The 71,471-nt window shown below is 41.9% G+C and overlaps 4 protein-coding genes across 4 annotated transcripts; 1 reads left to right on the top strand and 3 right to left on the bottom strand.

Annotated features, from left to right (window-relative positions):
- Positions 1–30,027: 30,027 nt before the first annotated feature.
- apbb1 (amyloid beta (A4) precursor protein-binding, family B, member 1 (Fe65)) lies at positions 30,028–39,860 on the bottom strand. Its single transcript, XM_061073079.1, has 14 exons — positions 39,747–39,860; positions 38,447–39,111; positions 36,575–36,780; positions 36,432–36,491; positions 36,078–36,157; positions 35,909–35,975; positions 35,215–35,361; positions 34,707–34,834; positions 34,102–34,216; positions 33,896–33,980; positions 33,734–33,814; positions 33,468–33,583; positions 32,848–33,024; positions 30,028–32,668 (listed from the first exon to the last, which is right to left on the bottom strand). The coding sequence occupies exons 2-14, from the start codon at positions 39,087–39,089 to the stop codon at positions 32,513–32,515; spliced, it is 2,061 nt and encodes a 686-aa protein (XP_060929062.1). The 5' UTR covers positions 39,090–39,111; positions 39,747–39,860; the 3' UTR covers positions 30,028–32,512.
- Positions 39,861–41,097: 1,237 nt separating this feature from the next.
- LOC133003154 (integrin-linked protein kinase) lies at positions 41,098–54,134 on the bottom strand. Its single transcript, XM_061072778.1, has 13 exons — positions 54,046–54,134; positions 52,378–52,615; positions 46,883–47,048; positions 45,617–45,712; positions 45,407–45,503; positions 45,215–45,298; positions 45,019–45,104; positions 44,795–44,904; positions 44,454–44,581; positions 44,142–44,263; positions 43,899–43,998; positions 42,735–42,865; positions 41,098–42,641 (listed from the first exon to the last, which is right to left on the bottom strand). Exons 2-13 carry the CDS (start codon positions 52,464–52,466, stop codon positions 42,492–42,494), a joined length of 1,359 nt encoding a protein of 452 aa, XP_060928761.1. The 5' UTR covers positions 52,467–52,615; positions 54,046–54,134; the 3' UTR covers positions 41,098–42,491.
- A 1,404-nt stretch (positions 54,135–55,538) lies between these two features.
- On the top strand, positions 55,539–60,650 carry rrp8 (ribosomal RNA processing 8). The gene is made up of 8 exons (XM_061073250.1): positions 55,539–55,705; positions 56,080–56,194; positions 56,581–56,848; positions 56,948–57,785; positions 58,889–59,018; positions 59,114–59,220; positions 59,308–59,404; positions 60,145–60,650. Exons 2-8 carry the CDS (start codon positions 56,093–56,095, stop codon positions 60,256–60,258), a joined length of 1,656 nt encoding a protein of 551 aa, XP_060929233.1. The 5' UTR covers positions 55,539–55,705; positions 56,080–56,092; the 3' UTR covers positions 60,259–60,650.
- Positions 60,651–61,437: 787 nt separating this feature from the next.
- Positions 61,438–71,135, bottom strand: si:ch211-149e23.4 (uncharacterized). The gene is made up of 14 exons (XM_061072571.1): positions 71,069–71,135; positions 68,822–69,148; positions 68,366–68,674; positions 66,413–66,694; positions 66,174–66,330; positions 65,495–65,664; positions 65,122–65,403; positions 64,692–64,994; positions 64,309–64,593; positions 64,054–64,219; positions 63,282–63,442; positions 63,082–63,157; positions 61,865–61,892; positions 61,438–61,718 (listed from the first exon to the last, which is right to left on the bottom strand). The coding sequence occupies exons 1-14, from the start codon at positions 71,133–71,135 to the stop codon at positions 61,602–61,604; spliced, it is 2,730 nt and encodes a 909-aa protein (XP_060928554.1). The 3' UTR covers positions 61,438–61,601.
- Between the last annotated feature and the right edge of the window lie 336 nt (positions 71,136–71,471).

Raw genomic sequence — 71,471 nt, 5'->3', positions numbered from 1 at the left:
TCAATGAGCCGAAACAAGGCCACTCGCAGATGTAGCGATTACGTTGATTATCTTGTAACAACGAAGCGAGCTCTGGAATATATTAGATGGAGAATAAGTGTTTGTTCTCATAGCAAATCATTAGGACGACCAGGTATAAAGACCAGGCTGACTTTGACAAGGGACAAACCTTTATGGAAATCCACTGGATCAGAGCATATTCGATCGTAGGGTTTTTGCACAGAGAACCCAATGCCACCTGGGTTCTCATCTGCGTGAGACGGTAAGAGAAACTTACCCCCGTCCGTCGGAATGGCCCGAAAAGCTACAGCGCCACACGTTACAGAACATTTTAATGATGATTACGGAACCAATGTGCCATAAACACACACAGCACATCACACGTTCATTAGTGCGAGTCTCATAACGCACTATACCGAAGAAAGCTGGGATGTAAATGTTTGTGCTTTCAAATTAAGTGGTTGGATATCAACTCATGAACAAAATTAGAATTACCAAACTGTGGCGGATGCCTCTGTCGACCAGTGCAGTTTCCCTGTTTCTACATATTTTGTCTTTCTGTCCAAGTGACAACTGATCAAAAGTTGAAGAAACTCCCTTGAGTCAGTGATATATCATATTCAAAACATTGTTTCTGAGGCCACTGTGACCTTGACCTTAGATCTCAGGAATCGAATCAGTTAATAAGTGAGTCCAAGTGAACATTGAAATTTAATGTTTGTGAAATTCCCTCATGGAAAACAACTGCACAGTCTGATTGCAGCTGACCCACTTAACGTTTTAAGGTCATGTGACATGGTGAAGTTTTGCAGCATTGGTAAAAGTCAGAAAACATTTCTAACCAGCATGCATTGTGTTAAGTCCAGCAAATGAAGTTTAATCTGCGCTGCGCACCCATGGCTTCCCAATGTAGCTACCGTTGCCTAGCAGCAGCAACAGTCAATATTTGGTGTTTGTTGCAAAGTCCAGTGCTATGATGTCAGAGGTCACTCCTCTGACATCATAGCAAGTTCTCTTTGATGTGTGTGTTCTCTATGATGCGTGTCATGTCTTTCTCTCTACATAGTTTATAACCTACATAAAAAGTATGTAGGAAGAATAAGAACAGAGGAAGTGCTTCCCACTAAAAACTAAGTCAATGACTATTGAAAGTAGTATTGAACTATTAAAAATCATATTAGGAGATTAAGATAGAAGATGGACAAGGACAGCATTCTACCCGTTGTGAAGGCTTTTTTCGATGGCATGACATCAGAGCAATGGAATCTTTTGAAATCAGGCAAACCTGATGAGGCCACAATAACTGTCCTGGGAGAGCAACTGCTGGAGATTGTTTTTGGCCTGACACAAAGCATCTTGAAGGGTCTTGAGGGCACAGCTGAACGTGTGTCTAAGGAGAGTGTGCTTTGCACTTTGGGCAACAGACTTCCTCGGGCTTTTTCTCAGGCTCTTGACGTTCCAAATGAGGTCAATGATGTCTCTTCAGAGCGCTTGACAGAGTTGACCGCTCAAGAGATTGCAGAGTGTGTCAACTCTGTCCTCTCCACGGGCGTGGACAGTGTGAAGTCAACAGTTCCTCGTGTCACATGCCCACAAAGACTTCAAAATATGATTAGTCAGGCCGGCCAAATGATCGCAGGACTCATGAAAAATCGGAAACGTGATGTACCAACAACTGATCAATGAAGATGACCGTCATGACCCCTGTCAGTCATCATCCTCCTCCCAGAAGACAATCTCAGGGGACAGGAAAAACCAAAACTGTCCAGGGGATCATAAAGAAGGTGGTCTCTGAATACACAGATTGTTTCTCAGATGAGATGCCAGAGTGTGAATTTGTGCCGTTGGAATCTTGCTCCTCTCTGGAGATTAAGAATTTTGCAGATGATGTTGCTAAGTTTATTTTTGATGAAATCATAGTGGAAGACAAAGATGATCCAGAAACAGCCCAGAGCACTCCCGCTCTGAAAATAAGTGTCTTGAGGGATTAAAACATGCACTGCAAAGCAGTTTGCTCAAGTGTCCATTTGTCGTTTTGTGGGGGAACTGAATAACGTGTACTTTGACAGCCCCCAAGTTTAAAATAGGCTGTTAGTTAGATTAACAACTCACAGATATTAATCAAAATGAATTAAACTTAGGGTTCAGTTTTATCCATTGGAAGCATCTATTTATAACCAAAATAATTTGACAAAAATCCCGAAGAGTTGTTTTCCATTTTTCACTGCAGATATTGATTTACGTGAACACTGAGCAGATAACGAAGGTGCCTGACGTTTATCTGTCGTGTAGTGTTGAATTTATTCAGCTGGTTCTGTTTAATTGATCTAGTTATTTTGAATTATGTTTCCCAGCAGTGTGGTGTAATTAGCTGTGGGAGCTCAGGACGCTGGTTCACTAGGTGAGCGGCAAGTATACTGTCAGTGCTGGGGGAGTAGTTTCACTCAATGTAATTAAACAGAGGAATCTGCTTTGGATTTTACAGGCCACTGGTGGATGTTCGACTGAATTTAAATTGTATTAATTCTTTGTCATCTTTGTTGACACTGGAGGCGTTGTTAATTAGTATGGCAGTTTTTCCAGGCGCAGTTTCTACCAATGAATTATCTGTGATTCTGATTGATAATTGCCAATTGATTAGCTAGACTCACAATGTAATTATTCAGTTTGATTAGAGCAACTTGACACTTGAGTGAATCTTTGCACGCATGGTGGGGGACGCAGATAAAGACATGGAGATCTCTGAACCAGTAGGGAATTATTTAGATGATGGGAATAAGCAGAATCAATACAATGCGGTCTATGATAAATACAAATGATTTATAACCTTGTCTGTCAAAATGTGGGAATGTGAAACCTCCGAAAGAAAACAGCTGCAGAAAGGTGTTGAGACGGAGGAGGGCACTCTCCGGTTGAAGCCAAAACCGCAACATCAAAAATCTCAAGTTTTGTGAAAGATAGGATCTGATGCTACTCATGTGTAATGAAAACAAGGATGGAAGTGAAAAACTTGTTTCAGGAAATTGTAGGGACAACATCAAAAGGGTGAAGATGTTTTATATGCAATGTAATCTTGGACAAGATTGGAGGACAAATGGATTCAAAATGTCGACGGATATTGGAAAACTGGCTTTGAAAAAAAATAAACTTCTAAAAAAAGTTTGTTTTGTTTGTTGCAAATGTTTGAGTGAATCCATCCAAGTTGGTAAAGATAGCTAAGATGATAAGCAATTATCATTCACTTATAAAGTAGAGCATTGTTGATTATAGATTATGATATAGAGAGTTGACGTCCAATCTAGGCCGGCACCTGTTTCTTTCTGTAATTTAAAACAAGCACCGATTATACATTTCTGTCATCGAACTTTTTGAACCATGTCACATGATGTTGAGAAAAGCTCCAAGGTTGTAGTGTTAGTCATCACCAATGAGACTAATGGTTTTATGGGATTTGAATGAGATTTTATAGCATCAAGAGCAAAGCCCAAAGGAGCCTGGTTTAATTTGGCACTCTAAACGAGTTGTAATCAAAGTGTTAATATAAGTAAAACAGCTATAAATATCATTATTTCCCACTTAATGTTTCAGCCTCAGGCTTTTCCCCTCAACGATTTATACTCAAAAACTCGTAATGACAGAGCCACATTTCCAAAAATGTATTAAAAAAGGAAAAACTGAAATATCCCATTGAAAATCTTCAGACCCTATGACGTTGAAATGTAGCTCAGGTGCCTTCGGTTTCCCATGATCGTCTTTGAGATGCTTCCACATCTTGAGTGGAGTCGCCCTGCGGTGAATTCAATTGATTGGAAATGATTCAGAAAAGCACAAACCCGTCTATAAAAGGTCTCACAGCTCACGATGCTGTGAGGTCAAAGGAACAGAGATCTGGAGAAGGCGACAAGAAAAGCTGCTGTGAAGGTTCTAAAGAGCAAACAGCGCAGAATTTCAATGGAGGTTAGGAAGAACTAGGATTGGGAGAGGAATCAGTGAGGAGAAGAAAGATTAAAAAGGACTGCAGCAAAACAAGATGTGAAAAAAGGTCATGGAGACTGAATGCTATAATACACTGTATTTTCCATACAAAATGCACCTATGCTTCTGAGAGTTTAACCCTCCTGAACCTTGACGCTAATGAATATTTTCCCTTCACTTATAAGTAATTGACAGATTAGTAATATATCCAATTATGGTAAATGAGCGACATGCTCAGCCAGTGGTAAACAGAGGACTGTCAGCTTATTGTTGCTCCTGAGGACGTCCCACTGATGGGCTGCTCATTGAGCTGCGGAGCAAAGTCGGCTGATGACGCCAGTATAATTGGGCGAATGAATCAATTACATCAATGGCAAATTACAACATTCATAATTGATCCCAAGACAAATGCAGTATAGATTATCCCACAGTTCGATAGTTTTATATTCATGTTACACAGAGCATATTCAGGAACTAATTAAATCTCTGAGGAGAGGATCGATGTTTGAAGTAGCACGAGAGAACTATTGATCGTGCAGAGATCTCTTGTAGCGCTGATTTAAACTTCTATGACATGACACAAGCTTTTCTTCTGATTAAGTCGTTAAATCCTCGGGAAAAAAATAAATAGAATATAGACATCAGAGCAGCAGGAATAAATATAGTAAATCCAATAAATTCATGGTAAAACAATGTGTTCAATAAGATGATAGCAAACTCCTGTGTCAGCGAACAAGCTGCGTAAACAGATGTCTGCTGTTAGCTTCCTAACTGAGCATTCGTGTAACTTGTATTGCAATTAAATTTAGGCATTAGACTGACATTAGGCTCCGTGCTAATGCTCGTCGACACAGCGCTTACAAAAGCAACGCACTCTAACCATCATCGGGAGAGTTCATTTAACAAATCAATACCTCACACAGCAGGATATAATGCTCATGTCCCAACGCAAGGACGGAACAAATATTAATGAGACCATAGTTGCGAGGCTGCTCATGCTCAGATACTTTATTCTATCCAAAGACAAACATCTTAATATGAAGGACATCTAAAGCACCTCCGTCGTTATTTATCTCATCCAAAGTTTCAAGGTTGTTGAAACACAAGGAATTTTAAACATCAATACAGCAGCAAGCTTCTATTTTCTATGTGAGGGATTACTGGAGAAATGATGCACAGACTAAAGTCACAGTGTCTCTATAAGTGTTGTAATCCAAACTTCTTTGTTCTTTGTTTTGGTAGCATATGCATGTTAGTAGATGGGTTATTATCGTATAAATTATAAAGCAAGAGTAAAGCAAATAAGTTGAGTAAAGCGTTCACGTCAAAGTGATCTTTCAGAATAAATTGCATTCTCCCGCAAAAAAGGCCCATTTCCCACAGGAGAAAAAAAAACACACACATCTGGGTTGTGTCTGCAATGTGAAAGGTCACAATCTGCTTTATTTCTGGGTCAAATAACAGATTTATTGGCGTCAGCTCGGATGTGTAGTGATGTACATGTGACACCTGAGTGGACATACATGACCCCTTTTCCATACGTCAGGGGTTAAAACACAGCAAACACACACCTGCCACCTGTCACCTGTCACACACGCTGCTGTTGGACCAGAATCACAGCGGCTTCACACGATTACTGTGAGATACACACGGCATGACTCGACTACGCAAATGATGCGATCCATGCTAACTAGCTGAGCTAAGGGTGGAGAGAAGTCTTATAAACACATATTTAATCATCTCAGACGCTGAGGAGCACAAACATGCAGCCGAGACGCCACGGATCAATGTTTCCAGTCTGCACAGGTAGCAGCTCACTCTCAGTCTGAACAGAGGAAACGTGCATCTACTGGCAATTGAGCATTTAAAATAATTTGCTTATACTTGTTTGTGTACATAGAGAAAAAAGATGGATAAGAACAGAGTTAGTAGTTAATATTGTTGGGGGCTTTTTCAAGATGGAAAGCTACAAGAGCAGATAAGGGGAGTTGTAGCAACTAGTGGCAGTGAATATTGCAAAATTCCCAAAAACTGCAAACCTGCAAACTATTGGGAATTTAAAAAAAAGAAATGATTAAAATTGTCAGGCTGGTAGTAAAAAGCTTAACAGATAAAAAGTGGTATTGTCCTTATATTTTGCCTTTTTAAATCATTTTACAAAAGCTAGCTACAGCAGAAGCTTGATATACCTATACAATCTCCTGCGAGGTTGTCAAACCTACAGTACGATATTGGTCATAAAGGCAAACCAGACCTTTGCCATCATGGTCACAATATCAAATGTAAAGAAGGTTGTGGAACAGATCAAGGTTCAGGCACAAAAGCAATAGCTGCTTTCTCAAAGTCCTTTGTTCTCATTGATAAAAAGGCATTTGAAGGAGACATGTTTGCAGCCCGGAGACACCAAGTGCTCTTTGTGCTTTCCTGCAGAGCGTTTTCTCACCTTGATAGTTTTTAAAGGTAAGAAAATACATTCAGTATAGCCTGGTCAAAATGTCAAAGTCGGGTCTGCACTCAATTTGTATTTTGAACGTTTTTGCCTTTTGCACTAGAGAAAAATCACCCAAAAGGCTCCGAGGTTCAACTCACACGATGGGAAAAGGTTAAAATCCATTCACAGCTGAAATATTGGCTGTGTCATCTACAGCTGCACTTCCCTTCCACTCTCCCCTCCGCCGCTGACCTTTTTCTACTGTCCACGTCTCGGAGCCAGTGGAGAGGAGTGTTTTGGCCACACTCCATCTCTTACCAAATGAGGCCAACTGAGGAGGAGAATCAATGTGTTTTTCCCCCCTAGTCATAGGAAACAGCTGTCATGCTGTCGTCTGGTACAGCGCCGGGCTGACTTAATGCCAGATTCAGCTGGGAGACGCGACAGGGAGGAGAGAGCCCCCCCCCCCCCACCTCACCACCCCTCTGTATAAGCTCCTACTGAAACCATCACCTGAGCAAATTTCCACTTGCTCTGCCTCCCAGCTACACTCAAAGCAGAGGGGACACAAACAAAGAGAGCAGCGACGCTCCAGCAGGGAACCTTCCTGGCACCGCTGCTGCATTTCAAAATATCCGTCCCAATTAAATGAGAATCACTTTTACACGTCCTTGGATAATAACAAGCAAATGCTGAAGGTTATGTTCGGAGGTAAATGATCGGATATAATGAAACGAGCCTTCTCACATAGAGGTAGAGATGCTGAGAATAATATCAGGGAGGGAAGGAAATGCTTGAAAATAAAACATTGGAGCAAGGAAGGTTTCCATGCAGACCATGAGCATGTGTTTCATTAGCAGGACCTGACCTTATCTCCCAGAGATACGGCCAGAATGCATAATGGGAGTAGGCCCTTTGTGCCAAATGCTGCAGGCCAGATCCCCTGTATACCTCTCTCAGGGCACAGACCACCCCTCTTTCCTCTTTCAAGCCACAGCTGTACACACAAATACACAGATACTCAGGGATGCAGGCAGGCGCACACAGAAAGCCGCTCACCTCCCATGTGTTCAACACCTCTTTCATGTTGCTCTTTGCAGTGGCTCCCTCCAGAAGCTGCCTCTTTACGAGTCGGGAGGTGACGTCTGAGAGTGTAACGAGGCTCACCCCCCCGTCAGAGGCACAATGAGGTTTTATTTCACCAGGAACCAATAAAGGACAACAGTGAAATCTCTGTATCAATCTTAAAAATGCATGCATATCACAAAACCCTGCTTTGATTGCTTTAATTAAAAGAGAGTGAGTGTGCACGTGTATACACACACACACACATGCACAGTCCTGTGTCTGTTTGTACAGTATGTGGATGTGCACAATAAGACGAGCATCTGTGCAAAGCTCGGAGACGAGCGGAGGCGACCTGCTCCATATTCATGCGTCTCCCCATATGTGACCCACCACTGTAAACAAAGAATATTAAACACAGGCAGCCTAATGAATACGTACACATATTACTCACAGCACGGCGAATCGATAGAAATTCCTCTTTCATCAAATATTTATTGAAGTAATACTCCTGAGCCGTTCACCGGAGTTCGACAGCAGACCTGAGCCCGAACACAACAACTCATCACAACACAAATCCTTGACTTAATTAAATATATTAGGTCCATCAATCATCCCCAGCGAGGCGGATCAAAATCACTACAAAACTAATATCCACAGGAACCACTGCTTCCTTCACCGTTTCACCGTAAAGATTTTGCAGTATCACTGAAATATGCATTGAGGTTTTCTGCCTTAAAATCCTGTTTCCTCCGTGATATCGATAGAACAGTTGAGTTTCATCACCTCCAAATCACGTCAGAGTGGATGTACAATCTCCTTCATTTCCCAGGGTGTGTACAGAGGCACCTTGTGATGACTGCGCACTGGAGTCTGGGACACCGGTGAAGCATGACAGCCTTGTGGGGCAATGACTGGCCCTGCGGTTATGAAGAGGAGAAATAGAAAATCCTGCCGGTCCCCTGAGACCCTTCGTCCCTTTTTCTGGGAGGTGAAGCAAACCGGCCCAGAGATTTTTATGGAAACCTCTGGATGGCTCTGGGAAGAAAAAAGAAATCAGACCCCAGCTGCCTCAGACTCCATCTGCTGGGACAGACTCTGCTTCCCAAACCTCTCCAGCTGCCTTTCAGCTCTGCCTCACAAAGGCCTGCAAATAGATTTCAGTTAGCTGGTGTCATAAAACCCTAAACATGCCATGAATCCCTTTCCCTTTCTGTCTACCTATATCTAACTTGGAGATCGCTTACGTTAATTTGTATTTATTAATTAATGAAGGGATTCTGCATGTAAACAAAAAGCAGCCGTACCCTCTCGCCTTGTGTCAGCTGGAGGACAAATAGCGATTGGGCTCCCTCTGTTGGACTTAGTGCATCAATCTGCATTCTGTCCAGAGGCTGGTTAGAGGAGTAGAGGGGCCAGGGATAGATTTTCTATCTTATGTTTTATTTATAAGTTATATTATTATTATTATATTGATCCTTTAGTTTCCTTCAACCTGTATGACCTGTATGCTTCTAAACAGAGTACCAATTTAAAAGTGAGTTTTTGCTTGAAACTAACAATTATTTATTTCTTGATTAAATTAAATTGTCACTGCCCAAGATGACCTTGACAAAAGTCTTTTAATCAACCACCAATCCACAACACAAAGATATTCATACACAATCATATGAAGTAGGAAATCCTCACATTTTGAAAAACTGGAACTGATATATTCATAAAATCTCAAATTTTTTCTTAAAAGTTTTTCAGAAACATCATCCTCTCGTCAGGTGGATCATAGAAACCAGGCCACGAAGCCGTCACTGCCAAATTAAATTACCTTTATTCAAAGAGGAATTATGAAATAATATACTGTAATGACATCCAGGGAACACGCTCTAATTTTGAATGAGCCAACTTCCTGAACACATTCTCCTTGGGATGAATTATTCATTGACTTTCAGCACTAAAAGCATCAACATCAGGGCTAAACACATAAACTCAATTTATTTACACAAGGTCAGCCTTAAATCTTATTTTAGTCATTTAATGCACAGCCTGTAACAGAGGCTACTTATTATTCCTGTTTCAAATCGGTTGTGCAGCGACCAGAATTCAGCCAATTTGCCTGTGGATCAAGTGACTCAATTCATTTTCTTAATAAGAGCAGGAGTTGCAGAGAAGTGGCAGCAATGAATAAAGCTTCACTGATTCTGTCATAGTCCAACTCATTTCAGAAACTTTTTTGTACTTGCTGCAGCAGCAGAGTCCAACTTCCTGAGCAGGAGAGTGAAGCCGGAGGTTCAACTCATTATAACGCTGCCTGGAACTAACCTGAGCCGAGTGTCCATCTCAGGGACGCCTCCTCATGAGGGACGCCTGATTATTTGTCCTCGGCCTCGGACCGTCTCCGACTGCGGCCACGTCCCTGCAGACACACTTCATAAAGCCACACCACTCAAGTGTGCTTAACACGGTCCACAGTCGGGCTGTCACTCCAACCCATATTACTGAAGCTCCCCGATGATCAAGAAGAAAAATTCAAGCGGCTACTTTCAGTCCTTGACAAAAAGAGATTGGACGTCAGGCTAAGTATTTGATATTTATGACAGGTTGCGGTGACACGGCGCGTCCAGGACTCAGGCAAGAAAAATTGGTTTCTTTCATCAACTCAAGCAGGAGAGAAACGTAAATGAACAAACTGATTCAGAGTGAGAACATATTCAGGGCAGCCATGTTCATGTCGGGGCCAGGAGATTAAACAACAGCCATAACAGAGTCTCACGTCCCAAACAAAGTGGTTTTGCCGCTCTGTCAACAGCCGGCTGGCCACCGGAGGGGCCACCGACATTTCAGATGGGCCACATCTTAACCCCCCTCAACATCCATCCTCTCAAGTATCTATGAAATATGTATGTGAGGAGTAGGGGGACCGGTCGGAGAGGAAGCAGGGAGAGCGTGTTTGTAGACTTCATAAATAATTGGACTTGGAAAGGTTACGTTTAGCATCAGCTGGACGGAGAGAGAGACGAACGTGTGAGAACGCGGCCCGGGAATTGGCAGCAGCACATCGGTGACCGCAGCCATGAAGACACCTCTGATATTTATACCGACACATGTGACTTTCTGCTCCCGCACACGTGCACAGACCGAATCGCCCATATATTTACATGCGATTTAACATTTGACTCATGTTTCAATTTAAGTAAACAAGCTCAAGTCAAAAATAAAATGCAAAAAGTAGTAAAATACATACATTCATGATGTATTTTATAAAGTCTCGGCGTGGTGCGATCTCGGAGTTAATTATTTCACTATATTCTGAGCACTGGGAGAAGTCACTTGGGAACCTTTTGCTCAAGTAGCCTCATTTATAATCAGCTCAAACCTGGCTCATTTATCAGTCGAAATTATTCAATGGTGCATGCCTCATTAATACAAAAAAAGATGACTGCATTCACTTTATTTGCAGGGTAGCAGCCACACCACTTAACACCATTCCCCAGCAATAACATACTGTATTATCAGGGCATGTAATCCATCTTGTAAAACGTGTTGCCTTCCTCCTTTCTCCGGTGCCTCTAGCTAGCTGAGCTGCAGGAGGTTTTTTTCTTTTTGCCTTTTTCACGCGTCAGATAAATCCAACAAGGGAGAAACTCTCTTTGGACACTCGAATATAGAAAGAAAACTGAAAACAAGCTTAATTCTGTGACGTTAAACCCTCTCGTTTGGACTGTGTGGGCGGACGGACGGAGGGACAAGCAGCCGTCTCCAACACTTTTCTTTGTTTGACCTTTCCTGCCAGGACGAAGAGGCTCCTCTAAAAAAGGAGCGGAGAGGCAGGAGCTGATGGAGCGATGTCTTTAATGAGGTATGCTGGGGCTGTTGTCTCTCCTTTTAATTAGACAATTATGCAGCTTCCTAGGGATGAGGGAGCGTATGGGGTCGCATCGGGGGGTTGGGGGTGATGCCAGGATGCCACACAGAGGTAAAGAGACTAAATCACAGGTGAGTCCCTCTGGGGCGAGCACAGACCTCACTCTCCATTTAGGAGCCATTACAGGCTCATCTTTTTTTATTTGAATTCAGCTCAACCGTCCATTTTCATTCTGCTTTTTGATTAGTCCGGTAATTACCATTCCACAAAGACACCGACATTTCTGCCATCCGACAATGTCAGTCGGCCTTTTTTCCAAAACATCCACGACAACAAACTCGCACCTCAAAAGGAGGCAGTCAGACTGTCGGCGGATTCCTTTGCCAAGTAAACAAAGACGTTTGCAAACAGGACATTTGAAGCCGAAGCGAGATTTCATTCCACCAGTGCCTCATTTTGCACCGGAGAATTGTAATTACAGATTCACCGCCATCTGGTACCCGCGCTCGTCACTGCCCATTCTTCACCACTGCCAAATCGGGCTCCAGTCTCCTCCACGGTGAATTGCTTTCACCTCATGTCTGCTGTCCCTGCGGATGTGTCCCTACACCACACGCTCAGACGGGCAAAACCAAAAGCACAACACGCGCGGGAGGTTTGAGACACGCGGCGAGGTGAAGGTTGAGGTAGAACGGATCCACTTCTAAAGAGAGGCCATAACTCACAGAGATGAATCGCCGGAAATCTCAACAACTGATGAGAGAAAATTCATTTTGGTGATGTATGGAACACTTCTCACTGAGGTGTTATTTGTACATTTGTCAGCACAACTGAACGTCCCCCAGTTTCCTTTGTTTAGTCTTTTTTCTTCCGAAGATGAAGCATTTAAATCAATGCATCAACAAAATCCTGAGTCTACATCATTACCGTTATATACAGTTTGACATTTTAGGAAATATGCTTATCGGCCTTCTTGCTAAGAATTAAATGAGGAGATGGACACCGCTCTCACTCCCGTCCATTCTGTATTTTGTCAACGTCAGCAGCCAGTTTGCTCGTAAAGACTGGAAATGGGGGGGGAACTGCTGCCTGGCTCTGTCCACATATAAAAAAAGATATAAATCTATACTGTATATACTGACCAGTTCCTCTAAAGCTCACCAATGTAAATATCTCATTTAATAATCCATGCAAAAGCAAGAAAGAACTCAGTAGAGTGCATACTTCTGCCATGGCCTCAATCATCAGGAAACATTAATTATTCCCTTTGGAAAACTGGGGAAATGTATGTAAAAGCATTATCTTGTAATGTTAAGAAAGTAAGTTCTTCCTTGATCGATTCCTTCTAGAATTTTTGTCTAATCCTGCTAACACATGAACGAGTGGGGTGAAAATATAACTGACTCATTGTTGTTGTTGTTGTTGTTGTTGTTGTACTGTGGATTCTGGAATATTTCGTGACCTGGAGCAGAATCTTCATTCAATCTCGACAGGACTTCTTACCTTCAAATAAAACTAGGCCAGCAATTGTCCTGTATCCGGTCTTTACACTAAGTTAATATTTTACTCATATTTACTAGACAGACATAAGAGCCTTAACACTAGCTACATCTCACAATCAGGAAAGAAGAAGATTTCCAAAAATGTTGAACTATTGCCAGTTTGCCACTATAGAACAGATAGTGAATATTCAGAGTGCATGTCGTAGCTTTGTGAGTGAAGAACACACTTACTGTATGAGCAGTGTCGGAAAAATCCCAACTGCAGCTATGAATCATCATCAGCGTCCGATCCCTCCCTCCACTTCTTCATATGCAATTCAGAAAACGAGCGACACTTCCCAGAGAGGGAGGCATCGGCCCAGCGGAGAGGAGCCACTGTACATCACTGCCACCGATGTACTTAGAGAATCACATAAAAACCACTGCCCCTCTCAATATCCCAGCATGACAAACGCTCATTATGGGATGACCGCGTGGAAGCTGCTCTGTGAGACAATTAATCCAACATTACCGCTGGTTCACCCCCAGTTCAGGCTCTGAAGAGTGATGGTGGTGTAGAATGGCAGAGTTGTCTATCTGTGGCTGAGTGGATCTGCTTCCCTGGGGTAAAACACGCCTCGGAGATTTGAACATCGTCTAAACAGACAGTGGTTGTGTCTCAACAGGAAAAGTGTTGGAACAAGCAACCGTTTGCCTCCAGGACAACAAACAATGATCAATAAAAAGTTTTCTGATAATCACACAATAGGATTATGGCTTGATGAGGACTTGAGAACTATAAGAGCGTATGTGCATTGCATTTAAAAGGTGATTTCTGTAGTTCAGGGTGAGTTTTATGGAATTAATTTCATGACATATTCTGGAACTGAAAGAAAAAAGGTTCCAAAGCTTTAAATCCAATTTTCAAGAGAAGATTTTGCATGATTGAGAGTTTTGAAGACTCGCTTAATGTTCTCCTCAAACGTTTTGTATTTGAGTTTTCCTTCTTCAGAACCGCAGCACTCTTTTCATTCGCAGCTTCAAATGTGTTTGTTTTCCAGGTTTGAAATCTGAGTTTTGAAAAAAACAAATCTGTATTCTGAACCCAAATGTTTAAGTGTGCGAATCATGATGATGAGTCACTGGGAGACACATTTGAAACTAAAGCACTTCTGAAGGAGGAAAAACTAGCATGCAATAATCTTTCAGCCAATCCTAACACAAGGCTTCAAACCCTTTTATTTTTAAATAAGATTTCAAGCTTTCAAGACATTTTCAGCTTCAGAACATGACAAGATGTTTACCCCAAACAGTTTGGGATCGTGTTCAACTCTCATTTTCAGATTTGAGCAGAACAAACACTTGAAGCAAAGCAATGTTCAGTGAAGCAGAGCTCCACAGCCATGATAAAACCTCATTCAGAGTAGAGAAGAGCCTAATGTTCCAATAAAACTCGCACACTTTACAACTTATGAGAAAACTGACGGAAACTAAACATGCACAGTCTGTAAAAATAACTTCAACGACAGTACTCATGATATATTTAAAGTCCTTATACCTGCTTTGTGTTTTATAAACTACTAAAATTACACTTATTCTGTAGCAAAATACCACAATCAATGAGAAACCAACAGATAAGAGGACTGGTGCAGTCTCACACACACACAGCAGCAGCTACTGGCTAATTCCATGGTATGGTGGCTGGTGAGGGTCACACAGACGTTTCTTGGGTTTCCAATTGAAATTCTCAGCACACACCTGTGGAGGTGGAAGCCTCTCCGTGATAAGAGCTGCTGTTCTTCTCTAAATGCAAAAGGGAAGGAGCCTCCATGCCTCCTATCTTATCTTCTTCAGCAAAGGACACACTGCACCATCCTTAACAAAAGGAAGGGAGATAATGCCGTCCCACAATTCCTTGCAGCAGCAACATTCACAGCACCTGTTCAATGCTTGTGACACGATCCAAACCTGATCGAAATCTTCACATGAGAGAAAGAAGCCGAAAAGCAGAACTAGATTTCCTCTCTTTTAGCAAGTTTGGAGAAATGTTGAAGATGAATTTCGAATTAACAATATAACCTTTAAATAAATGTTTCCATGTGAAAGGCACTAAAAAGTGGATTCTTCTCAGCAGATGTATGAAAGAAGTCAAAGCGACCATGATCACAATAAACTTATCTCTGAATATAATTTACTCTGGTTCTTTGCTCAATTCCATATTTCCAATTTTATTATATTTAAATGACTCTACTTTCTCTACTTGCATGTTCCTTGGTATTATTGTATCCTTTATTTTTTTTTTATCATCAACATTATCGATATCAACTTTATTTTTTTTTCCTGTAACTAATAAATGGTTAAATGAGGCTTGATTGTATTCCTCCAACAAGGGCTGCACCATATGGCCTAGAAATTACCCCTTAAATGTGAATGTCTGCTATACTTAACTTAGATTCATAGGGAACAAATTATGATTAAACAGTAAATATGTATTTATCTGTTGGGTCACGGCTCTTTTCTTGTTTCTGAGAATCACTGCTGATGATGCAGGTTCTTAGAACTTTCTGACAGTGATGGACAGGAGCCGAATGTAGGGAACTATCAATCCTTCCACTTTTTTATATATAAATCCACAGGGTTGTGTGATGGTGCTGGAGCCAGTGTCTCAAAAGTATCACACAGAGAGCGAGCTGATGCCACCCCCCAGATGGAGACTGAGATTCAAGGGAGAGCAGAGACACAATCCTCTCCTCTCTCCCCCCCCCCCCCCCCCCCCCCTCTCTCCCCACTCCTCCACCCTGCTCTTACTTCCTATGCTTCCTCCCCTTTCTTCCTTCCCTCCCAGTTCAATCAACACCAAACCACTCTTCTGTGACATCAACCCCTGGAATCTGGTGACTATCCAGTTAGAAATGATTAGAGTCTGACACTAAGGGGGAAATTGTTTATTAGATGTTTTATTGTAAATGTTTTTTTATATATATATTCTCTTCCATATATTTTGTATATCTTATGTTTAAGTCTGTTTCAACCGGCTGTAAGTTACTGACTGAAATGGATTTATTAAGCAAATATCGGGTGTATTACAATGTGTTTTTCTCTGGATACAGGTAGCATTTCAGATTAGATTCAGAATTAGATGAAACATAGTCATCATCATTTCCCAGTCTGACAGCATCACACACAGTATTCTGTATGCAGCATACATATTCCCGAATGGAATACATCAAACTTCACTCTGTCTGTCAAATGAAATCTTCACATTTAAGGCTGCACAGAAAATGACGGATGTATTTCACACAATTGTATTAATTCATATATAAATGCGAAATTGGACATTTATCTAAAACAGAGTTCTGTGTAAGGTTTTACCCACAAAGACTCTGTGGGGGATTAAAACTGTTGAGGAAAGTTTTTGAATGTTCCTTCGAGGAGCTTTCAGCAAATTTAATATATTAAAGAAAAACTGGAATCTGGAATAATTTTAACTGTGTCAAAAAGTGTTTGCAATAAAAAAAAAGCCAAAAGCTTGACGTTCTCAGGTCGATATTAATTAATCCGAGAGGACTCGTTCCAAATAAAGATCAAGTTGGAGTCATGTATTTTTAAATCAGTCCTCCAGTCTAATGTTAGACGCTGTTGTTATTCCTCTCACGTGTGATTCAAAGATTCATGTCCCACCAGCTTCTCGTTGCATAATTTTTGAGTTTGTGGTGTAATTTGCAATTTGGAGCCTTTTCTATTATGAATCACACACATCCATAATTCACCAGCACCAGGAAGTAGGATACAATTAGTACTTCTCCACTTTATTGGATTAGTAATGAATAATATAAGAAAAGATGTTTAGTAATGGACCAAACATTTTGTTTCTTATGAAATGTTGCGTTAATGACCATCGTTAAATGCAGTCATGATAAAAAAACATTAATTTGCTGCTCTCCACTAGTCTTCACAATATTTCATAATGAGCTCCATCTAATCCATTCTTTAGAAAAACACCAGATGCCAGCGAGCCCTGGTCCAGGCTCCATGGATTTGGGATGGGGTTTTTTTTTAACCTCCGCTCACGACCCAAGGTTGTGACTCTGCATGGCCTCACGATTCCTGCTGCTCAGTGTGTTCCCATCCGAAGGCCGTGCTGCCTCAGCTTTCTGTCCCACAATCTGCAAATGCTGCCCTTGCCCTCTCGACCTCCTGGAGCTCAAACTGTCAACCCCTCCCAACCCCTGAAGTCTGCTGTATGGGGGCGGGAGGGGGGGACTGGAGGTGGGGAATATACGAAAATGGAAGAGAAAGGGAAAGAATGATTAAGGAAACATGAGAGAGGCAGCGAAGGGGCTGTGGAGCCAAAGACAGAAAACAATTTAGAGCGGCAAGAATGGGGAAGAGAAAAAGCCAAAGCACTGGAGATTGAAAGGCGTCTTCCTCTAATTTGCAGCGTATTCATCACCTGCGAGGGCAGCCGTGCCCCCCCCCCCCCCCCCCCCGGCTGCAGGTCAAAGGAAAAGGCAATTTCCCCCTCAGCCCGTGTTCAAGCTGCTTCATTCCTCATGGATAAACTGTACTTTTGAAACGTGTAGAAGTGAGAGCATTCATCACCAAGCCAGGCCTCCCCCGTCCCTCCTCCTCCTCCTCCTCTTCCTCCTCCTTGTCCTCCTCCTCCTGTGCAGGAAAGGCTGGAAGAAGCGAACATGTCTGATTAATAACTTTCTCCTTGTGCAGTTAAGGACTGCTCAGCGGGTCCACTGTCAGTCAGGAGGGGCAGCGGCAGGCGCTCTGCCCAACTAATTTGCTTACTGAGCACTGGGCAGCGTGCCCACCCACGGAAGACGCAGAGCAGACTGTCAGGCGTTTCCTTTTTTTTCTTCTTCTTGGAGATCCACCATGCTGGTTCTGCCAATGAAGACACCAGAGGTCTGTTACAAATCCACTCTTAGCATTCACACATCTTCAGCTGGGAAAAGAGATGAATTCCTGGCAAATGAATGTCATCGGAACAAGCGAACATACGCCGAGGTTTTCAAACAGATGTCAGAACAGAAGGACCAGCCGCACTTACACTTACGAAGGCAAACAGGGAAACTGCTACTGTTGCTGTTACATTCTGCTATTAACGCAAAGACAACTGTTGTTAGGATCACATCCCCGTCAAGGTGGCAGCCGGCTCGACCTGAGCGGCGAAAATAAACTCAGGTGCAAACTCATTCTTCTCTCCCATCGCATCAAATTTCCATCTCCTGCTCACACACTGAATTCCTCTCTAACACATCGCTCCCACTTCAGAGGGATGGAGAGAGCGCGAGGCCTGGAAGTAGATGGATGATGATTATTCAGCCACGCTCTCTCTTCTCGTTCTCCTCTCCCCATTGATCCCGGCCCATCAGAGAGACCATAAATATTAATAGGAGGGCTTTGTTTTAGCAACCTGTGTGAAGATCAGAGCTCAGAACAATAGAAGTATCTGGACACGCAATTCTTTTTTTTTATTTCGTTCTTTGTATTGCAGGCAGACAGGCGGGCAACCTGCCGCGTGTCCTTGGGGGGAGGGGAGCCTGAGGGGGGGGGAGCCCAGCCCTCAGCCTCGGGCTCAGTGCGTTCAAGTCAAGGGCGGCTCAAGGGGAACTGCTGCTGTGGCACAGACCTGCTTCAAAATGAGCCGTTCACAGGCTGACGAGAGGTAAATGGAATCGTACAAATACAGCCGGAAGAGACGGAGCCTGAACAGCAGCACAAAGACAAATGAAACAGAAATTAAAAAATGTGTCTTTGGTTAACGTTCACATCACTGAACCTTAAGTGCTTTTTAATCACCAAAATCACACAAGAAAACACTTTCCCACCCGCTGGTTTAGATGTGGAGCCGTGCTGAGGGTTGGGATTTTGGGAACTGTGCTTTTTTTTACTTTCTGAGGGATGAAACACTTCAGTCAGCATCCAGTTAGCTTAGCTTAGCACAAACACTGGAAACAAGGGGAAACAGGTAGCTTAGCTTTGTGCCAAAAAATTCACCAGCACCTATAACACTGTAGGATCCATGAATATAGTCAGGTGGAATAATTGTTTGTGGTTCTATTATTGGATTTGTGATGGTCTGGTATTGTTGATTGTATTTTTGTATTTTCATATATATGATTTATTATTATGATGACAGTGATTGGTAACATTGGGTCACATGGGTGATGATAACTCATGTGTGTCAACCCGTGGGTGCTGTGTGGTGAGAGAGGGGGGGGAGTAGGTCACCACATTGTTTGTTGACCGCTGTGATTAGTTTGCTTATTATTTGTCCACATTAAAATAACCTCCGACTTTTTACTTTATTGCCTAAAAATCTCACTAATTATCTCATTCAATATGGTTTGTTTGATCCGACCAAGAAATAAACTCAGTCATTAATATTCTATTCCTGATCAAGTCCCAGCAAATAAAACTGCACGCTTGGATTCTCCCAAAGACACAAGAGATGATGTGGGGGTTCTCTGTTTGTTTGGGTGAACTGACCCTTTAACTCGATTAAAGAGAAAACATGAAACAATGAAATACTGCAAATATGAGCCTGTGGATTTGACTCTGCCTCCCGACCTCCCACTTTCATTTAATGTCACGGAATAATATGTGTTTGTGCGTTATCTGACCTCCATTCCCTCGTCCAGACCCGCCTGAGAGGGCGAGCACGGGGGGGGGGTCACGCCGCCCCTCCGCTTGGATAAACGTTTTAATGTTGTACCTGACATCATTGTGATCACAGGGAAGAATCCTCCCTCTGATGGCGGAGACAGTGATGGAGGGGCTGCTCGGGTCGCAGAAAATATCCTCAGGATGAAACCAGGACAATGGTTTGACCCGGGACACGGATGGAATGAGAGGGTGAGGGGGGGAGAGAGGGGGCGGCCGAGTGGATCCCTCCGGTTAATGGGAGTTTATGATTAACAGCAAATGTTGGCCAACTCCTTTTCAATCTAGAAACAATACGTGTGACATGGGGCCCATTTCTTGAAGGGAGCGAATCGATGATACGGAATGGGTGAGGGTTTTATGAGAAGTAGCGCCTGGCGGGAGTATGACTGATGCCGGCTGTCCGGGCGGATCGGCCGAGCGCGGACGCTGCCTCGGTGATGTGTGGAGACAGAGGGAAGCAGGAGGCCGGCTGAGATGTGGCCACTGTTTGTGCCGCTCATGTATTCCCATTACCTCCGAGTCACAGAGCCACGAGGACAAAGAGGAGGGAGAGGCGGTAATTTGAAAGTTTCTCAGTCGAACCTTGAACCCAATTTCTTTCAGACAAAATGATTTGAAAAGGACAAAGACGGGTGTTCGAGTTTTGGAGGAATAAACATCAGGGAGTCGTTACTAAACCTTTCTATTGAGGATTTTTACAGCTGCTTCCAACATCTGGATAAATGAAGATTGAGATTTTGGTTCTGGATGACGCACATCTTTGTTTGGAATTGGAAGAAAGGTGCAATTACCCAGAAGATTATGTTTCACTCCTGTCGGTTTATCAGCAAGATTACGCAAATACTCGTGAACAGATTTTCACAAAACTCAGTGGAAGGATGGAACATGGGCCATTATATTATGAACCGGACAAAAAGGACACATCCAGGAAGTTTATTATCAATTTCTTTGACATCGAAAGATAGGATGATCTGGTAAAATCCGGTATTTATCAAACCGAGTTTGCGCAATTTGATGTCACTTGATCAAATCAAATGCAACCTTTAGGCAGAGGAATGCCCATTATTGAGCCATTCTTTAGTGTGTTTGGTTGGAAAAGCGTTTGAAGAAGAATTCTGGTGTTTCTCCTTTTTGGTAATGACAAGCTGATAACATCATCCCCTTGTAAGCGTCACATTTACTCCCACTTCCTTCGCTTCTCTTGATTGGTCTCTCGTAACGCTAGAGCCGCAACAACCCCCCGATCACATGGAACACCACGTTCTGCTTCTCCTGTTTCTTGTTGTTCATCACAAAATGTTATCGACAGCCCTCGACACCGACATGAGCTGCAGCGTTTAAAGAAATCTGAATTCAGAGTGGAGGCGGAGGACTAAACTGTCACTCCACGGAGAAAATTTGTCATTTCAGACGTCGCTTCCTCTCACAGAAATGGGCAATCAGCGGGGATCAGGGGGGATGTTGACTTCAAGCTCAAATAGAGAGAAAGTGAAGATTCCTGTGGAGTTTTTGGGTGAATGTTTTCTCCTACATTTAGAGAAAGTTTTTTTGTAATGTTAGGAATCATTAGCATGGCTGGCGTGATGACACATGATTTATTCACGTCGCTGCCTTGATTTTTAAATCGCAGTGAAACGAAAAATAAAGATATGGAAGCAAAAAGCAGTGGGAGGAAACAATCAGAGCTCAAAATCAGTCCTCGTGTTTGGATAGAAAAGGAAACTGAATCCTGAAATCAACAGGAGAATTAGGAACAGTGGGGGGTGCTGCTGATGGAGCCCGTCCAATGGTTTGTGAAGGGTTGTGGATCTTAAATTTTGATTTTGAGAGCTGAACAGAAGAAGAAAAGAGCAGGTACACAAGGTGAGAAGAAGGTAAAGAAATAAACCAGGAGCCCCATGTCCCTCTGTGTTGTTCAGGTCACAACAGGAGCCTCAGCCAACAGAAGACCGACGACCCAGCGACGTGCGTACACTTGACTGGTTTCACGACCAGCCGATTCTCTTCCCCCTCTTAAAGCCCTATAGAGAGAAACAACATAGCGTGTGTGCTCGTGTTCCACTTGCTGCGAGCCACTCGAGAGTCTGCTGTGTGACTTGTAAACAGGTTCCTCTGCCTCCCAGCCCACGCTGCCCCGGTGTCGCCTCTATCTGCCACGGTGGCGAGCCAAGCGTCGCCCGAGTCACGCTCCGATGGCTCAATTTAAATGGAAATTGGATGAACTGCTTGGAAGTGATCCAGCCATCCAGAACAATTAACCCATATTACCGGCAGGCCTTGGAGGAGTCATTTGACTTTGAATGCGATCGGGGGAGGAAGGCTTGAGGTATTTAAAACTGCTGGAAGCAAAATAGCCTCAAGTGCGACAGAGATGTTTTCTGCGTTTAGTTTGAGACAGGTCAGCGTGTTTCTAACGTCGTCCAGCTTTATTTCACAGAGTAGGATTTAAATGAACGACGATTTCACTTCCTGGTGTCATTTGAGGGACAATAAAACTGTGTCTGAGTGGTTTCTGTTATTGCTTCACTGGATAGATGGAAGCCCTTATCTGCAGACTTCACTAATATGATGCTGTCTGATGCTGGAATTTACAACCAGCATTGGAGGCAAAGCCATTCACAGAGAGTAACGGTCTCTGTTATCAACACATCTCAATAAAAGACAAAATAAAGAAATCCTGTTACATCATTTCATGACACTTTTCATTTTATCGACTTCTATCAACTTTCACATTTGCAGAATAAAAGTAATTTCCTAGAATAGCTGGGTATAGTAGTTTTTTTTTTAAATGTTACTCAAACAGCTGTAACTAGTTTTTTAATAGGGATTTTACAGGGACTACTTTCAGTTGTGGATGAACACACATTTGCTGCTTTATTTACTACTTGTGACGACAGGATGGTGCACGTGGGATCAACTACAGTCCCCGGGTTCATGGTAATGAAGACACATGTCCCCTGGCACAGACACAATAATCATCTCTAACTTAAGGTCATTGTTGGTTTTATTAGTTTTAATAATTTAGATTTTGCTTTACTAAACACACTAAACAAAAACCCACAAAACAAGGAGAGAATTGAAGAAAACATACAACAATACACATTTACTCCACAAATCTGACAGAACCTTCATATCTGATCATCTTAAACAGAAAAGAATTTATTCAAACCTTCATATACCTCATGTTTAATCATACTTATATACTATTTCTACCAAAATCTTCAACCATATTAACAACTTTTACATTCTTTATTAGGTGTTACGTAGCTGGATTTATCCTTTAAGGTGATGGTGACATTGCTCAATAACGATGCTTTTTTCTCCAGTGATTAAAAAAGTAGCAGCAGACGTGTTCATTTAAAGATTCAACCACAAAATCTATTTAGAATCAATACACATCATTAAAAACAGAACAGTTAACAGCCTCGTTTGCCTTGTCTCTGGTGACATGTTTTAAAAAAGGACAGAAGAGGAACATGGTACCATATGGACGTTAAAGGGTCATTTCAGCCAAGTAATAAAAAAACTATTTCATTCATCTCCATTCTACTGTGTTGACAGCAGATGACTCACAGGCTAATATCTCACTACCCGGCCTTATAAAAGGAAAAGCAGCTGGAACCCGAGCGCTCTGTATGCAGGAGAATGAGGCGTGCTGGACTCTGCAGTCAGTCAGGTAATGGGAGAAATTGTGTCTGCTGCACAGCTTATAAATCGCAGTGCTGGCAGTATTTATCTATGTCTCAGGCAATCCTAGTGGGAGATGGGAACGGTGAAATGAGAATCAACAGCCGGCTTCTCCTCCCCTCAGCTGCTGTCAGGTCATTTCACCCTCCTAACCCGCCTCCTCCAAGGCAACATGGGAGGAGAAACTGATAAATATGAAGCAAGTGGGGAGCCGCCTGCCTGGGACCCGCCGCGTTCCCCCCTGCGATTCCTGGGGTCCTTTTAACATATTTTGTCCCAATCTGACGAGAACTCGAATAAGCTCTCTTTCTGAATTCCACTTGCAAAAAAATCATGCGTTGAAGCTAGGGCTGCAACTAACGACTATTCTGATAGTCGATTAGTCACCGATTATTGAAACGATTAATCGACTAATCGGATTATGAATGACACAAATTCTCAATTGCTCTTATATAGCAAGCAGCTTTTAAATTTAGCTTGAGGTTGTTCGAGGCATGTGATGACTGAAAATAAAGGCAATAAATATTGATACTTCATTAAAAAAATATGTCTTTTAATAAACTTTGTTTCATATAAGGGTACTGTTGACACAAAAGCAAAGACAAATCAAGTTTTTGTCCATTTAAAAGCAAGGACAGGCAAAGTGCTAATAAAACAAATAAATTAAAAATCAAGTATTCATTTTTCCTGTTAACAAAAATGACGGAAAGTAACAGCAATAAAAACATCAACAAACGAAACTACAGTCTTCTTCTGACTAAATAATTGTGATTAAAACAAGACGTTTGTCAGGCAATAGGATAACATAACGCTTTTAAACTCGTTATTAAAAAGTTTAAACCATATTATTGTAATGGATGCTAGAATCCTGCGCGCAGATATATACGTGTATATATAACGTCTGACAGAGGCGAGTCCGCATCGTCTCCGTTACGAAGTCACACGTGCCTCCTCCTCACATGCGCGTGTCCTGCTTCCATGGAGAGCAGGTCCGCTGTACAAATATTGCAGGTAGATTTTCTCGGGCCATGTTAGGAGTGAAGTTCTCCCGAACTTTTTACTTCCTGGTGCGCGACTGCGCGCGGCAGCGGACGCCGACATTGGTCCATGTTTCGTCGCTATTGCACATCGGCGACTTTCAGAGATAGGAAGGAAGCGAGATGGCTCACTCCTCAGGTACTTCCATCAGCACCTCCGGTAAAACGCCGTTTAGTTCCACTGCGCGGCACGAGAAACACGCGCTATGACGTCACCAATGAATCATCGACGGGTAAATTCGTCGGCGACTATTTTGGTCATCGATTTTTGTCGACGACGTCGACTAATCGTTGCACCCCTAGTTGAAGCATTTATTTCCCTTTAAAACCACTTCCTGTCCACTTTTACCACGTCAAAGGCCGTCAACTCTCACCCTTCGTTGCATTTCAACTCAAACTTTGCATATTTCATCTTGCAGATCTGAGGTTTTTACACTCCAGTGGCGGCAGGTCTGCTATGTAATAAAAGGCGGCACATGAGATATTTCTGCTCTCCCATTCTAGACAATCAGCCTTTGACTCCGTCTCTAACAGTCACACCTTGTTAGCACATCTCCGACGGATAGAATAGAGGTGACAGACGTGGTCATGGGGAGAAGGGCGGATGGAGAAAAGAGGACGGGAACACAGGGAAGTAACAATAACACGCAATTTCAGGCCTCATTGTAATTCCACTCTCATCTCGGTCCCAAGTGACAAGCGGCGAGCCACCCAGGATTCTAATCATTCCTGTTGTCAGATTGGTACCCCAAGTGAGATCGACTTGATTGCTTGAACAAATTTGCAAAGTAATGATGCAATTTGCTGCAGACTGCCTTGGGAGGGTTCGGGCCGTTGGATCGGTGCGGCCTGTGCAGGGACTCGCAGGAGAACAGGCTGCGAGCTGTTGTCTTCTCTGGGAGCCTCGTCTGCAAAGTAAATTAATCTCACTGTTAATCATCACACCTGCAAGACGACCGCTTTCTATCTGCATGGTCTCAGAGCGAGTGCAACCACACAGGGCTGAAGAGAGGTAAAGATTTTCTTTGGGAAAATCGATTGTTCACTTTATTGCTGAGATTGGAGGATTTATACTTCAGCGGCCGGTCACACACCAACAATACACACCATAGGCGACACATATGCAATACAGAATACTGATTGGTCAGATGGATGGGTTGGCGAAACCTCTGATGTGGCGTTTAGGGTTCGGTTTTGCATACATTTTGTGTCTTTTCACCAGGACGACAAATGTTCGATAAACCACGCATCTATTATTGAAACCTGGATGACAGGTTAATGTCCCCTAACCTCGAAAAAGCACTTGGAGGTTTTCTTTATAACAAGGATGTTTTTGTGCCTAAATCCAACCAAACCTTTACCATAACACCGCCACACAATAAAAGTGCTACGTTATTATTCAGTGATTTTAATTTGTGTCATATCTCCTTGCCACCAGTAGGGGGCACAGACTTGGTTTAGTTTTGGCTTAATGCAGTGAATGTGCCTGTAGAATCACAAAGTGTTGATTATAAACACGTTCATTCATTTTACACTTAAGAAACAAACATGTTAATTAACAAGATGTAAAAGTGCCCCTGGCCATATTTTTAATCTTAGACAGATCCAGGTTAGCAGTTTCCTTCTGTTTCTATTATTTACGTTAAGATAAGCCGAGCTAACCAGCTGCTGTAGCTACACATTTGACATTAAGGAGTGTGTCAATCTCCTCGTCCAGTATGAAGTGCATTCCACAAAATGTCAAACTTTGAATTTAAAGGATTAAAACAAAAGGGTTTCTTACGTACCTCTATAGACACTGAGTCTGTAACAACCCTGCACTTCAGGAGCGTTTGATCCTCTGGTGTAATGAGACATGTCATTTTCCACTAGCTCCGCTCAGTGAGCGCTGCAGCCTGATGAACCCCAATCATCACAGTCCATGAATATGAATCGGTCGCTGTCCGTCAACTCAACGCTAATGGTTTAAGAGTCCGGTGACATGGTCGTGCGCCAAATATAAAGACCGCTTATTTCCAGCATGACAGGATTCCTCACAGCAATTACTCCATTATTGAATTTGACACATTGTAATAGAAAAGACTTACAGAGGGCCAAGGTGTGAGGAGAGGAAACTGTGTATCTGTCCTTCACTGAAAGGACCCGTCAGTGAGTCCTAAGCAGATCTTGACAGTGACTTCACTCATGTTTTCCTTGTGAACAAGTCCAGGAAAAACTGAAAGTATTCATGTGAAGACAGGATTGTCAAACAGGGACATTTCGGCCCAAACTCTAACTTCTAAAACTGCAAAAGGTTCCCACAACAAAAGGTTTCCATGGTTTATGTTGATGGATTATATATTCTAAAGTGTCTCTATGATGACCAGTTGTTCCTTATTTTCTTACAATAAAGCAAATAATAACTCTGATCACATTATCATGAATAATATATAATTGATAAGTGGTGTACTGTTACTAAGAACACTGACATTAACTACAGAGTTGAAGCAATTGACACTTATTTAAATGTCAATATTTAAATAATCAATACTCCAGTTTGAGAAACTTAAATGAGTTAAATACTTGTAGTGTTACTACACTATGCTCAGAGTATATTACAGCTACAGTTACTGTAAAAGATTGAAATATTAAATACAGAACAAACATGATACATTCTTTAAATATATTTTGTTATGGATTCAACAACCAAATACAAAAACAGTTGAAACCAGATCTGTTACAACCAGCTACAGCATTAAAAGAGCTATTTACAGATGAATTATGAATGAACATATGTTTAATAGAGTAAATACTTCTTTCTCCACTGTTTATTTTTTTAACCGTGCACAGCTTCATATGTAACAATGTACAATGAACCAGTCTTAAAATAGAAGATGTGTTTTGGGTGCTTGCACACTGGTTGAGATTATGGTCTGGATTGTCGCCGCCACGCATCATCACCCGCTCCGTGCCACAGTGCGGCCGAGTCAGGGCTTCTCGTTAGATTGCTCTGTGTAGTGAACTGTTACTGAACCACCGCTGAGCTGCTGGAACCGCTGGAGCACCGCTGGCGAAACCATCACCCGACACTGGTGGGCTGCTCCCGGCTCCCACTGGCAAAGCAATCACTGTGTTCTTTGGGAGAGAATGAATTACTGAACATTTTGAGATTAGGCCGCTTAATCCCCAAATGAATGGCCCAGAGCATTAATAGATACCGCAGCAGCATTTGCGTCCTGCATCTGTGTTTTGCGTCATTCATTCTCGATCACCTGCCTTTCCATGTTGTTTTTTTTTAAATGGGTCTCACATTATCATCTATTTTTATGGGACTGTGCAAAGCAGGGTTTGTTTCTTCTGACGGTCCCTGTAGTGGTAGCATAAAAAAGCATTACTCTCTCATCTACTTTTTCTTTGTAGATAATCCAACTCTGTGTCTTCACACATCTCCTGTGGCGGTGTTTGATTTGCTGTGGCCCTGACCAAAGCTCAGCACACTGTGGTGTCGGCCCTGATTACCAAGTAGCACAGATCTCTGCAGAACCCAGGAGCGGGCGAAACAAAGACGAAGCAGCAGAAATCACAGTTGGTTAGCACAGTTGAAATAAAGGCAGCGGAGGATATGAGAATCCTTGCACAATAGGAATGAGTCAGAAGAAGCTGTGGCCCTACAGCGGTTTCCATCATCTCTCTCCTGCCAGGTTGGAGGTGGATCTCGCTGCGTCTCCCTTTGTCTTTCCTGAAATGGCTGATTATATAGAAGAGGCCAGCGGAGGAGACACAGGTCCGCTCCTCCACACCGAGAGGAAATGCAATGTTCCACAAGACTACACTTTCATTACTCCAAATAAATCTCCATTAAACAAATGCCACGTGCATAATTAGTCCATAGGAATAATTATAATTGGGATTAGTTTCTTCATGGGACGACCTATGTAAATTGTGATTGACACCCGGCAAATACGGAGTGAATAAATCTGGCTTCAGAGATACACTGCAACACAGCAAGCAGCAGAACACAGAGGGAACACAGGGAGCTGGGTTCAGAGGAGCATGCAAACATTCATAATATAATATAAACAAGCCTGAACTACTGTATGATCTTTTTATAACGAATCCACAGTCAGAGAATGAATTACAATACACAAGATATAAAGCTCAACGTAAGTTATTCATATACTAACTGATACAGTCGACTTCTGCTGCCCTGCAATGAATCAAACTCTTGGTCAAACAACAGTCTCCTCATATTCAATCAAGCTGCAGCAAGTTACACACACGCAAAGATATCAGTCCCCTAAATGTTTAGAAAAAAAATAATACAAAATGTAGGATCTGCCGCCTGATCCGGACCCTGAGATCTCTCAAGGCCCAAGTCACATCCTTCACTGATGTTTTGAGGGAATCTTTTCACTAGTTTTGGCATAATTCTGTTTATTAACAAATAAACAGACAGAAAACATGACTCCCTAGTTGGTGGAGCTGACAAAACACAATACAAAAAGCCTGATACTGAAGCTGTATCCCAGCTCCTTTTAGATACTGTATATTAACATACTATACGTTAATAAAAATATACTGATTTTGGAGTTAGTATGCAAGAAATCAACATATATTCAAAGTGTGACATCAGAATGCCACTGGCAAATAAAGCACATATGTTAAGTATGAACTGTAGTATTGTTTGGAAGATGCTTTTCTTTGGACATTTTCCCCTGTGAACTACATTACATACTTGGGGGCCTGGTTAGCATTTGTTTGTAACATGGATACCTCCACACAGCCTTACTAGTGGTTATGGTGGAAATGCTAATGGACTTGTTAGGGAAATTGCATTAAAAGCTTAAAGGCATCAAACCAGTTTGGGTTACAGTCCTAACAAAGGGGTGTTGTATTAGACTGCATTATTTTTATCTTTGTGTTACTGGCACCTGTGTGTAAACATGAGCTATAATCCGTCAATACACAGGTAAACAAACAGTCACATCCACTGTCCAAGTTGACTCCTGTGGCGTGAATCACAGCAATATTTCCGTGGTATTAAAGCAGCGGATATATTTGTAATAAAAAAAAAAATACACCTGTTGTAAGTAAAATACCTGATGCAACAGGACAGAGTGTGACTGTGGACTTTGATTTGTTTAATCTATACAAACAGAAGCCAAACAACTCACCTACCACTGGGGGTCCCCGTCCTCATTTCTTCAAAAGGAAGCTGGAGTCTTGATCTGTCCGACTGTTTGGAGGGGGGGGGGGGGGGGGGGGGGGCCTCCCTGCTGGCGTGGCATTCCCAATATTCATGTGGAGACGGTGGAGCCCATTATTACCAGTCTGTGGCTGCGGTGGGTTCCACTTGATGTGCACCTTTCATCTCCAGAGCCATCTCTTAGGATAACAATAACCAGCCCTACCCATCCTTTGAACTCGCCAGGTGGGGGCAGCGCTGCCGATATGAAGTGAACAGATGACTTCGGGGGAGGAGAGGGAGAGGGGGGGTGGTTTGCATTTTTTGTTCACGCATTGTTCGGCCGGTCTGTCAATACATATGGTAAAACCGGTGTCAGCAAGTTTAATGCATATGCAAAAGAGCCAGACAGGTTGTGCGTGTGGCTTCTTTTACATTTTAATGGAAAAGCTGGGAACGACAGATAAAGCCATTGATAGAAAATGAAAAAAAAAATAAAGAATAAAACAGAGGGCTGTGCTTCGACAACCACAAACCAGAGGAGACAGTTTCAGACCTGCCCTTTGGAAAGCAATCTCTTCAGAACCACTTGGCTTCACCTGAGCAACCTGAAAAAAACTGCCAAGATATGACACAACCACGAGATGAACAGTTATGATATGTTCACATTTATTGTGCAGTGACTTTTATATACATACAATTTTTATACACCTAATTTACATGAACAGAAATAAATTAATCTGCTAATGTTTTTTGAACTCATCTGGCTTCAGTGTTCCACTGACTGGACACAGCAAAACTTCGAAGGAGTAAATGCACAATAATTCCAAGTGACACATGAGTGACAAGGCAGTTATACACGAGTCATTGTAGTTTTCATTTAGTGTTATATCTTACACACATAAAGAAGCAGTTGGTAAGAGTTGGTTTGAGATAACTTGGAAATCTGAAAAACATAGACAGGACGTTTTGACATCGTCAAGAAACATCGCTCTGCTTTTCTAAACTGGGCGACGAGGTCAGACAATAACAGAGCAGAGTCCCTGACAGGTTTATATTTGGAAATCTTTGTCTCAGCACAATCCTCTAAGCGTCATTTACCATTTATACTTTTAAAGACAGATTTCGTGTACAGACTTTACACATCAGTATCGAACACAGTTAAGTTTTCAGTTTAACTTTTGAGGACACTTTACAATCAGTAATAATCTTTTTGAAAAACAAAAGTTCTAGATAATGTTAAAAAAAACAATTATCTATACAACAGTGGGGACTTATAAATTCAAAAATAAACTTAAAATAAAAACTCACTTTAGCACGATATATTGGTCATATTAGAATTATATTAGAATATTACTGTTTCATAGAAGTTGATTTTAGTCTTAAAATACGTAGATGTATTTCTTATCCATGTCTCTACATTCCTTTCTTACTGTATTTTGTTCTAATTTAATTAAGGCATTAATTTATTCTAAAATGTTATTTTTAATTCATAAAGACATATAATTTATTTTACTTTTATTTTTGTGGTTAGTTTCTGTTTGGAGAATATCTCTCATTGTTTCAGACAATGAGGCCAATCAGGTCAATATTTCCAATGAGAAGTCTTACTAACTGCATCTTTAATATGACTATTACTATTGTGCTACATACAGTATTGATCACTGACAGACACAAAGATAGAATACATCTTAGCTAATTAGTGTGTTCTTTATATAATAATATAAAATTAAATCTAACAGGCTAACGTGAAAATCATCTTCAACCTTGTACATCGGAGTGTATGGAAATAATAAAAAAATACATTAAATGGAGGGGCTGGGGCCCACGCGCATGAAAATGGGACCAATGGGGAAAATAAAACGTGACCCACTGGAGACGTGATCTCTGGGTTTCCCATATACACAAAGTGTAAATACAAACATGGACCTGGTCTAATCTTTTCAGTCTGAGGGAACGGACAGGGAGTCTACCTCTCTACTGCTAGCTTATGATATACACTGACACTGACTAGAGTGACATGCCTATGTAACACAAAACAACACATCGACTCCAGCCTCCTCTTAACCGCACAGGAACACAGAGAAAGAATTTACAGGATACATTAATGGGTCTTAAGCACTAAACCGCTGCAAGCAGCGAGTAATCTAAGCTATCCATACATGCAGCTTGTGGTGAGTTACTACAGTACTATTCAGTGGTTTGTTGGCAGCTGTGTGAAAACCCAGAGTTTGTGTTTCTTATTACTATTATTTCTATCACCAGATAATGATTTTCAACATGGCTCTGATGTTCCGTCACACTCCATCTATTCAGCCTCTCGTGAATGTGAACAGATAATCACACGGCAGCCACCGCATCACCACACCATACAGGAACATCTGATTATTGCACACAAGCACTGAACTTGCAAATGTTCATGCAGAATGTATGAGGAACACACTACACTCAAATCAGTGGTTGCTCACTATGTGACAAATGACCATACAGTTCTTTGGAAGACTAAAATACATTGTTTGGGATGGTCAGGGACATTTAACTACGTGGCACACTGCCGAGACGCCTACAGCGCATTTCTTACAACCAAAGGTGGTGGAGAGATGTTTTATCAATATTAAGATGCTCGACACCATCTGACTGAGTTACAGTACCTTCTTTAGACAGTAGAAAAAGAGGAGTGTTAGAGATGATAATTGCACTGAGGAGAAAAGGGGAAGGAGACAAATTCTGTGAGAGAATCTAACGACCTCTTTTCCAATCAAATTCTAGCGTCGGCACGTAAAACACGTTACATCCATATCCAACATTCATAGCATTGTTTCTGTTAAAACACAAAAATAGTTAAGACTCACAGAAAGAATCCCAGCAACAAAAGAAAATGATACCAGGCGTTCATCTGTTTGGAGATGAGTATAAAATTGATGTTTAAACTTAAAATTCAAATAGATGCAACCTTTTCAGACACACATTTCCCCCCAGAAACTACTTCCACAGACTAGACTACTGACTAGACGAGTGAAACGGTTGTAAGGCGGAAGGATGAGCGGAGGAGGAGGAGGAGATGTGAGAGTGAGACGGGGTTGTAGTGATGGACCCTGTGTGTAATGGAGCTTGCATCGTCTTCACGCCGACTCAGGGGGATTGAGAGCCTGACCTGTAGCTCTTAAAGCTGCCCAGCAGACTCTGCACTCCTTTCTTGACACGTCGAGCCACAGAGTCGGCAGGAGGAGTGGGCAGGCAGGAGGCGAGGCTGGGCGGACGTGCATCCAGACACTTCTGGTAGCGAAGCTTTGAAAAGAGGAGCACACACACACACACAGTATAAATGGTGTATTCCAGACACCAGACTAAACATTGGAGTAAACTTGTAAACAACTGTGATTCACATTTGACTTTGAGAAAGAACAAACAGTAGAGCATCTCTTCATCTCATCTCTCCATCTCCAGTGTATCTGTTTTCAACTCACCATGCACGCAGCCTGGACGGCCTCACTCAGACTGGCAGCGTTGGGCTCGCACCAAAACATGTGACAGTTGAATTCTCGTGGACCCTCGGCCATGATGAAAGCAAAAGAGTGGACGTCCTTCCCAACTCCCATGAAAGACAGGAAACGCACCCGGTTCTCTGACAGAACCTCGTCATTCTGGATAAATGACACAGTAAAATAACTCAAGAGTACTTAAAATACTTAAAATACATTTAACAAAAGCCAATATAACAAAACATTTATGTAAAACTAAAGAGAAAAAAACAAATGTACATTTTTAAGTCCCCAGATGCAACTGCAGAACCTTGGGGTGCTGTTTCTTTTTAAACCTAGCTAAACTTTACTGTCTCCATTTATGAAACTCAGTTGATGATGCATTAACATATATTGAATTTTGATCTGTCTTAATGTAACAATTGTAACTCAAGTTAAGAGTTAGACAAGAAAAAGGAGCATGTTGAATCGAGTCTGATTGAAAGGAGGTGACGCAACATTTTACATTGAAGCATGACCACATCTGTGTTGAGGTACATTATAATGACATTTTAGTCCCTGATATAAACCATCAGACTCCTCGTGTTGAATTTGTTGTCTGTTACCTGTTTTGAAAGTATTGTGAGTGTGGCTGGTGCAACATCCACAGAGACCGGAGTCCAATCATTTTTATCTTTGCCATGCATTGCTGCCTCTATCGCGTCATTGATTATTTCCACACCTGAGAAAGAAAAGACACACACACACACACACACACACAATACATTGCGTTACTCCAGCTCACATAATCATGAAGACAAAATATTCTCAACATTTCAAAGCAGCTGAAGAATGAACACAAACCATGACATGTTTGAAAGTGTTTTCTTACCGACTGGCTTCGCCACATTCTCACAACCAAGGTAATAAACATGGAAGCGCTGGAAGAGTTCATTTTTTGGAACTGGAAACTCTGTTAAGAAAAGAGGAAGCATTAAGTGGTCTGTTGTCACACTTTTGAATTTTGACCACTTTCAAAGTTTAGACTCTTTACCTTCAATTGGGAAAACCATGGGTTTATCTGGGTCAGAGATTAGTCTGCTAACTCCTGGCCTGGTTGCCTTTCTCTCCAACATTATCTAAAGTTTAATTAAGGGATGAAAACACATGAAGTTCAGGTCAGAAATCCATAGGTGATCATGAGCGAAGCCACTGTATTGACTTAATCATGAAACTAAATTAAATGCAGCAGCGGCTGACCTTTGAGCACATCTCATGCAAGCTGGTGGCGATGTTCTTGGCGGGTGAGTCACAGCGGAAGACATGACACTTCAGAACTTGGGTCAAGTTGTCCCGAGCCACATAAGCAAAATCCCTGCAGGTGGATGCAAAAGGTCACATTCACATATTGAATTATTAACACAGCATAAATGTGTGAGCTATACAAATCTGGGCTTACGTGCACATTAAACAGACACACACACTGTGGCAAGAACAAACCGCACAAGACAATTTGAAAAAACAGACAGAATTCAGTGAAGTATACCTTTCCCTTTATCGAGATGGAAAATGCAGCATGAAAGAAAAAACATGATCATTAGACCAAAGTACAAATCAGGATGTTATTTGTGTGTAATTCTTATAACCGTCCAGCAGAGGGAAGCAGAGTGCAATAAAAAGAGTAAAGGATGTGATACTGAGTCCCGACAACAGGAGCAAGTACATTATGTTAGACGTGAATCTAAATGCAGACTAATCAATGAAGAATGAGTATTCTTTAAGCTTAAAGCAGTTTTTTTAAGTTCCGTAAATAAACTGTACTGTACATTTGCTTGGGCCATACAATGAATAGAATGGATCCTGACCTGCCGTTGTCTCTGCCCACCCCCCAGACACGGATGCTGCCGATCGGTTGAGCATGAAGCAGGGTCTGTCCCAGTGGGTCGATCAAGTTCATGGTGTCGTTCTCCAGGACCATCAACATGTCCTTACCCTGTCACAACACACACACACACACTATCATTACGAGCAGCCTAGCTTCATGATATTTCACCCATCACTAATGTGATCTGTGGGCTGATTTTCTTTACAGGAATTAGTACTCACTATTTTTAATATTTGTATTCAATTCTGATAGATATCTAGTAGTCTTAACATTTAAATATACAATGAGCTGGCTTAAGTAACTGGATCAGTCATTCTTAACTAAAATACTTAAATGCTAGATGGCAATATCAGACAATAGGCAGCAAGATTTTGCGTTTTGGTGTAGACAGTGTACCACTAATCATGAGAGTCAAACAAGTAAATTGTATTTCTAAATACATCTACATTAAAGCAGGCTGTTCAAATCTGTCAGTAAAATCCCCTCACCTCTCCCCAGATACCAGCAGTGTCATGAAGGTTGTGTTTGTGATAAGACAGCTGCCTGATGCAGTTGTTGACAGCCACGCTACTCTTGCCCGGTGCCATGTCCTCCTCAGACATCTCCACCCAGCCCAGTGAGCGCACCGCAAAACACTGAAAAGTGCAGATACACAAGACATTGGTACAAAACAGGACGGTGAAGGGAGGGTGAAGAACATAGAAATCAAAAACTTGTTTCTGGAAACACTGCAACAATATAGATAGATTTTGACCATGGTGTCTTAAGTTGAATTGAATAAAGCAATAATGTTGAAAACAATAATGAAAAATGGCTCATCTAAAACATACAGGAGAAAAAATACTTGGCCTCCCAAGAAACTATAAATACCAACTGCAATTACAGTGTAATCTAAGAATATATTTTCCCATCACACACACAAAGCAACCAAACTAGCATTTACATCTACAATACTGATCAAAACAAGCTTATTGTTTAAATTCTACTTGTAAACTTCTGTTTAGAAGTTTCCTCCATTTCATTTGAGCCATAGCACAGCCCTGTGAAGACAAACTCCAGACCTGGTGCCAGTCTTGTGGTTGAGATAAACAGCAGCAGAAGTATTACTAAAACTAAATCTGGTTATGAGACAATGTTTACTTTCATCTTGTTCAGGGAATCCAACATCAAACACTGATTTACCTTAGTTTCTATGTCTGTGGAGAGTGGAGCGAGCTTCTCTTCTTCCTCAGACTGGGAGCAATTATAGCTATAATAACAAATGAAAAGAGTCCAACAGAAGGAGAATCAGAAAAGCCCAGGATGCTAAATACCACCAACTGATGAATTAAACTGATTTCATGGCACATACTTGAGATTGATGGAGGCATAGCGTAGAGTTGCCCCTTCAAACTCCTTCAGACTTTGATCAGATGCAACTTCGCCCTCCTCCTGAAGTCACAGATGAGAAAAACAGAAAATTCAAAATTTCAACTTTGCTCAACGTATTCCAGCTACAAGATGTAAACGTGACTGTCCCACAGTTGTTTAACAAATAGTTTTAATACAAAGAAGACAAAATACTCAAGAAATGAAAAAAGTCTGCCATGAGAAGTAGAGGGCTTGGTAAAAATGTTCAAAAACTATTGTTGACACCAAAATATGACAATATGTACCAATACTGAATAATTTGTCTAGACTAAATTGAATGTTTTCCAAGATGTACCTTCCACAATTCTGCATCACCCACTCCTTCATCTGTGCTGGAGAGTTGAGCCCATGATTCCTGCAAAATATAACAAAGTTAACATTACCTCAAGCTCAACATGTCTCTGTCTCCTGCCAAGTTAAAGGAGTGTTGAACCTTACCTCAGGCTCCTCACAGGGAGTAGTCTCCAGTGACATAGTGGATGACATCATGGAATCACCAACTTTACCCAGGGGTGAAGGAGGCTCCCACTGGGTGGTGCCTGTGGGGATGTGCCAGTAGTAAGTGCCTGATGTATCTCGCACTCTCATCCATCCTGAGGGCAGGTCTGTGTCTGTCTCAAAAGCACTAGAGTCCCAAAAGGAATCTGAAAGGCAGGAGGCAAAAGAGAAGTACAGGAAAGGGAAAATGTTTTAAATAAGTGGTAAAAATACTGTCTTATTTGAGAAGTGCCAAATCATAACATACATTATTTTAAGGTATTTTACAAAGTACAGTTGGGACCTTAAAAATGATAGAAAAACCAAGTTCCTAGTATTCACACTTTGGGGACTGCAGAGGTAAAAATGTTATAATTAACTGAACTGGAAGAAACCTCCAGCAGAAGAAGACTCAATGTGGGCGGCCATCTGCCTCGAACTGTCAAACATCGACCGGTTTGTCACAGTTGGACTGGCCATCGGCAGCACAAGGAGAAATCTTTCCACGTTGTGAACATTAAAAAAACATCCATACAGTTCCAACTATCCACGACAGGTAGAACTAGGCATAACACCTGCCCTCTCCTATCCCTCCGGTGTGCACAAGAGTGTACATGTTCATTGGGCAATCACATTAATCAATCCTGTTCAGGAATAGCAGCAGGTCCACATGCTGTGGTTAATCCTGATGACCTCTGAAGCCTCATTAACACCCGAGAACCACACCACAGTTCCCTGGCACAAACATTTCAGTCAAATGAAAGTCAGAACCCTTTATGCAGATGTTAAACACAGTGCCGCATACACTTTTGGTCGTTTCTCTCCGAAATCACATTGTATTTACTAAGTGTGTATTCCAACCACTGTATGTGATTGCAGAAAAGCTTTGTTAGACAACCACAGCACAATGTAGGTTTACCTAAGCTTATACTTAAGGAAGATTCCTGCTCTTCGTAGAAATGTAACTGTGAAATCTATCAGACATATGAACTCCTAAAACAGAAGGAGCAGCAGGGAACTCTCCATTCGCTCTAAGCTTAAATCAGAGATGGAATTCCTGGAAGGGTCCAGCAGCATTGCAGAGGACACCAAAGCCGACCTCGACAAGCAAGAACAGATGTGGGCTATGAATTTAAACGAGATGGAGGAGAAGAAACAACTGCTAGAGTAGGAGAAAAAGGAACTTAATGAGACCAAGAAACAACTAGTTTTGTAAAAGAAAGAACTGGAGAAGGAAAGGAAACAAATGGAGGAGAAAAAGACCTAGAGGAGAACAAGAAACAACTAGACGATGAAAATAAACAACTGGAAGAGGAAAGAGAACGAATGGAGGAGAAGGAACTAAAAGAGAACAAGAAACAACTAGACGAGAAAATCGTTGGATCGGCAAGATGTTGCCAACGCTTTGAGGAAGGCTACTGGTTTTTCAGCTCAGGCCGAGCAAGGGAAGCTCCCTTTCTCTCCCTTCACCTCTCCACCTTGCCACCTCCCTCCTATGTCCCACCCTCACCTCCTTAATGTTCCATTCTCTCCCTCATGTCTCCTTACTCCTTACCGACCTCCACCCTCACCCCCTTCTTCCTTCTCAAAATAGAAACTAAGAAAATAAGATCTAAAGTCATTGTTAAATTTCCTTTTCTCTATAACTGCATGGTCTGTTACGAGGTAGAATCAGTGGTACAGTATTCAAGTATTATAATCCGTTATGTTGATATTTCCTGTGAATAAGTGAAATTTCGTTCTGTATGAACTGAAAACTTCTTTTCTCAAAACCTGTCATTGTGTATTGGAATGTGGTGTTACACTATATCATCAACTCCATGTGGTGTTTACCTCTGTTGCCATTGGGAGTGCTGTCAGCCGTGTTGTCCTGAGACAGTGCCGGCCAGCTGGTCTCTTCATCACTCGGTGTCCCGTTCATGTTGGAGAAGAGGAGGCAGGCGTTTCTCCCCACAACGCCGCCCTCCTTCTGAGACTCCACATCACTCTGATCTTCTGCCACTATCTCTCCACTGGTATCGACTGATGTCTCCTCATCTTCCTCTGAATTGTTGTCTTTGTCTTTCCCGTCCTCTTCCCTCTCCTTGTCTTTCTCCTCTGTGGACTCCAGAGTGTCGATGAGTAGCGGCTCATTGAGGATGATCTTGGTCTCCTCCTGACTGAGACCAGGGGTCATTGTGATTTTTGGAGATTTAGTCTGCTCCTCGTTTTCCTGCTGTTCTTCCTGAGAGGTGTTCTGATGAGGGAACTCTTCCTTGTTCCCATTCTGGCTGATGTTGCAGTTGTGGTCCTGGTCCTGATGGTTCTCGGCCACCTTCCGCAGCTGGTTCCGGCCTTCCTTCACCCATTTGGCGTTGTTTCCGGTGGACTCCTGGTCGCACCAGTGGCTGCTGTCATTCAGCTTGTTCTTCAGCTCCTCGTCTTGCTTTTGCTTGTTCACGACATATTGCATTTCTTCATCATCATGGCCGCCCATGGTAAATTTCCATGTAGATGCTCTGGTGGGAGGAAGAGACTTGTTAGCATTACCGTTAGCAGACAAGCTAGCAGGCTAGCAATAAATAATAGATATTCAGCAGAGTTTCTCACCGCGGCTAGTGAAAACGAACCACGGTGATGTTATGAATATATTCAGAGTGTATTGCTAGCTGATAGCTAAGGAGCAATCACAAATAGATGCTAAAATATAAACGATAAGATGACCGCAAGCAGCACCAACAACCTAGAGACCGAAGTCAGTTTGACACGCGTCTATTCCGGGTTACCCATCACCGCTGTTACACTGACACTGATTTCTTACACGAACACGAAACGCACTTCAAATAGCTTCACTTTCCATTAGCCATCACGACGTTTTTTTTTCTTTAGCCACTGAAGCTAGCCGTTAGCTCGCCGTATCATTTTTACATCCAGTCGGCCGGTGGCTTCAATAAAAAACATTCTCTGAAGACAAACTACACACTGACATGCAGTGATGGGAATCAGATGCCACCGCAGCAGCTGGACAAATAACGGGCAGCGTCCGCCATCACCGCCATCTTGGCTAGGCTAACGGGTAGGCTAACGGTTTAGCTCCAAAAGCGAGTGCGGCGACTGTGATTCACGAAGCGTATGTTGATAACATGCCACTTACCAGCTGCGCTAGAACCTCCAGATGTCGAACCGTGCGGACCCGTGCGAGCTTCCTACATGTTTCCCACGAACCGTGAGGGCTGAGTCCGGGTGTTTTCTGTCCGTGGGCTCGGCTGCTGATGGAGGACGAACGTGCGTCACCGATCCACGTCACGGACCGAGCCCGCAGCGGCTGCCACTCACCAAGGCAACGAAGAAGATAATAAATAAAATATAACAAATAAAATAAAGTGCACTTCTATAGAGTTTAATAACATTGTTTATGCAGGGCTGCATTTTTTCAGGATGAAAATGATCATGCGTTAACCCACCGTGCAACCACTGCGCCACTTTATATAGGTTTCTTATGATACACTTGTAAATGGCTCATAACTAAATTATTGATCACATGTTCATGAGATCGATAGCTTCCACTTGACATGTTCGTGTGGAAATTATATTGTAGTTAAATAGTATCTTAAAATTGCCTTGTAACGGCATTAAAAATGTAAAGGTCCAGTGTGTAAGATTTAGGTGAAAGGGATCTATTGGCAGAAATTTAATTTAAAATAATCCTAGTGATGTTCTCACTAGTGTGATTCATCTAAATTTTACAAATTGTTGTTTTCTTTAACCTAGAAGAGACCCTTCATATTTTAATATATTACATCAGGAGCGTGTCCTCTCTACGAAGGCCACCATGTTTTTTTTACAGTAGCCCAAACTGGACAAATCAAAGTGAGTTTTTATGACAACTGAAGGCTGCCACAGGTCCTCTCTCAAGTGGAGGGTGAGGTGAGGGGCTTTAAGCTGCAACATTCAACTCCACCACTAGATGTCACTAATTTCTACACACTGAACCTTTAAGAAACTCAACACACCTGTAAGAGTTAATTATGAAAGCCGAATTAAAAATAACCCATTGCAACTAATTATGGTGGTTTAAATTAAACCTTGCTGATAAATTGTTGATATTTTCATTTCACTTTCTTCAAATGGCAGTTGTTTTAGAGGTAATAATGAAAGTCAGATATTAACTTCACTCAATATTTGACTGCAAATGGACTGAAAACAAAATTTTCTTCACATGAAATTACTTTACTTGATCAAACCTTCATCCCCATTGGGAAATCAAGGCCATACAACTCCATTGTTCTAAATTGGCATTAGTCCCTGATTCATGATCACTAATTTCAGCTGGTAAATACATTTCATATTTCTCATTAAAACATCCATTCCGTTGCAAATTTAACAGTCAACACTGAAAGCAGGTCACTTAAGCCCACTACCACACTCATCTGAATATCAGCAGTTAATAATATTGATATGACTGATGCTGCTTCTGCATCCACAAAAAAAAACACACATTCAAGTTTCCCATACTTTTCCTTTTTAATATACTTATATATAAATACATACATTTGTATAAGTCATTCTTGATTTTGGCTTCAACCGCTAACATTCGGCACAAACGAGCAAGCTGGTGGAGGCACAGAAACAATACAGGTAGAAGAGACAGCCCATATGAGATTGATATAAATTCAGAAGTACTATAAAGGCCCAACATAATAAAAACAAGTGAGTAGACAACAGAACAGTTTGAAAGATGTTATATCACACCCATAATGCCCAGGTCACCTCCTGTTGGCAGAAGATACGGATGGAGCCACAAAAGTTGAAGGAAAGGCATATCCCATTCTTGACACCGAAACATATTCAATCTGTTCCAAAGACATCCATGAGTAATTTACAGTCCGGTGCAGTATTTAATCATGATAGTACACTTATTCAACATAAAAATAAGTCTTAAGTGAAGTACAAACACTTCAGGACATCATGAAACAGGCTGATGTTACTTTTTGCTAGTACAGCTAGCATCTTCAAATCATAATAAAACAGAGTTTACCATTTTGAGCTAGATTACAGAAGAATGTTTGAGTAATCTAGTTAATTACACTTATCAACAGAAAACCAGCCATGACTGCAATAATAGACACTGACATTTTTACTTTTCTGAAATGAAAACTTAACAAAGGATTGTATAGGCAGTTTTGTACAGGATACAGTCAGGGGCCAAACCTCAAGACAGCCTAAGCTCAACATATCACTGCACAGCCAAGCTTAATGGCACAATCCTGCTTTTGTTTGCACTCTCATGGGCAACTAGTTCATATACATTTTCTTATTAATGGTTTCAGACATCTGACATGCTTGCCCCAGGTGCATAAATGGTAGTTTGTTGCCAACACAACAAACTTTTCCAACAAACCAAGCTTTGGGTTAATGTGTTATTTCTTTACTTTTATTATAAAAGGAGCGGTTAATGGAGGGGGTGACTTTTTAAAAGTCCAGATAAAAATAAGGCCGGAAATCCACTGAGGCAATGCAGCAAACTTTCATGCTGACTTCCACAGGTTATTCAGTCCCTTAAATAAGATTGTACTCAGTCCACATGATTGCAGTTTAAAAGATGAACAGGCAATATCAAGCTCCTGTGAATACAGTTTCAGCAGATCAGGGACAAAGATGAGAATACTAATAAAAACTTGATAACACATTGAAAAAAAAAAGAGAACAAAAACAATATAAAAGTAGTGATGCTGCTGGATTCATCTCAGAAGCTACAGAGGCGTTGAATGCAACGTTAGACAAAAGAGTTTAAGGCAATACTGGTAAGCACCACACCACCTCATCTTGAGGGATATCTGGAGAAAGATATCCAGTAATTCATCGCTTCGGTACAGGATGGCAGGGGAGATTTTTTTTTTTACTTGTCCTGCATTTTTTCCAGAATTGGCACAATCATGTCAAACTTAGGCCTCTTAGCTGGGTCTTCATTCATGCAGATCTTCATGAGCTTGCAAATGTGTGGTGAGATGCCGGGGGGGATAGTGGGCCTCAAACCCTCCAAGGAAACCTGAAGACAGACAGACATTAGATAAAGTTACATTTGTAGACAGATAATGAATTAAACTTATTAATAATAGTTAACTTTACTCAATAAACCTACCTTCATGCCTATTTCCATGTTGGACAGGTCTGCATAGGGAACCTCTCTGGTCACCAGCTCCCACAGCAGGATAGCAAAGCTCCACATGTCTGCTGACCGGCGGTTGATATCTTCTGGTTTCTTCTGCAGGGCTGGGAACCACAAACAGAAACGTGGATAGAGTTACATGAAGCAAACACACAACAGACTGTGTGCACAGCTGAGTGTTAAGTCAACACCTTAAAGTGTGTACATAGGATGTGGAAAAATACAAACTATTAACTAGTTATATATTAAAGTGGTATGTTAATATTACTTCTGCCAAGAAGGTTATGTTTCCACCCCAGTCTGTTTGTAATTTGGCCCGGATCTGGACAAATCTTTTAACAATGCATTTTTCATATTTACATTGATTTCCAAGGGAATAATTCATGGATCTTAATGGAAAAAAACTGATGGAATTCAGGGGACTGATAGGAATGTGCAATATGCTGTGGCTTGATTGAATTTAAGGGGACTGTGGGAGCTATGCACTTTACTGAGTGCCATTCTAGTGACCAAGTTTCAATCATTTCCAATTTGCATTAAACAGAAATAAATTCATACATAAATCATGATGGACATGTAGCTTTGATTAGAATATCAATTATATTGAGGATTAAAATTCATAGCATGTATTATTTAATTGTGAAATGTAACAATTTACTTAGATTATTTATTACTCATTGTGTTTCCATCTGTTACATTATAAATTGTGAAAGTTACAAAGATGAGTTTGGAGTTTTACCCTATCCAAATGTATATATTTGTACCTTATCAACAGCAAAACTGTGCTCTCAATTTCACAGTTCACTACCCACTATACCTACACAGTATGGAGGCTGTTTCTATGGCAACTGAAGGCAACATCTCTCTTATATTCAGTCCAGCCACAGACCTCATGAGCCACGCACTCTTCTGTAAAATTAAAACCTCACTGCAACAAAAACTCCCTGGTTATTTTCTCATTTCATAACCAGTTTATGTTTCCATCTTGCTTGAATTTCACTGTATATCAAGGGGAAATCTGCTGAAGATCACATTTGGCTCAGAGACAGTTGAGAGAAGCCTGCATCCATCATTCACGCACGAGCTTGTGTGGCTTCTGCTGTCACTTTAGATCTGTGCTGTATGAGTGATGCCTACCCTCAGGGGCTACCCATGCAGGCGAGTACATCCTGCCAGGACACTGGAAGGAGAACTTGACGTCTGCCATGCTGATCCTGGCTGTCATGTCTTCATCTATCTGTGGAAACAAGGAAACACCGAGTGAGATGTCACTTTTAAGTGTAACAGACATTTTCTGGGGCAATACACATTCTTTTTATAAGTCTCTTATGTACAACAACTGGATAAATTCTGTTGCAAAAAACCACAACTTCCTCTTACCATAACACTTTTGCTGTTGAGAAAGTGGCGAGGGATCATGGGGTCGAGTGTGTGTAGGAAGCCCATTCCACATGCAATGTCCAGAGCAAACTTCACTGCCTGCGTCTGGTCCACCACAAAGTCTGATGTAAGAGGAAATAATATAACAGGTTTCAGCCACTTGGAGCTCTCACCACATAATAGGTTAACAGTCAAATGTCCTGCTGTGCAGAAAGAGATGGCAACATAATGACAAATACCTAAATGCAAATCCCAACAAACAACAGAAACCGGTGACAAGTACAGAGTTTGTGACCAGAGCAGAGTACTCACTGGTGCCTTCATGCAGCACGTTGTAGAGGGAGCCATAAGGCATCCAGTGTGTGATGATGATGGGGTGAGGGGCGGGAGGAGACTGACATGCTCCCACCATGGGTAGGACATTCGGGTGGGAAAATATCCTGGGATGGAGCCCAGAGGGAAGGACACAGGAGAGACAGACAGACAAATCCACACAGGATTTGACATAAACAGACGACTTGTGTGAGATGCGACACTCTCCCAAAATAAATCATACATACATTTTGGTTCAGCACAATGCAAACATACAAATGAGTGAACACAACATAAGCACAGAACATAGAGGTTGTAATAAAACAGGGTTAAATAATAACCTGAGTTTGGGATACTCCTCATTAAAGTCTCGGCTTTTCCTCGTTGTCCAGTCACGCACTTTTAGCACCTTAACAACAATTTCGTTCCCTTGCCAGCGTCCCTGCCACAACTGTAGACAAGAGATGTAGAAAAGGGGAGTGAATGACATGTACCTTTACGTGATAGTCAGCAGTTCTGCATGAATATTCAGTACAATAAAACACTGAAAACAAGAATATAGTACCTCTCCTGATTGGTTCTCATTTAGTTTAGCAACGAGATGAAGCTGTTTGAAGTCGACGCCTGCATGTTTGTTCAAAGTGCCATTGCCTACAAACACAAGATGGAGACACGTATCATAAGTTGGAGCTCAGATCCAGACTCCACTTTGCATGTGAAGCTTAGTACACCACCATGTTGACAGAAAAACTAAGACTCACGGGGCCGTGTTCTGGTGGTGCCTTTCCAGAATGTGTCCTTGAAAGGAATTTTAACCATGTTCTGTCCCAATTTCTCAGCCTTTTCTGGTTGATGGAAAATTAGAAAAATCAACACAAGGCCATAAAACAGAACCATGGCTTGCTGATACTGAAACTCATGGAATTCATTGCTGTTATGTGTAGTTGGGATACCTCTGAGGAGTTCACGTAGGTGAGGTTTGCCTTTGTCCAGGGGAGTTTCCCCATATTTGTTACAGATGCTCACTTGTGCTCCATTAGTCACCAGGTCCTGGGAAGGAGGGAAGAGTGGTTTCAGTGACATTTGTTAATGGTTATCATGATGGGAATTGACAGATGAAGAAGAGAAGCCTCTTTTGACACACCACTAGGGGGTGCACTTACCTCAGCCACTTTGTCTTGGCCCCAGAAGCAGGCATAATGCATTGGTGTGTTCCCATGCTCATTGGCTGCATTTGTGTCTGCTTTGCACTGGATCAGCTAAAAGAAAGAAAATCCAATGATTATTTGCAAAACAAGGCCGGTCAGATCTTGTTTGGGCTGTATACAGAGATGAGAGTTAATGCTGCCAAGAAAAATCCTGGAGGTTTGTCTTGCCTGAGGACACATACCAGAGGTATTGAGACACGACTAATATTAAACTCAATAGCTGCCTGGCAGCTATTCTAAATCAGACACTGCAGCAGAATCCTCACATCGTAGCAACAGTGCTGTGTAAAGAACACACGTGCACATCATCTTTATCTTTCTTTTATTGACAAAAATGAACGCCTAAAATTCAATTATTAACAGATCACACCTTGTTTCTCAATTTTAGAAACTACAACTGCTTAAAACACTCTACTTCATAAAATTGACAACCACATAGCACATGCATGTCACATCCAAACTGTATTTTGCATCTCCAAAATTAAACCAGTGGATAACAAACCATTAAACATGAGATGTCTCTAAAAAAACACAAACGAGAGCAGGTGAGTCTTTTTTTTTTGCTGCAGTGGAGCTTGTGCAGACACAGGGACACAGCTCCATGTATTGCAGCTACTGATTGTGTGCAGATTGTGCTTTAAAAATTTGATTGATTTAACTTCAATGGGTCAAAATGAAAAAAAAAATCCACCCTGAAGGTGATGCAATTGTTCCATTGTCTGTTTAGAATATCCTTATAAAATCCTAAATCTCTCGTTCTTCTATAAAACGAGGGCAGTAGATTTTAGATTATTAGATCGAAAACGTAATGTAGTAGTGGTGTCGATTTTAGAATCGCACTTGCAGCCATTTACACTTTTCTACGACAAGAACTAAACTAGTCGGCCCTACCTTTAAATTAAAAATGCTGATGGTAGAACTGCAAGAACAGACAAGACCTTTGTTTGTGTAATCACTGTTCAGATGACGTCAGTTAAGGATTCATAATATCCTGTAGTTATCAGGCAAACTGAAAGAGACATATTCAAGTGAAATCTGAAAACCTGTACGTGATTAGTGAAGGTTTCCAAACCATAAATATAGGAAATATTAGAAAAGAAACCATAGAGTGTTAGGTCAGGTTCTAATTGCTGAGACTGTGTTAATCATCAGGAAAAGGAAGAATAAAACGTTTTTTGTTAGTTTTTTTAAATGGTGCCTCAGTGTTTACACAAGCCTCACCTTTCCCACAATGTCTTGATGCCCATGGCTGGCGGCAAGATGAAGAGGTGTGTCATCGCCACGGTTCATGACGTTAATGCGAGCTCCTCTCATGATAAGCATGTCCACCACACTGGAGCGTCCTTCCCTACAGGCCCAGTGGAGAGGGCTGAAGCCGTGGTCATCTCTACAAGAGAGGAGCAATCATGTTGAGCACAGGCTACACAAAAACCTTCAGCACAGCAAGGAATTAAAATAACTCCCAAACAAACGGACAGAAAAAGTAACAAAGTACGACTTAAGGGAGTAAAATGTATCCCAGAAACTTCAGCCCCTCAGTTATCCACATGAAGTATATTCATGATCACCACCACTCCTGTGTCCTGCAGGTTCTCTGCAGCTTTTCATTTCTGCCCAGCAGACGTGCTGTTTAGTCTGAAAATGGTCTTCCTGGCTCTTCACAGTTCCCCTTAACTGCGATTTCATTATAACATTTTGGAAAGTGGAAACTTTATGCAGGAAGCTGTATAAATTTAACATCCTTGCCTGCTTTGTAGATCATCAGTTGCTTCAGAGAGCCAGTGGATGAGTGTTACCATAAGGTTTAAAGAGCCGGAGAATATATCAGCTCTGGAATTACATCAGCTGACGATTCCTATAGACCTTACAAGTACAGACAAGTCAATTGACTAGTCCTGAGTATTTGAATGTAGTGTGAGGGTGTCCTAACTGTTCATATTACCTCAATAGCTGTTTTGTTTTGGCCCAAATGAAGAGTATACGACTGCAAGCTTTAAAGAATACGAATAAGACTTGCAGCTGCAAGACTTGCAAGAATATTTGGTATAAGTTAACCATCTAAAACCAATGCAGTGCAACCTACTAGAGCAGACGTGCAGTAACCCTTACCAGACAGTTTCATTTTATTTTTTATTTTTGGGAGTTAAAGTAATGCTGCTGTTAAAGTCTGTCATGTTGGACAGAGAGGGGTTTCTAATATTTGTTCCAATATGGGCATGAATAGAGAAGAAGAATTTCCTGTGTATTTTCTCACCCTAAAAAGGAAGTTGGTGTGACTCAAACTGAGACAGCAGCTAACAGGCCGCTGGCACTCATCATTCCTCTTTGTCTCAGTGACACGAGCAATGAAACATGTTGGACAGTGGCCTTCACTACGTGACGAATGATGCAACTCTTCAGAGAAAACGAGATCAAGACAGAGCGATAATGATTCAGCAAGAGAGGATTGACAGTTTCAATGAGGAAAGAACAGTAGGCCGAGCGTTAGCTACTGTCCTTATAAAGGCCAGTGAGACTTCCTTCAGCTGTGCTGCACATGCAAACACTCTGGATGCTGCTGCTGTGGGATGTGTGTCATTTCTCTGCCCTCTCTCCATGGCTGTGGTCACCTTTTCCTCTAATACAAAGTTTTCTTTCTCTGTAGAGTCTCTGCTCCCCCTGTCTTCACATTCAACCCCCTCCTCTAATTCCCTCTCTGTATCAATAAAACAGCTGGACTGGACTGGTGATATACGCCACTTAACTATTCTACGGGTCCTTCATTCTTTCGGCAAAGACAGTGCACAACCTTTTTTGTTTTTCTGAAAATATGAGTGGGCAGACAGCATAATAATGCAATCTGTGAACTGAGGGAGTATTATGAATCTGCAGGAATTTGAACCCTCTGATCCCCCGCCACCAATTCACTGGCTTGTATTCACACATCCTGCAGAGCTCGACTCTAAACAGCATCAAGAGCCCCACAGAGACCCTCAGTCCCACAACACACAGCTATTTGTGCATCTCAGTGACCTACTGCAGGAACACCACATCTGCTCCCAGAGCAATTTCCTGTCGGACCAAAAGGACAAATCCTAAAAACTAATTAGCTTACGCTTATGAGACAAAAACTCCCCACAGGCTCGCTTAAATGTGTTTAGGGGGGAAGTGGATTTATGACTAACTTAAAGGCTGTATTATTTAGGAGTAAGATTGCACATGTGAAGGTAAATATCATCTTGCTTATCTGTATGATCTTCGTGAGCCCAGTCCTGCAGCAGAGTCTCATGAACAACTAAAATGACCGGTAAACTGCAGGGCCGGTGTTCCACTGCCCTATGAGAACTGCATGGACAGTGTAGGAACACACGGAGCTAATTTGCAAACTACCAAGTCCTGCCTGCCTGCTAATGATTGTAAAACACTTTATGGATTTTATGACGGACAACAGCTGCAGTGGGATTTCTCCCAGTGCCAAAGATGGCCAGTCCAACTATAACAGATATGTTCATTGTTTTTGGTAGTGAGAGAAAAAGAGAGAAAGGGAGAGAGCAAAGATAAAACACTACATATGATAACTTTTATATTATTATGAGAAGCGTAAATAGTTTTTCCCGATTTATTATGAAACGGTGGTAGGATCATTTAGACTAAAGCAGTCTAGTGTTCTGAAAAATAACACGAGCCTAATTTAATTACATTTTGCTCACTGGTTTTGCAGAAGCACTTCACTGGCACAGCATAACTGATTACAGTAATCCTCAGAGTATGCCACTTTATTCAATATTCAGTTACAACAGCAAACATGTTATCTTATCCTGTAATTTAACATCATCTGATTCGTTTCATCGTCTAATTGACTGATGATTATTTGCCGAACCAGGCAGCACCAGTCCACTTTAAACTGTTGAAATGGGCTTTTGTGGCGACAGCAAGTGAGGCTCAGCCCTCTGGTTTCAATGTGCATTTCTATTCAGGGACCCTTTTTATAGGATGGATTTTCCCTTTAAGCTGGCTTCATCCACACAACCCAAAGGCACTTGAGTGCCAGGGTTTTCTTCTGCTCACCCCCTCCACTCTGGCTGTGGTAATTTATTTCAGGCATTTCCACCTGCCATCAGAGCTCAGTTTAGCAGACAGAAAAGCAAGAGGAAGCGCCCCTGTCTGCACCCTGTATGTCTCGGGCCCTACATCCCCACCAGGTCATATAACAGGCCCAAGCTGAGGGAAGATTAATTCACATAAACACCAACAGAAATACAATAAACCAGTTCCCTGAGACTTTGTATGTGACAAGTCACTTTTGATGAAATTGAAATGGTTGATGGAACAACGTCTTTACTTCCGTAAGATTTTTTCTCTCTCATCAAGTCGATGGAGCTGCTCTACAATCATGGATCAATACTGTAAATAAGAACATTAGACAGCAGCTGACAAATCACCACCGATATCTATGTTGACCACTGCCAGTACTGTAGACGACTATAGACAATAACTACACTGCACTTGAGTGGACAGTAGTTACATGCTCTTAAATGTGGACTGGTCTTGGACGACATGAAATTATCATCATCTTTTGTTGACCCAACAGTTCAAAACCCCAAAATATTCATTTTTTTATTATAACGTAAGCCAAAAGATATAATGCTGTTGTGGCTCTAGAGTGTTTCAATCAAAACATGTACTGAACCAACATAGCTGCAGTCAGTGGCAGAAAGGGAAGTGTAGTTGGCTTAAATTATGACTCACACATGTGCAGGGATTTTTTCAACATACATGCGGATGCGGCTCAACACAGATAGCCATCACTACCACGAGAACACACTTGTGTGCCAAAGAAAACAAAACGAGCAGAGACTTAGTTCAAAGAACTGGGCACTGAGGAGATAACCCATAAAGTTGCAATAAACTCTGTTTTCTTCCAAAAAGGGTCATACAAAGATTTATTTTCATCATTGATTAATATACCAACTATTTCCTCAATTAATATTTTGTGATGGCCAGTGTGTTTTTTTTATTCCCAATGATTTATAGCTCTGGGAACTAGTTTTGGACAATCGTCTGATGAAGTGCAAAAACTTATATGAATAAATGTATTCTAGTGATTCATCTCAGAGGCTGAAGTGCAGACAATATTTCCACTCGAGCTTGAGACATTAATATTCAGAGAAGACCGGGGTCGATAACTGCACTGTAAACATTTGGGAGGATATTAAACTTTGCAATTAAGTCTTTGAAAACTTTGAGGAAACGTTGGAAAGGAAATGAGTGGAGCTATCTAATACCTCTGGGAGACAAATACCAGAAAGACATCAGTGGAGGAGGGGAGGTGATGTGCTTTGGCTTACTGTGCATTCCTTTTTAGAAAAGAAATATCTCTGTTCCCCCCCTCACCCCCAGCACACACACACACACACACATTCACTGTTCCACTCCAGCCCACTACAATAATCTCCTCCCCCCTGTCTCTCAGTTTTTGAAGGTGGTAAATGGTTCCCTTAAGGCATGTGTGTTACTCCTTGTAAGGAGATGCAGCATTCCACTACCACACTTTGTCTGGGAGTTACATCAGTGTAAACACACTGTCACCCAGCAGTACAGAAAATATTCAAGACGGTCTGATATACTGGAATAAAGTGAGTTTCCTAAATCGAGAAAGGGGATCTGCAGGGAAATTAAAAGTCTAGAATAATTCTGTTCCACCCACTGGCTGAGATATATCAACCAGAAAAGGGAACTTGACATGTAATCAGCTAATGGGAGAGTCACATGTGAGGATGCGTGCGCCCACACTGGCCTAATGTAATCATGCAGTCTCACAACACTGGTTAAGTACTTGCAAGCTGCATATTATAGTTGTTTTAGAGCTATTTTTCAAAAAAAAATTAAGATAACAAGAAACACTAAACACAACACGGCTGACAGGAAAAATTGGATTCATTACTTCCATCTTTGCTTGCTTTGAAAACAAATACCAACAAGCTTTCTGGGTGGTCACCAGAACTCGACCGGCGACGGGCTTTGTTTCTTTGCAGAGTCAACTGAGGATACAAAAGAATCTCAGGACTTACTGGTTATCTGAAACTATCATACAAATACTTTGTGAGGTGAACGTGTCATATCTTATAGAAGCCTGTCGTACTCTCAGCAACTTATTCTTACGCAAATCCCCACAGACGTTCGGTCTTTTTTCTTCTTCTGTGGAGCCTGAACTTGCCACAACAACACCAAGCGTGACTAACTCTACCATCACTGCATGTTTCCTGTTCAACATCACACTTTTGAATTGTTCCGGTGGCATAAACATGGGTCCACACGGAAATGGGTTCAGTCTCAGGCCAAAATCTAATTGGGGACTGAAAAGGCGCAATCTCTCCCTGCACAATACTACATTTAAAAAGGAAGCCGTGACAATGTAGTAAAGCTGATGTGGTGGAAGTTCACGTAATCCAGTATCTCAAAGTCATGTTGGGGCAAGTCAGTTGCAGATTACTTAATCTGTATAGAAATTTTGTTAAAGTGGATAATAAGGCCATAAGCAATACCTTAAAAAAATGACAACAAGACCCTTCTTGAAACAAGTTCATCTTAGAGGAACTGTGTGCTATTTTGGCATTGGAAATTCTTCATTACATATTTTTATTGGATTTCCCCTGCATACAGTTGAATTGCAAATTCTTAGTACTTTTTACATCCCATTGTCAAAAAAATAGATAAACCTATAAACCTCGACTCACCCTTGGTTGAGGTCATTCTCCGTGTTGTCCAACCATAATCGAACTGCGACAGCATTGCCTTCCCTGCACTGCGTGAAGATGTCATCCATTTTGGCCGGGGGTGTTCTTCCTTCTCCTAAGACGAAGTAAACAGTTGAGAGAGGCGGCCCAAAGGGTTCAGGAGAGTCCTGGCCAGCATCAGTCCCTCATCTGGGACAGCGAGGGACACGGTCAATTGCTCAACTGCTCTTCAACAACCCTGAACAAGAAGGGGACACAAACAGGGAAGCTGCTGTTAAAACACGTTTCTGAGGCCAGGTCCACTAATCAGCCACAACATTGAAACTGGTTTTGCCTCTGTAGCCAATCTGTGTATACCCTCTCACATGTAATCTTGTACAAACTAATAGAAGAAAACCAAGACACCAAGCAACCACATATTGAGAAATATTATCCACCACAGTCATACTGGGTGGGAATGCAGATTACAGCATTGTGACTCACAACACTTGGCCATGACTGTTACACAGTACACAAGAGCTTTACCAGTGTGTTTGTCTCTAGTGTTATGATCATTTATATGATTCCTTACAATCTACTCTAGGGCTGAAACAATCATTTGATTAATCGGATGTTTTATCATTACAACATGTATCTGTACGTTTTCTTAAGCAATCCATACATTATTTAAGACATAAGTAAACATATAAAACATCTTGTTCAGCTTCAGCGTTCTGTCTTCTGTGACACTTGACGGAGCACAATTGGGTATTTAACTATTTGACGGACAAAATAAAAGCTATCCCTGAGTTTTTAGACATTTTGATAAGTCTATTCCGCCTAGATCTGACCCATATTGAAGAAAGAGGTGGAATAATGTTTTTTACATCCTTTTTTGATCATCAAGGTGTAAATCAAACACCTAAATGAAGACAGCTGCTATAGAGAGAACGTAGTGTGAAATCATACATTCATAATTCACATGTCACACAGTATATGAACTGTAATGAATATATTAGTTGGCTTATGAAAATCAAGTGCAAGAGATAACTTAAGGCAACCGAATGGGACAAGTTTATAGTTTTAATTACAACACCTATGAGTGAGGAGACACATTACAGATGTTTAATGATTCAATAAGACAAGAAGTCATATCCCAAACGTGCATAGCAGCTGCAGAGTAAACTCCAGCTGCAGGCTAACTCATCATAAATCCATAGTTTCCACAGAAGGAGCCTGATCTCCATTCATTCTTCAAGCAGTCAACATAAACACTGCAATAACCTGGACTCGCAGGAATGAGCTCATCGGTCCCAGTCACCAGCAGCAGCTTCCCCGGCTAGCTGCCCTGCTATCCGGGGCTAACTCAGAGGAGCAGCCCCCTGGAGGTTCCTCTGGTTCTCTCTTCAGCTCCAGAGGAACCTCACACACGGACTTTAACTAGATGAGTAGATGAAATACATGGAACTGTAATGTCTCCCCAGACGAAGCAGCTTCCTGTGGTTGACTTCAGGAGCCACAAGCAGGTTTTCTTTTTGCTAACAAGCTAACAACCCAAAACTGACGCCGCGGGCAGAGACTCCGTGTTTCCCTTGACGCAGAATGAGGGAGAATGGCTCCTTCCGGTGCTGGTTGGTGAAGTGGAAGCAGGTGAAAGTGGAACATTAATGTAATAGAAGTTAAACCTACCGGGTGAGTTCGTCTGGTTCAGTGAAACGCGGCCAGAGCAGAAGTTATTAGCAGCGTTACGTTATCTCCACAAGTGACTGTGGGCGACGACGTCCACACCCTCACTGCCAGCGTACCGTACGTGCCCGCCCTCTACAGGCGGCCCGCGGAACTGCAGGAGGTTCTAAAAGTATTCACAGCCTCAGGTCATGTTTATTTTATCTTTTTTTTAAATAGTTCGAACAAGATTTAACCAGAAACAATAATGTAAACAATAACATTTAAATTGTATTTATTATTTATTTTAAATGTATTCATTTAAATTTAAAAACTGCTTGGAAAAAAAGAGAAACGTAAGTTGTACCCTTGCACTGTTTTCCCAATTTTTTTTAAAGGTTTAATTAGATTTAACCAGAATGCAATTCAATTAAAAACAACTTTATTTGTCCCTGGAGGGGCAATAATAAGTCTAGAAACAATAATAATACAAACAGCTTAGAAACACCCTGAAAAGACAAGAAAGTCTCCCCTGGTCTTGCACTGTTTTCACTTTGTTGTAATATACTTACATCTGCTGTACCATCATTTTACAGGTTATGTTAGTCTAACGCACAAGTTTGTATTGTTTCAGTTATTTATCTTTAAATCCCCATTTATGTTTGGCTTCAATACTCTTTCCCAGTTACTTGTGTCTTTCAATTACCTTAAAGTATTTGTATCGTCAATATCTCTATTAGCACATACTTCTTTGCAGTGACAGGTTTGTAGTAGTTATTTCATCTATCTATCTATCTATCTATCTATCTATCTATCTATCTATCTATCTATCTATCTATCTATCTATCTATCTATCTATCTATCTATCTATCTATCTATCTATCTATCTATCTATCTATCTATATATTTTTCTATCTATCTATCTATCTATCTATCTATCTATCTATCTATCTATCTATCTATCTATCTATCTATCTATCTATCTATCTATCTATCTATCTATCTATCTATCTATCTATCTTCTTGTCTATCCGATTTATTAGTCATTCCTACTAAAAAACTGTAAACTGAAAAAATCATAAATGTTGTGTAGGTTTTATCAAACTATACGTACAATGAACAAAATAATGTTTAAACATATGTATGTATGTAAAAATATGTAGATAGTCTTTGTTTATGTTTGTGTGTGAGTTTATGGAAAGTTTGTTGTGAATGTATTAAAACTTTTGAATTAATTCTTTTTGCAACACTTTCAGTAATTCATTTCAGGTCAAAGTGGTCGACATTAAAATGTATTCGTTGATTAAACTATTATTATTTGTACTATTATTATGATTAATACATTGTTGTTTTCAGTGTTGTTATTGTTCCCCTAAAAACATTGAATAAGTACAGAGCATTTATGTTCGACTACATTTCTAGTGTCTCCTCGCTATGAAAAACTACATTTCCCATGAATCTCTAGTTGGTCTACGTCATCCACTCGCGCCTGAACTTCTGTTTGGTTCGTGCTCGAGGAAACAACGTGGTTGTCGCTTCTGACGAGAAACGACCGAAGTTACTGAATGTAGATTCAATACATTCACTTATGATACATATCAGATCATAAATATTAATGATATTAAATAAAACGTCTGTTTGCGAACAGCGACACCGACACAACAAACTGGTGAACAGGAGACTGGTGAGTAGCTGAATGAGAAGAGTGACACTGGAAGGGTTTCCTGATCCTCAGCACTTACACACAGATGTGTGTTTTATTTACAGATGTGTGTGTTATTTGTAGATGTGTGTATTACTTACAGATGTGTGTCTTATTTGTAAATGTGTATGTTGTATACGGATGTGTGTGTGTTTGTTATTTGTAGATGTGTGTATTACTTACAGATGTGGGTTATTTGCATTTTAGTGTTATTTACAGATATGTGTGTTATTTACAGATGTGTGTTACTTACATGTTTGTGTTATTTACAGATGTGTGTGTTATCTATAGATGAATGTGTTATATATAAGCGTGTGTTATATACTGATGTGTGTCTGTGTGTGTTATGATTACAGTCCTGGTGGAAACATGTTTAATGAGGAGGAAGACTGGAGCGATGATCAAGACGCTCAGACTCAGAGTAAAACCGTCTCTAAAGGCAAAGAGAAGGTGAACAACGGCAATGTCAAGGTAAAATAAAATCCACCATCTTCACCTGATACAAGTTTGACTATTGGTGTTATGACTGTGTAATACATAAGTACTATCTGTAATTTAAATGTGTTGTGTTTTGATCAACCAAATTATTATTTTATGTATGTTACAACAATTAAATCCCACAACTTTGGCAAAAGTGACGATTTCAAGTCTGTTCATAAACGTGTCTAAAAACCCAAAGATACTCAGTTTGTCGTATGATGGAAGAAGATAGCAAATCATCTCATTTGAGTTGCAGTAATCACAGAGTTTATCAATAAAGAAGAAATACTTTTACTGTATTACTCAGCCCAGTATTAACCTGCATGTTGTTTTATATAAAAGACTAATTATAAAATCGATTATATTCCCCTGATAAGTCCAAGCTTGTTGGGAAGAAGAGTCTCCTGCGGACCCTGGAAACACTGGGATCAATACCTAAGTGGAAGAACAGCGACCACCAGCAGGACAGTGACAGCGAGAATGCGGAAGAAGAACCTTCATCCCCCACCAAGAGAAAGAAGAAGAAGAGGAGAAAGGGAAGACATGCAAAGACATCAGAGGAGCCACAGGAGAACGGAGATTTGGTTCCCAGCGTCAAGGAGGAAAAACCTGTGGCAAAAAAGAAAAGTAAAGACAACAAAGTTGGTGAGTAATGAGCTGATGAAAGGCTTGTTATATTGTCATGCACAGAGAAGCGGAACGATATCAATGTGAAAATGAACTATGTTTTCTTTTGTCCTAAAGTGGCCAAGAAGATAAAAACCACGTCTGCAGGCGAGACAAAGGATAAAGAAATTACCAAATCTGCAAAGACAAACACAAACAAACCAGACGACGCTGAGAAGCTGAGTAGACAACAATGGAGAAACAAAATGAAGAACAAGAAGAAGTGTAAAAATAAATTCCGGGAGAAAACAGAGGAAGAGGAGAATGAAACAGAATCGGCAGATAAACCCAAGCAGAAGGAAGAAGTAAAAACAGATTCATCTATCAGCAAAAACAGTAAAAAACCCACTGCAGGTCCAAAAAAGAAAACTGAGACAGAACGTAAACCACAGAAAAGGAAACAGACTTCCGAGGACACTGGTGTATCCTCTGCACCAGAAATACAGAAAGGGGGAAAGCAGCGGACTGAAACACAGACCAAAACAAAGAGTGGTTATGAACACGCTAAGATCACCGCTGATCTGCAGCAGCCACCTAATAAAAGACTGAAACCTGAGCTGAGCAAAGAACAGATTCTGAAACGAGCGAAGCTGCGGAAAATGCTCCAGATTAAAGAACCAGCCCAACCAGACCAGGCAGAGAGTCCTGCAGAGCCGAAGGACGAGCCGGCGGCACCAGAGGAGGAGGTGAAGCTGGACCGCTCCGCCTCCCTCAGGCAGCGCATGGAGCAGCGCCTGGAGTCGGCTCGATTCCGCTTCATTAACGAAGTGTTGTACAGCACGTCCAGTGGCGAGGCCAAGCGCATGTTCAAGCAGGATCCTCAAGCCTTCTGGATCTACCACAGAGGATACACCACGCAGGTCAAGAGGTGGCCCGCCAACCCGGTGGACGCCATCATCTCCTGGATTCAGCTGAAGTGAGATATCTCCATTATTAATAATCAATCAAAGGGATTGTGTTAGATTCCTGAGGGAATGCAAAGTCAGAGCTCCAAAATCCACCTGCTAGCTTCTCAGAGCTTTCAAATACATGCTCATGTTCTTCTTCAGCAATTTGAACTAGCTCATTCTCACACATGAACTAAGAGGAAAACTAAACACCTAAATAAAAGTCTAATATTTAGTTCATAAGACACCTGATGCAGCTCCGTGCTCCATGAAAAAGGAGAAAGTAAGATGCTGTTGTACGAAGGCACAAAGCTTAATTTCTTTGAGTGTCTGAAGTAACTGGTTAGTTTCTTAACGAAGCTCACGAGGTAGAGCGGGTTGTCCTCTCATCAGAATGTCGGTGGTTTGATTACTTGCTCTGGATTAGTACAGAGGAGTAGTTAGAGTGATTTGTAAAACTAGAAATGTGCCATACAAACAAATTCAACTTTGAACATTTAACTTGGAAACGTCTTATGGTGGATTTACATTAATATTCAGGCAAATACAACAAAAAGTCACAGACTTCACAGTCATCACAGCAGAAGTAAGTCATCAATGTAGGAATAACGTTTTCTTGTAATTTTACGAATATTAATCTGATGAATCTGCACAATTCAACAAGTTTGAATGTGATGATTCATTGGATTACACTGAATTTAGATCAATCCATTGATTTATACAATGATAAAATCCACCATCACATCCTTATGAGTTAGATGCACTTATTTATTGTCAGGTTATGAAAATGATCATCTGTCTGTTCACCTCCAAAAATAGTTAACGGAATAAGATATTCTTCACATTTCTGTTTGAGGCCGTCACTGTCCTGTGTGCATCTTATCTGTTTTAAACACAAAAGACTCAACTACATCATTACTCTGCTGAAGCTGTGACACTGAGGAGTGGTGCAGGAGATGATGCAGCCCTGTGGGTGTTTTAACTGACACTCCAGTAAAGTGCTGTGTGAATAACGCCTGCTGTTTGTGGTTGTGAAAACTTTACATGAGCGTCGGTTCGGTAGGATTCTAACACCACAATGTGAACTATTGTTTTATATCTTGTGATTTCTAACACGTACCATTTGTTTCAGACCTCCCTCTATGGTGGTGGCAGACTTCGGGTGCGGGGACTGTAAAATCGCTCGCAGCGTGCAGAACAAGGTGCACAGCTTCGACCTGGCAGCTGCCTGTGACCTGGTCACAGTCTGTGACATGGCCAACGTGAGTGTGAATGTGTTTTTTTGTCTATTTGCTAAAGAATGTACATTTCCTGTGTGATTGTTATAGAATGAATCATATTCTGTGTGTGTGTGCAGGTGCCGCTTCGTGACGGCTCTGTGGACATCGCAGTGTTCTGCCTCTCCCTCATGGGGACCAACCTGGCAGATTTTCTATCAGAGTCCAATCGAGTCCTAAAGATGGGGTAAGAGATCTGATAGTGATATCAAAATTAGCTTTTTTAGTTTTGTACATTCACTATATGTCTAACTGTTGTACACAATTATTACAGGGGTGTACTTAAAATAGCAGAAGTGGCCAGCAGGTTCGACAACGTGCGGAGCTTCCTCACCGCTCTGGCTAATATGGGATTCAGGATGGTTTCCAAGGTGAGACAAACAGGATGAAGACTGTTTACAGGGACAGATAAAGATTCTTATTGGTCTACCTTCCCCCTATACATTGTTAAATATTAGCCAAGTTAGCTCATGCGTTATCACACCTCTAAAAGCGATTGTCTGGCATACAAACATCTACATTTGACATGTTTGTCTCTTATCTTAATTTAACATACAACCGTATTTACTGTGAGTACAAGTATCATCATTTCCTTTTCCCTTTAAAATGTGTCCGCTCAAAGCTGGAGTCTGTAAATGAAGGCAAACCTCGGGTACAACAGACTATTGAGTGGACTGGTTTATTGTTTACGACCTAAGTTAAATTTATTTAAGGTTGATGAACATCAAGTAAACAGCTCAACCCGAACAAGACTTGAATTTGAAATCTTTTCATTGACAGGTTTTGGATCAACTTCAGTTTTGGTGTGCTTTCAAATTAAAGCATGGAACAAACAAAGAAAGATTATTAAAAACGTAATCTTTAATCCATAATTTGACCTACATATTTTATTAATTCAGCAGCTAAACAGGCTGATGATGTTCTTTCTTAGAGGAAAATTAATTTGTTCGTTGGGCATAAGTCTGGAAACTGTGCAGCTCTGACCTGAATTAAGTGAATTAAACCTTGTACATAGCTGGACCCGTGGGGGTGTTGTAAAAGTACGGAAGGATAGTAAGTAGATGCCTGATCACAAGAATAATTTGTGTTTTGTCTGTCTTTTTCTCTTTAGGATACGGAGAACACTCATTTTTACTCCTTTGAATGTGTGAAGTCAGGAAATGCTCCAGAAAGTGTGAAGAAGTTTGGACTTCAGCTGAGGCCTTGTCTGTACAAGAAAAGATGAGGCAGTTAGAGAACGTCATAGAAATTAAATTGTTCCCTTTCATTTTCCCACATGTCGTTTCTGTTGGTAATTATTTTTTAAAGCAGCAGAAAATGATATACTTTCATTTAAATGTGTCATATTCTGATTGATACTCATGTTTTCACAGATTTCATTATATGTACATGATTTAGTTTCAGCTGCAGGTTCCTTCCTGAGCAGAAACGGCTCAGGTTCTGATTGGAGATTTGAAATAAATCAAGTGAAACCAGCATACACATACATGAAACACTCTGTGTTCCCTGACACTTTAGGTATTTAGATAATTTAATACAAAGGCAAGTCATGTGAATGCTAAAGTTGTCTTTAACATGAGATTGTAAATGATGCAAATACAAACTTTTAAAAACGTCTCTGGTGTGAGCGTGTTGAAAAACTTTAGGAGCGTTACTTTTCTTTATTTTCTTTGATCTATTTATTTATTCATCCAGCTTTAGCAAACCTGTCTGGTCTCAGCTGTAATGTTTGATTTACTTTGCAATATGTTAAGGGGGGGCAGCAGTCTCTTTCTCAGAATTCTCTGGATTTACCCCCAATATGCAAAAAATGCCTGTTCTAAAGTGAAGTTAATATCCCAAACCATTCTAATCTCACTTTAGGTTAGCAGCATACTAAAGCAGTAATAAAAAGGAGGGATTAGTGTGACACTAGCATTGATATGATTTTAATAAACTAGGTAAGAAGGAGAAATAACAGAACGTCTGAGAGAATTCTGAAATGAATTTTGCGGTGTGGCTAAAAACGGATTCACTTAGCTGTGTGCATATTCATTTGCCACTAGAGGGCGTAACGGCACTGTGGTCTCATGTGGGGGGGCTGTGGGTCCAGTCTGCTGTCATCCGGATCATATAAGGCATCAGAATTTTATTTATAGAATTACTCTGGTGACAACAGATGTCCCCACTGAATCATTCGACCAAAGATTACACGAGGGCAGATGGAGAGTGAGAAGGGTGTCAGCCGTCTGGACATGTGTTAGTAATGGTGCAGTCACATGGTAACAAACACAAACAATATATTATTTATACATGATTTTATTGTCACACACCTGAGAAAACAACATGCACAGAAAACGAGACCAAAATTCAAGTATAACATGAAAAAGTGCAAAAAGTAATGCTTTTAAAAATCAATGGCAACTTAATAAGAACTTTAAAAAGAATAAAAGCAGTGGCTCCTTTCACTTAAGTTCAGTCACGTATAAAACACATTGAACTCTTAAACAGTGCTGCAGTGAGCTGAAGCCTTTGTATCAAGTAAAGCTGAACGCTGTATTAAAAAACAAACCACCTTCACTATCCTCCTCACACCGCACTCCTCACATCGATGATGATGGAGTAATTGAGCAGCTGAGCATATTCCTTGCTGTTGTTTTCTACCATCGCTGGCTTCTTCACCACAGGAGAGCCGAGCTCCTTCTCCTGAATTCAAGAGAAGGAGGTAAGATCAGGTAAGAGCAGAGGTTATTTTAGGTTCCTGATTCATATAAAGGGGCAAAATCTGAGATCACAAGGTGAAATTAGAGTGAAAATTTGTAAATTTAAATTATATCAAGATGTAGTTTTACCTTATTTGGACTGCTTGTATTTCTTGTGCTGCAAAAGAAAACAAAAAAAACTTGTATTAGTCGTCTGAAAAGGCCTGTTTGGATTTTATTGTTTTGTTTATGAGGAAGTTGGACATCACCACTAGATGACACTGTGGCTCAATCGGACACAGTTCAAGTAGACATGTTGCAGGTGCTAATACATTATGTGACAGGAATATTGATGCAGAGGAGAGGGGATCCGAGTCCTCATCATTGATCTCTGATGTCAGAAGCAGCAGCTCTCTTTGTACGTTATGACCCTATCGACATCAACTCAATGAAGACCTGCTGATTTCAAAAATGTGTCCCCGCTAGTGGACGGGAGGGGGTGGGAGTCGGGGTCCACATCGGTCCCAAAATAGCGCCTCTCCCTGGGAGTCATGTTTTTATGTGTATGCTTGTTGTACACTGGGCGACTGACCTTCCCGAATTAGCCTGACAGGACAGGACCCACCCACTGGAGCAAGGCATAATGGGACAGAGGGTCCGTCAACCAATGGCACCTTGACCAAATGTTCTGACCACAGAGGCAGGCCTATTGAAGGAGCCTCTGAACCACCAGCTTCATTCACAGGCCTGATCTGATCCTCACAAACATTCCTGGGAATAGTTCAGACTTTGGCGTCGAACGTGGACATGTGGAAAAGTCTGCAGCCAGACGCCGTAAAGCAGCTCGAGCATCGGGACAGATTTCCCACATCAGTTGTAAAAGACGTGTGACTCACAGATATTTTCAAGCACCATCGAGATTAAGAAATGGTTTTGTGGCTTTTTATTTTTCATTGACGATTGGCAGCTCGAGTTTCATTACTCTAATGTGGACTTTTTGAACCGTTCACCTTTGCTTTGGCTAAGGGGCTTCGAGGATAATGGGCCAACCAACAGCAGTCGAGTGCAGACGCAACACTGCTAAAAGCCAGACAGCAAACTGGAGATATGAATCTGTTGTTCACACAAACTGAGGGAACATTTTCTACCTGTCTACGATGAGGGCTGCGGCGGCACCTGTCTGCTTCAGCCACATTGCTTCCTGTTTATGAATAACTGCACGACACTGGGGTTTTGGTTAGTTGGGTTAACGATCCACACATCCTGTTTGTGTCGTTTATGACTCTGGCAGCGTTGGCCTCATTTGCCCAGCAACACATTACCTGCAGAGCGGCGACCTGTCATCTGCAGGGGGGCAATTAACTCACCAGCACACCCAGAGAGCCACGGCGAGGATGATGATGAGGGCCAAGGCCGAAGAAACGCAGATCATGGCGGCCAGCGCTGCAACACACGCACACACACACACAGATACATCACACAAAATCCACAAACATCCCACAGATCAAACAGATTTTGTTGGTACGATCGTGTCTCGAGGAAATCAGAAACGCAACATGGCACTTACCGAACTGTTTGAACTCGCTCGTGACCTCCACTTGAATCTTGACCGCGGCCACGTGGTGATAGAAGGAGGCAGAGCAGGTGTACAGGCCTTCGTCCCGATCCGTGACCCCCGCCGGGAAGACCACAGCCAGCCCCTCCATGTGGACCAGCGAGCCGTCACTCCTGAAACACAAGGAACTTCTAAATCAATTTGCCCTCGGAGGAAAAGTTTGACATTTGTTGGAAATATGCTTATTTGCTTTATTGCCATTACGGACAGGTGCAGAGAAGATTGATTCCGTGCTCTTGTCTGGAAGTTTACTGCACCCGGCCAAGAATTAATCCCGCACATAAATCCTTATAAAACCACAAGTCCTTTTTTACACTTTTGCTCTTTTTATTTCAATACAGAAAAAACAAGCATGATATAACTTGTTCATTTGTGAGCATTTTTAAAGCTTCTTTTAAAGGTGAATGTTGTTATCTTTGGACAGAGCTAGTTGGTTTCCCCTGTTTCCAGTATAAGCTACGTCAACCATCTCCTGGCTGTAGATCTTCGTATCTCCAGTCACACTCAATCAATAAAGCATATTTACATATTTAGCAAAATGTCAAACCACTAATTGCAATTCACGTCAAAGCGCTACAGCATTAATGTTATGCAAACAATCCAGTTTAGCTGATCATTCTTAACTCTATCAGTATCAGTTCCTTTAATATATGGGAACATTAAATTTAGTGCCGTTCACTGTGTGTGCAGGTGCTTCCCCATGATGACCATAATGATACACCACCTCTTGCAGCTGAGGTCATACTGTGGCACGTTGCCTTCCACTCGGAGCAGTATTTTCTGGTTGTGATCATTTTCCTGGAGAGCCAGTCTGTGGATGACGGCTTCACCACTGTAGCGGCGATTCTTCAGAGGAGTCGTGCGGTTCAGGACTCTCACGGAGGAGATATCTGCAGGAAAGTCAGTTCAACCTCGTTTCTTTGATGCATTTATGTGAATTTCTACATTTAGATGGAGTTGAGTGTGCTTTTGAACTCACAGTATCTGGGAATGTGAACGGTCCTCTTTTCTGTGTTCCCATGTTTAAACTGGTACACACAGGTCAGGTCCTGCCCCTCATGAAGGGCCAGTGGAAACTGATAAGTCAGCCGGGCTCTCAGGGAGCGTCCCTCATACTCTGAGTGCAGGGATGTTTGACCTTTGGCATTGTCCGGAAGAACCCAGGTGAGGTTTGTCCCGTCAGCCTCTCCCCTGAAGGCACACACGACCAACCAGAGGTGCGAGTCCCGCTGTCTGACCAAAGACACGTCCAGCAGAGGGGCTCCTGAAAGACAAGAAAGGGTGACAGGAAGGAAATGAGCAGCTGGGCGAGGGTGTGAGTGTGTCACAGAAAGAAACCTTTCAAAGAAACGAGTAACGTACTCTGCGCAGGAACGTGTACTGTTCTTCTCTCTGATGCCTCCAAGCTTGGGTGCTCCACCGTGCAGGTCAAATTCAGACCGGCATACAAAGACGTCAAGAAGTGAACGGAGCTACGGACTGAAACCGAGCCATCAGCCTGGACTTCAGGCTCTGACAGGTTACCCACAATGCTCTCGTCACTGTTTCCAACATGCCAGGTTATAGCTGCTGCAGAGGCAACACTGTCTGCAGAGCAGTCAACCTTCGTGAACTGTTCACCATCTTTCCTCTCGGTGCTGGAGTTGATGGTGATGTTAGTTCGAGCTGTGAGGGAAAGAGAAGTGAAACCAGAGGATGTGAGGTGTTTCGTTGGAGAAGTAGATCAAATCGACGGTGTTTGCATGGCCAAATGTGTCCACTACTGATCCCTCGCTTGATTTGTTGAACCTACCACAAAGAGGCAGCGTTATGCTTCTGGTCTCTGGCTCCTCAAATGCCGGGTGATTTATCACACACTCTGCAGTGAGCTCTGAGGGTGAGCAGGCAGGGAGGAGAAAAACTCCCGTGACAGAGTGGCTTCCATTATGAGAAGTGAAATTGGACCAAGAGGCTCCGGACACACCCTTCGGTAGAAGCCAGGATATGTTGGCTGCAGGAACAGCATCAGCTGCTGAGCACTCAATCACCCGGTGTCCACCTTTAGTCTGCAAATCAACTCGTATGGTGGGAGGAACTGAGGAGAAGCGTGGAGAGGAGGTTCCACATTAACATCACATACGATGCTTGGAATTCACCATGAGAGAAGCACTCACAGGTTCACCTACCAGGCCGAGGATCACAAGGATGAACTGTGATGTTGATCTGCAGCATTGCTTTAAGACGATGATAGGAGACGACACACTCGTACAGGCCGGAAAGCTGAAACTCCACCGGACCCTGAACCGTGAGGCTCCTGCCAACCAGCTCCAACCCTGTGGGCAAGGGGCCGTCATCTCTGAAGAGACACACAAGCAAATGCACAAAGAGAGATTCCAGCTTCAGTTTTAAAATGATTCAGCAATTACAAAATGATCAAAAATGTAAAATTGAATAAACAATCATTTAGACCAGGAAATGTGTTTAAAGGGCTCCTGCTGTCTAACACTTGTGGTTAGACGCCACCCAATGTGTGACCACATCCTCCAGAAGATATGGAACTTGTTTCAGTCTTTATGTACAAATAGTTCAAACCACTCATGAGAAAAACTAAAACGCCATTATATCTGATTTACACTAGAAATGGTGATTGACAGCTGCTAGTCTGTCGAGTTTATAATATATATAGTAAAACTTTTGAAAAATGGGAAGAAAATGCCAAAAATGGAAAGAGAAAATTTAAATACGTAAAATTAATCAAAAATAAAAATAAATCTATGAAAAAATGTATTACTAAAAGTTGAGATAACCCTCAGGAAATCATGAGATTGTTTTCCAGATCTGAAGCACCTTCAGTCTCCCACTTACTTTGTGCAGGTGATATTGTAACGTGGCAGATTCCCAACGACCTTGAGGCCGATGACAACTCCACGCTCTCCTTCCTGCAGCTCTAAACTCTCAGTGCGTTTGAAGTCGTCACTGTTGTTTCTTGTCTCTGAGTTCAACAACTGAACTCCAGTCAAATCTGTGGATCAAACAGAATATCTGTGGTGAACTTTCACCTCAGGAGCATCAGCAGAGTTTTTCCAGACACTGGCGGTACTCACAGAAAGTCGGCAGAGTTACGGCTCGTGACTGGACTTGTGCAAACTTGAGATGTTTAAACACACAGGTGACGTTGTGGCCCTGGTACACCGCTGCAGGGAGGACGACTGAGATCCTTTGCATGTCTGAGTCTGTGACGTTTTCTCTTTCCAGCTCCTCATCCCTGCTCAAAGCCAGGGAGATGTCAGTGTCGGGTCTCCCTCCAGAGGAAATGCACGAGACCACCCAGAACTCGTTTCCTTCTCGCTGTTCCATCTTTGCTTTAATGGTCACATTTGGCCTCGCTGCAGAGCAGGAAGAAAAGCGAGAAGAGGTTTTCTTTCACAGGCTCTCATGTTTTTTCCAGTGAATTAAAATAGTCAGATATCAAGTGAAAGGCTCAAGGTGTTTTTGTTTAATAGGAAGCTCGGGCCGGATGAGCTGGATGTTAGCTAAACACAGACCATAAGGGGCTTCTGCTTGGGTTTGGGAGACATAGACTTATCACCTGTCCCATCTGTTGGCCGGGTTGCAGCTGAGAGCAGATGTCTGGCCCAGCTGCCGTCCAACCAAAGCTGAGACGACCACATGCTTTAATACAGGGCCTCGGCAGAGATCACAATCTATTATCAAATACATAAAAGCTGCAGTGTCATGCTATAGCCAGCCTCCCCTAATGAGTAAGAGGAGTGAGCTAACGGCTCTTAATAGCTCGGTTGGCGGGGAAGGATTTGTACGATTTAAACACTTTGGCTTTGAATTTTCCATCTGTTAACACCTAAAGTTATGTGTGGATTTTTACCACAGCAGTTAGAGAATTACCTAAGCTGCAGTGATTCAGTGGACTGTGAATGCATCGTGGACAAATGAGCCTGGCTTATGCTAATGAGATTGTAATCGTAAACCTGCTGTATGAACAGCCATGGAGGGATTTTAACGATTTGCACTGCCCGAAGTGAAGCTGGATGCAAAGGACTTTCAAAAACATATTAAATAGTAAATTAACTAATTTAGAATTGAAACAACTCAACAGCTTGACCTGTACTGTGTTGCTTCCGGTCGGGGGCTTTCAAAATGTAATCTCTCTTCGCATGGTGGTGCATCAAGAGCATTCAAAGGTAGAAGCCCAAATGAAAATGGTCACCTATTTTGTTATGTGTCATGTCTGTTAGAGCTTACACATTGGGTTGCAACTTTACATTATCAGGTTTGTTTGAGGTTCAAACTTGGCAGGTTACTGTTGCACCAGCTGTTTTTTGGCAGTATTTAGGTTTTTTGTCACAAGTTCAAAATGCAAGTGCAAAATCATTCATCTGGGGATTATCTGTGCAAAATTAAATGACGTAAAAACAATGTGAATATATGTAAACATCCTACATGCTTGCCTTTTGTCAAACTGCATTAAATGTTCACCTTGTAAAGTTAATAAAAAAAAAAACTAATAAGTGGATACATCTTTGCCACAAGGAAGGTGCAAGTCTAAAATGAAGATGTGTTGATCCTATGCATCATCAATACTTTATGAGATGAAAGAACTTTGTTGGTGAAATGTGCAAAATCTGCCTTTTTTTAACCACTTAACAAGACTCAAGAGTGAGAACTTTTCTTGTCAAAAGAATGAGTAGCAATGCAGTCACCGAACAGCAAACTGCACTTTGGTATGAAATTAAATGATTGATTAGTTAAACGGTTATTGCTGCATTATGGTTTTTCCATATGCGTAAAACCAGTGAAACGCATCCCCACATGAATGCATTACTCTGCCCATTGTGATTTATGGTCTGTCACTGTGTTTTTGTGGAGCGGGGGGGAAGTGACGGTAAACGTGAAAAAATCAGCAGGAGACAGTTATTGTTGAGTTTATGCTAAGTCATGATTACAAAACTCTGACTGCTGATGCGATACAACGCTGTTTATCACCTCCTTGCAACAAACACAACAAGAGAGATGCAAAGTGCTGCTGAGTGCGTGCGTACTGTAGGTCTCCACCCTCACTGTGGTGAGTGTGGGCTTTGGGAGGGTCGGGTGTTGAACCTCGCAGGTCACGCTGTCCTCGTCCTGCAGGTGCGTGGGGAAGCGGAGGATGCTCTGCTGCGTGAACGTGCCGTCTGAGTGAGCTGTGCTGCTCACGTTGACAGTGAAGGGGTAATCTGAGGGAGTGCGGCCGGGAAGCACCCAGCTGATCTGAGGTGAGGGCCTGCCCCCTTTGGCTGAGCATGACACCGACTGAAAGTGAGTGCCATTTATAGTCTCAGCATTCACGAGGACCTGCACATCAGGCCGAGCTGTGAACAAAGTGAGACGTTAAACATGTCAGCCATGCACGTGTGTCTGAAAATGAATTAAAATGAGACAGTTGTGACCCTATGGAGCCAGACATTTAAATCATAACCTCATCTAAACAAATGAAAGACATTATTGGCTTGACTTACCTAGAACAGTGACAAAAGCTCTGTCAGAATAAGATGCCTCTTCAGTTTCAAACTCACAGAGGTACTCGCCCTCTACGTCCACACTGGACACTTTCATCTGGACCGTTAGGTTGGTGACAGACTCCGGCTCCGAGAAGTGGTCGCGGGCAAACGGTCGACCATTTGAAAATCCTGCCAGTCCCCTGGATTTAACTCTAGAGTTAATTTGACGAGTCCACTTGGCGCTCTGGATCTCACCGTCGCCCCGGTATCTGCAGCTCAGGTACACGACTTCTCCCAGGACTGCCGTGACGTTCTTTGTGATCTCGATCGGCTCTTCGCTCTGATCTGAGAACAGCACAACGAGAGGTCATAAGTTCATCTGAGCCGTCTTCGAAATTGCAAACACAAGCAGACCAGTGATGTGTTGAGGGAGAAAATGTGATTGTTCCTGGTTCCTGAGACGACAGACGGCCGGCTGATAAATGTCCATTGTTGTGCCTATGAAAGGGGTTTGTGCACATCCTATTGTGTTTCCCTGGTTAAGTGAAATGGTGATGGATGAGGCAGCCTAACCGGGTCAGTGGTCATGAGGTTGTCATTTATTTTATCATGATTAGAACGTTCCAATAATCAATATACACTAGAGTAAGAGTTTGCAGAAATGCTAACATTGCTTTGAGTGCGAAACGGTAATGTCAGCATGTCAACAAAGTCACAATGACCATGCTAATGTGCTGATGTTTAAGAAGAAACCTTCACTATTATCACGATCTTAGTTTTGTGTGTTGACAATCTGACGTAACTAATCAAATGCCATTCGCTTAAGGTGTTTGGTCAAAAACCCACGAGGGATAATTACAAGGATAATGAAATTAGAAAATTGTCTCAAACTGCCTCATTACGGTTCTGCCACATCCTCCTCGAAGAAGTTGGCCGATGAACTGGGACACAGCTCATATACATTCTGCCTTGTCCCCTCTGCAGTGCATAGATAACAGAACCGTCCAAAAGTTACGCCCTGATCCATATCCCGACTCCAGCAACCTCATCCCTTCGCACCATTGAGAAATCAGCAACGATTAGAGCAGGCCTCACAGAAAAGGACATTTAATAGAAGCTGGCAGTTTTTAGCACTTGCAGAAGGGACAGCGTGTGGACTCCAGTGAATACCAAGTACCCGTCACTCTGCTACCTCTGCTGACTTCATCAAAGTGCACTTGAGGACACACTTTGCACTATCAGCTGCTTGAAGCCAGACCTTCTATTCAGCTTCGGATGCACGATGAGTAAAATGGCGACAGCTTGCTGCAGCACTGCTTCGTGGATAACCAGTGAACACACAGCCAGCTGCTGCAGCCTAAAATAGGCTGCGTGCATCAAACACAGTTCAAGGCTGAAACACTGTTGGTTTTATTTTACATAACGGAAACAAGGTGGAGAGAATCCAAAAGGACACAAAGAGAGAGAGAGGGAAATAAATATGCTCTATCAGTTCAATTATGCCTAGTGGGTTCATACTTCATTTGCCCTTGCAGGTTATTGCCAAAATAAATGTCAGCCAAGCATGGAGAAGGCACACCTTAAGGATACAAGTAAAGTAATAACTGAGAGGAGAATAAAAAAATCATGCATTCATGCACTGCATCATATTTCCTGAGCCCCAGGGTCTTCATTCTCCCACCAAACGCATCACCAAGCACAGACACAGCAACTCTATCCTCTGCAGACCGGGGGAAGTGGTAAACAAATAAAAGAGTTTCGGCTTCGCAGGAAAACTGCTTTTTCACACATTTAAACTTTCATCTCCAGCTGGCACCTCACTGTGACTCTGCAGATTTGACTCAACCCAAAACCAAACAGCAGGATCATCTAAGTAAAGTTGATCCTGCTGAGGGTTGTCCCCTGACACAATGAAAAAAATCAACAACATTTTAACGACGCTCATATATTAACTTTAAAAGGCTGTAAACAAACTAATGTGGTTTTAGGTGACACTGCTGATCAATAATAATAATAAACGGACAGCCAGAGTAACAAAACCAACATGCAATCAGTCATAAATTGCAGAAATAGATAGTTTTTAAAAATGCATCTGGCATGAGGCTTTATTGCCTGTGTGCATTTATAATTGGACTAATCACTCAGGAAAACCATGGCTGCACTGTTTCGTGTGAATGCCACAGGTTAAATAAGACCTACAGGGCCAGTAAAGTAAGCTCATAAACAGCTGACGGTCACAGACGGACTGCAGCTATGCAGACTTACCCCGAATTTCCAAGCAGTGAGCAACATTCATGAAGAGACCCAAAATCAACAGCCCCAAGCATCCCATGATGGTGTCATCGAGTGAAATAGACTGAGTGCATGTGAGACATAAAGGCATTTAAAGTGTGTGTTCTGTGGTTTATGGTTATAGGTACACACCCTCTGCAGCTGACACTGATGTGCATGTGCCTTTGTGCGTGCACGCTCACAGCCACACACACACAGGCACACGCACACGCACACTGGGTATGTGCATGTAGATCCACTTCTCCCTTTAGCTTTCTAAAACCATTATTGTCCCTCTGTGCACGGGAGTCCCTGCAGATTTACATGTCTCTCACGGTTTTCGCTGCTCAGATGCCCACGGTCCGAGACGCCACGCAGGAAGTGTCTGTTCAGTTAC

This window comes from Limanda limanda, chromosome 6 (assembly GCF_963576545.1).
Source record: "Limanda limanda chromosome 6, fLimLim1.1, whole genome shotgun sequence".
Lineage (NCBI taxonomy): Eukaryota > Metazoa > Chordata > Actinopteri > Pleuronectiformes > Pleuronectidae > Limanda > Limanda limanda.
This window is presented reverse-complemented; position numbering and strand designations above follow the sequence as displayed.

Coding starts and splice junctions, on each gene's coding strand:
- apbb1 (XM_061073079.1), bottom strand. CDS start 39,089: ATGGGCGGCCATGATGATGAAGAAATGCAATATGTCGTGAACAAGCAA. Junction 36,492..36,574: donor CTCCCTGTGAGGAGCCTGAG/GTAAGGTTCAAC, acceptor TATATTTTGCAG/GAATCATGGGCTCAACTCTC. Junction 33,025..33,467: donor TCACAATACTTTCAAAACAG/GTAACAGACAAC, acceptor TCATTTATCCAG/AATGACGAGGTTCTGTCAGA.
- LOC133003154 (XM_061072778.1), bottom strand. CDS start 52,466: ATGGATGACATCTTCACGCAGTGCAGGGAAGGCAATGCTGTCGCAGTT. Junction 44,264..44,453: donor CGTGCTGCATGAAGGCACCA/GTGAGTACTCTG, acceptor CTCTTACATCAG/ACTTTGTGGTGGACCAGACG. Junction 42,642..42,734: donor ACATGGAAATAGGCATGAAG/GTAGGTTTATTG, acceptor GTCTGTCTTCAG/GTTTCCTTGGAGGGTTTGAG.
- rrp8 (XM_061073250.1), top strand. CDS start 56,093: ATGTTTAATGAGGAGGAAGACTGGAGCGATGATCAAGACGCTCAGACT. Junction 56,849..56,947: donor AAGTAAAGACAACAAAGTTG/GTGAGTAATGAG, acceptor TTTGTCCTAAAG/TGGCCAAGAAGATAAAAACC. Junction 59,019..59,113: donor CAGTCTGTGACATGGCCAAC/GTGAGTGTGAAT, acceptor GTGTGTGTGCAG/GTGCCGCTTCGTGACGGCTC.
- si:ch211-149e23.4 (XM_061072571.1), bottom strand. CDS start 71,135: ATGGGATGCTTGGGGCTGTTGATTTTGGGTCTCTTCATGAATGTTGCT. Junction 66,695..68,365: donor AGTGAGGGTGGAGACCTACA/GTACGCACGCAC, acceptor CCTGCTCTGCAG/CGAGGCCAAATGTGACCATT. Junction 66,331..66,412: donor CGTAACTCTGCCGACTTTCT/GTGAGTACCGCC, acceptor TTTGATCCACAG/ATTTGACTGGAGTTCAGTTG.